The 71,478-nt window shown below is 46.9% G+C and overlaps 3 protein-coding genes across 5 annotated transcripts in view; all 3 read right to left on the reverse strand.

Moving 5' to 3' along the window:
- Window positions 1-2,854: 2,854 nt before the first annotated feature.
- On the reverse strand, window positions 2,855-31,325 carry LOC149334445 (endothelin-converting enzyme 1-like). The gene is made up of 4 exons (XM_089556242.1): window positions 29,898-31,325; window positions 26,573-27,004; window positions 20,869-21,054; window positions 2,855-4,360 (listed from the first exon to the last, which is right to left on the reverse strand). Exons 1-4 carry the CDS (start codon window positions 30,240-30,242, stop codon window positions 4,172-4,174), a joined length of 1,152 nt encoding a protein of 383 aa, XP_089412368.1. The 5' UTR covers window positions 30,243-31,325; the 3' UTR covers window positions 2,855-4,171.
- A 3,310-nt stretch (window positions 31,326-34,635) lies between these two features.
- On the reverse strand, window positions 34,636-37,454 carry LOC149334446 (uncharacterized). The gene is made up of 2 exons (XM_089556243.1): window positions 36,925-37,454; window positions 34,636-35,753 (listed from the first exon to the last, which is right to left on the reverse strand). The coding sequence occupies exons 1-2, from the start codon at window positions 37,251-37,253 to the stop codon at window positions 34,871-34,873; spliced, it is 1,212 nt and encodes a 403-aa protein (XP_089412369.1). The 5' UTR covers window positions 37,254-37,454; the 3' UTR covers window positions 34,636-34,870.
- Window positions 37,455-67,576: 30,122 nt separating this feature from the next.
- The window catches only part of LOC149334447 (uncharacterized), a 16,620-nt gene continuing 12,718 nt past the window's right edge, over window positions 67,577-71,478 (reverse strand). For 2 of the 3 annotated variants that reach the window (XM_089556247.1, XM_089556244.1), the window contains exons 2-3: window positions 69,190-69,417; window positions 67,577-67,827 (exon numbers count right to left, since the gene is read on the reverse strand). In XM_089556247.1, the coding sequence (XP_089412373.1) occupies window positions 67,648-67,827; window positions 69,190-69,417 (408 nt within the window). In that variant the 3' untranslated portion in view covers window positions 67,577-67,647. The remainder of the gene's footprint in view (window positions 67,828-69,189; window positions 69,418-71,478) is intronic. The other variant, XM_089556245.1, reaches the window with a different exon arrangement.

Consider the following 71,478-nt stretch of genomic DNA (forward strand, 5'->3'; position numbering starts at 1 on the left):
CTTCCAAGTGTACAGCGCATGGAAGACATCCAACAATTCTTCTACATCCACATGGGGCTGGCTATCGAATATCACCGGCTCACGAGGCTGGCCAAACACAAAGGTCGCTGCTTAGCATCATGGTTCATCTTGACGGCGGAGGGGGGGAGGGAGTGGATAGCAGAACTGCAAGTTAGGGCCACCACCGCATGTCACAAAGTGGCGACGGAATTTTTGAGATATGGCGTGCAAAGTAACCACATCAGTCTGGAACACCGTAGAATCGGCTCTGCCTGGGTGCGATCATTCGAGAACAATTTGGTCGCGTATTGCAACACAAGCAAAGCTATAAAGCCGCGTGCCGCCAGCTTTGAAGAATGAACAAACGACGACTAGAAAGCTCTGCGTCAACATGACCAATTCATGTTGTTAATCTAATCCTGATTGCGCGCAGCCTGTGAACCTGTGCTTGTGTCATTTATTCCAGCGTGGTGACGTCCGGACTAAAATTTCATGCTGCGCTAGTTTTTCATACTACGGTCTCATCAATATGGTTTTATGTTCTCACTCATCGCAGCAATCTCTTGCATATGCATGTACGTTCGTTTTCCTTATTCCTTGATTGGTCTCCCTATGGTGAAATAGCCCGCTCTGCACGTTTGCGTAGGTGGCCGTAGACTAGAATTTCCAGCGATTTACCTGGTTAAACTAAAATGCTTTACAACTCAGTAAAACTTCCTAACCAGCTTATAAAAATTCGCTTATTTACAGGCGATTTCTAGCTTTTTACCGAAATGAACTGAAGTGGCAATCGACTTACTAAGTTTTTTTAACTACACAAATAAGCGGAGTAAAAAAGCAAACTTCGACAAGTCAGGCATCCTTAGAGTTATTCAAAAAAAATGCTGTCAATACTCGCAGTCTGAGATGGGCGATTTTCCCTCTGACTTCAGGTTCTGGGGTTGATAACATGCGGATTACAATGAAAAGCCCATATCGGTTATTATTGCTAAAAGGTGACACAAAGATAGACGGCAGATGGAGAAGACACGAGACGCACACGCAGGTGCACTAGCAGCTGATAGTTTATGCCGTGAACTCGGCCAAGTGATCAACACCAACAAAATCAGCGCCATCATGCATAGCGCGTAACAAAACACAATACAGAACCATTTTTTTCGTTACAACTACACCCAAGGTATGCGAGCTCTTTCGCCGACAAACACAATGAGGAAACGCCTAGACAGGATTCACCATTCTTTTTGATCTCAAGAGCTTCCAGTATTTCACTAGTTAATTATCTTCAGCCCTGTGTAGAACACATGTATTATCGAAAGTCCGGTACGAATGTGAGAGCCTTATAATGAACTTACGTCGCCCGAAAGCCGACTTTCAGTCTCGTACCGATGCTCATACAATCCGTGTTTCAAAAAAGTTGCTTGTTTTCGCGTTTTTCTGCGTTCGCCTTTGAACACATCACCTGGCGGCTGAGGCCGTGAAACTAGAATGCATCTTCACCAGACCTTATTTTGCGAGACTCCTGAGTAGGACAGCAGCTTGGGCATGTTGGTTATTCATTTGTGACGAAACAGCCCAAAGCACCGGGACAAGAGACAAGCGCTGTACAGCGCTTGTCCCTTGTCCCGGTGTTTTGCGCTGTTCCGTCACTCCTGAGTAGGGCTCCCTTAGGCCTGCGTGCCGGAGGGTCCAAAAGGAGTTTGAATTCGATGGAAATAAAAGTTTGATGGTGAGGAGCGGAAATACCACCATCATTCCCGCCAGTTCGTCCAGTGTTTTCAAACTGTGGGATATGGAATATATAGAATGGCGGCAAACCTTGTGCAAGAACTGCCTGCTTGACACTTCTCTACGTTGTTCGGTTTCTTGAGCTTTCTGAAGGTTTTTTTTCTGCGACAGATATGATGACCTGTTGAAGACAACGCGCCTCATTGAGGCGACTGACCTGATTATGGACTCTCCTTTGCAGGCGACGCATGAACGAATCAATTTCTAAAACATTAAGCAATTATTGGCCGGAAGTTTTTGAGTCAGGATCACTGCAGACAAGGCTGTTTTAAACACAGGAAACACTAATGACAACTGGTTTACACATTCTGGATTGGTCACAATCTACAATCACCAAAACCGATCGACAAATCTGCAGACCTGAATTCATTTGTCTCTGCTGAGCACTGTTTCAACAGGTTGCTTCTTGAGCCTAACAAGATTTCGCCTAAAACTAGGGATATCCGTGAACCTGTACACACACTAACTCCGTAAGATGACACCATTTCTTGTGGTCTGCTCCAATTTCACCAAACAACTCGCCCCCAATACGTGTTTAGCACATCAGTTATGTTTCTTCATCCGCTGTCCGTAAACGGTTTATTACGTCATAGCTTAATAAATAGTGCGCAAATATAACACCTAACACGTATTCATTTAACACGCCATAAACTGTAGTTATGCTGAGATTAACTTAAGCCCCTTCAGCAGAAACAACATTGACACAGTAGAGAAAATCGGAGCCGGGCCTATGGCGCTTATAGCGCTATCAGAGTGGGCTCGCACTGATAACATATCAGCTGTTACATCTAATGAAATTCAAGTCCTATGATCCAGATTCAAGTTCCTACACGTACCGTTTCTTATAAAGCCATGAACTATCATTTGGCGGGGACCCATGATTAAGAGCGCTCGCAAGACAGAAGCTGTACACGCATTCACTTCTTTTAGTATTTAATTCGCAGGATTTAGTTTGACATTTCTTTATCGAACAAAAATATTAGGACGGAAGTTATCTCATGAGCCCACTCGATCGTCAAGTATGAAGGAAGAAATAAATACGAATAAATAGCAGAATTGACAGGCTGGTCAGTTTGTATAATTACTGTACTTTTAGTTGTTACATTTCCTGCTGAAAAAAATAATAATGAATTTTCATTGAATATGCTGTTCACTGCCGTAATTGGTTGAGTACCGAGGGCCTTTCAATCAGCGCTGAAAAAGCACGTTCAAAATCATTACACAAAATGTGCCCGCTTATCCGTCTCGTTGACAACATATGCCGGCCACTTGGCCTGCTCTTGTGCACCACAATTTTGACGTTCAGATGCGCGGCGCGCGTAAATGCATTGTGCGGTCGGCCCACGGTCAGTAACCGCAGTAGAATGCTTCGAAGGTTATAGTGTGCAAACATTGCGATTAGTTTTTTTAAACGTAAACTGACAATACATGCCGCGTTAACATGAACACTTGGGGCAGGTATTATAAGGCTCGGATTTTCAGTCCATGGTTGCAGTCCGGCGCACAATGCGCCCAGTAATAAACGGTGGCTCAACTTGAGCTGAAATAACACAAAACTTTTATCTACATGGCTGGAAAGGAGACGACGAGTAACTGGAGTAAAGAAATCAGTGTTATATGCGCTGCAGTTCTGCTACCTAAAAATGCAAAAAATGGTACACGTGCTGAAGGTAAAAAAATAATCGCCTTTCTCTAGCACCTACAACAAAATACTAATATTCTGTGAGTCATAGCAGAGGTCATTCGCACTTTGCCTACATAGCTACTTACGGTGCCTCTCACTGAATGCTTTCAGCGAACTTCCGCTGATTAGGCAGTTCCTTTCGCAGCAATGCCACCTTTAAATGTACCGATGGAACAGAAATGAACGCGACGAAGTTGTCTCTGCACGTTCACCAGTGACAACAGAAATGTTTCAGCAATGAGAAGCTAAAAACTGGGTGATTAATGAAGGATCGTATATTAGACAGCCCATTCCTTAGTTCAAAGTGGCGTCTTTTCATGCTGCGTCACTCAATTTATCGCAAACTGGACTATTTGCACTCTTCTAGCAGAACGTTGTCCCAGTCAATGTAACATAAGGAACACCACCTGTGAAGCCGGCGAAAAGGCTGTCGTAATACTTCACTCGCACTAGTATACGTTACATCAGTTTAACTCGAGAAAATGTAATATTTTATGCCCTACTGCTTTGCTGCAAGATACGGCCTAAAACTAGCCTCCAATCGCAGCACATTTTGAGTCGTCAAGAAGATCACAATAAAAAATTTCACAAATTCCTTACATAAGGCACGAATGAGAATGTTCACATATAGCAGAAGATGCGGCACCAATAAGAGGGCATCGTGAATGGAAACCGGAAGAGCAAACGGCGGAAGCCAACTGGTCATTCGAAGAAGGGGCACTTTTTGGTAGGGTTCATGTCTGAGCCCGCGGGGCACCGGAAGGTTTTGGCGAAGGGAGCAAAGTTGGCCATCGCCTTGTTGCAGTCCCCGCCGTAGAGGTCATCAGCGTCCGTCTTTGCGCAGCTGAAGAGGCAGGCGGTGATGAAGAACACCTTCTCCTCGGTCAGCTCCTGCGACACAAGAGGGAACCCGCAAAACTTTGCGAATACATTCTGCTTCAAGAGACTGTCTGGGAGGACCTCCGAGGCTATTGAGACAAAAACCAAATTAATGGCCGGGGATGTTTACAACATTCGATTCACTGCGAAAGCACGGGAAAAGACTGTTCTACTGATATTACATGCATGAATGATTGAACTGAGGCACACACATGATAACTGGTTCAATCTCGTGTCTTTTTTAAGCGGACATGCAAAAGATGATTTTCCTCGGGCCAGACCCTCCGGAAGAGCGCAAAGTAGAACACGAGGATGAGCGCGCAGTGCCACAGGACGGAATGATCACGGTGGGCACGTACAAGCTAGAGACGATTTTTTTCTATGCTTTGGACGTCCGGATGAGCGCTTTCGGGTGCATAAGACAAAGGACCGAAGCAGTGGGCTACAGAGGGAGGTTGTATACTGCGTTGTCTTCTGCTGCTTTGTCTACTGCTTTTTTTGTTGGTTTCATATCTTATGATCTGACCTATGTATACCCTCTTAAGCTAGCTGAAGGCTGAATATTCAATTGCGGGAAAGTTTCGCATTTTCCTGTTTTTTTTGTTTCGTGCGGCGCTTACCTCATATTTGATCAGGAGTGCAAAGTGCTGGACTAGTTGGTTCATATTGCATAGAAACGGAACCAGCGAAAACAGACGCAAGACAAGAACAAAGAAGGCACACACCACAACGCTGGACTTACAACTGATTTATTACGATGAAGAATTGCTCAGTTTAAAAGAATTTCCTGCCTGCGCACACACCCTACAGACAATACGCTTCGCGCACCACATGGTGAAATGGCTACTATAATGATAAAAACTTGCACTCCTTTTCGTTGATAATCGCGGGCGGCTTACTGACGCATTTCTGCTTATTCTTTCTGATCATGAATGCCTCCAATAGGTCACGCTCACGTTTAGATTTCCCTCGCTCATGTTTAGATTTAGGAATCTGTATTGGCTTCTTTCTTGCGCCTGTGCTGTGCAACATTTTTTTAGCAAAATTTGACTCGATGCTACAAGCCTCTCTAAACGACACACGTGTTGTAAGGGTTTTTAGATATGTTGACGATTTTTTAGTAATTTTGAACTTACCCGAAACTGACCAGCTTACCCTTGTGGCAGACCAGATTTTAAATATTTTTAGCACCTGTTCTAAAAACTTGGTTTTTACGTATGAGATTCCTTCTGACAAGACCATTAGGTTCCTGGATTTAGAATTGGCTTTTTCACCCAATCAACACGTGTGCTGGAAATATGCGCCAGGGTCTAAGAAGGCACTGTTGCCGTATGATTCGGCCCATTCTAAGTTAGTGAAGCGCAGCATTGCTAACTTGTGTTTTTTGTATGCCTTAAAGAAGAGTTGCCCTCATGTGATGCAACAAAGTCTGGCGGAGTAGGTTGAACGGCTACAGTGTTCTGGGTTTCCTCCCTCGGTTTTGCTGGCGGTGGCGGAATCCTTGGGGAAAAAACTGAAGTTATCTTCAAAGGCTGCCAGGCCAGTAGAAGTGCAAGCAAGAAAGTTGGAAGTCAAGCCTTACTTCCACAAGACTTCACATGGTCTGAAAAAAGTGGCTCAGAAGTTTGGTGTCACTATCGCATTTTCTGCTCCTTGCAAACTGTCTGGTTTGTGCGCCCAAACCTCTGCAGACCTGCGCAGAACTGGTGTTTGCAAGACGAAACAGAAGTCTATGTTCACCACATGCGCAGTGGGCGTGGTGTATTCAATCCCATTGTAATGCGGGAAAATCTACATAGGCCAAACCGGAGCATGCTTGAATGAGCGCCTGAGGCAACATCGTACAACTTTGGGCACTGGCAAAGGCAGCAATCTAGCCTTGCATGTCAAGGACTGCAAATGTTCTTCTAGTTTTCACACTGCCAGCATTATCGGTCGGGGGAAATCTAAACGTGAGCGTGAGCTATGGAGGCATTCATGATCAGAAAGAATAAGCAGAAATGCGTCAGTGAGCCGTCCGTGATTATCACCGAAAAGGAGTGCAAGTATTTATCATTATAGTAGCCATTTCACCATGTGGTGCGCGAAGCGTATTGTCTGTAGGGTGTGTGCGCAGGCAGGAAATTCTTTTAAAATGAGCAATTCTTCATGGAAATAAATCAGTTGTAAGTCCAGCGTTGTGGTGTGTGCCTTCTTTGTTCTTGTCTTGCGTCTGTTTTCGCTGGTTCCCTTTCTATACCTCATATTTGGAACACACGGTTCAAATTGTTCAGATCTCTAAGCCTTCAGCGCCAGTTTTTGCGAATGTGAATAAGTCGGTAGCTTAAGAGCGTGGTCACAACAATTGCGAAGCTGAAGTGCGGACAGCCTGCTATTGACCAGCTATTCCGCCACTTTAGAATAATTACAGCTATCTCGCCACTTTACAATAATTATTTCCAGGAAATAGGAAGGATGTGCAAACAAGAGTTGAACGTACTATTATAAGCCACACATACACAGTCAGCAGAACTGATGAGATGGCTTGGGGGTGCGGGGCTGTTGGGATACACATACGAAGGAAGCCAAGAGTCGCTGAAAGCAAGGGCAGCATGTTTTCTTCTTCACTTCAAGCCCAAACGTACTTACACAAGTTATTTCTTACCGACAAGCCCGAAAGACAAATAAAGTAAAGCGATACTATCTTAATTTCTCTTGTTTCGTTCCATACACACTCAAAAAAAACTACAGAGAATGTTTAGTCCACTCACATCGGAGCGAAAGCATGCATTTGTGCTACGTAGAAGACGACAGTGAGCAGGCACTGCCGTGGGACGACGCAGATGAAAGTTGATGAAGACAACGCTCTCCAATGCACAGCGCGAGAGTGTGGTGCAGTTCAACACAAGTGTTCGCTGCGGCGATAGCCTAGTGGTCTCGCTCAGCGGCCCTTAAGGATCTGTTCACGCAGCCACGCGTTCGACTCACAGTCATGGATATTTATTCAATTTCTTTTTCTCTTTTTCATGGTTTGACCCCTAGCTCAGCTGAAGGTCAAAACTAGGCACCCGACGACCGAAGCACGAGGTCCCGTAGTGAATCTTTCGCTTAAAAAAAAAAACTATTACGTCGTTGAGAGCAGATGTAAGCGTGAAATGCACAGAACAGAAATCGTACCGCCAACTAAGACAGCTCATAGATACCGATAGCCGCACACAAGTCTTTGGGAGCGTCGCTCACCAGTCACTTCTTCCTTGAGCTACTCTTTAAGAACCACAGCACGCCGTGCTTTCTCTGTCGCGTTTTGTGTAAGGCGACCCGCGCGACCGTCGCGCGCCGTGTGCTAAAGAAGAGGGGCTGGCACGAGCACGGGCTACACAGAACGCAGGGATATTCGTTGCGGCTCACGCCGCAGGCACCGCCTCCGCCGACCACCGCGTCGAAGAACAAAAAATTAGAACTGGTTAGAGGCTGGGCCGATAGATCAAGCCATGGCACCTGTGCTTTAGGGTTTGCGTGCGAGTTAGGGTTTGCAATCTAGGTGACGTGGAGCTACTGTAGCGGAGCTGTCACCTAGCTTATCGAGTACCACCAGGACTGCGCTTTCGCCTCTCAGGCTGCACTCAGGCTGTAACTCACCGCCGCAGGAGGTGAGTTACAGAGTGGCAGGTGGTGACAGCGCGGTGGAGGGCTTGCCCATTCTTAGCCGCATGCAAAGGGAAGCCAAGAACTTTGCACTGTGTGACGACAGGAATGGGAGAGCCAGAAAGGTGGAGAGAGACGAAGTGGTTGTGTGAGCGCTGGTAGGAGGAATGGTTGAGAAGGAGAAGCTCGGATTTCTCAGGAGCAGGAGAGAGGCCAGCGGTGGTGAGAAAGGAGTCGATGAGATCTAGGCCACGTTGCAGGGTGTCCTGTACGTGACCGGGAGAGCCAGATGAACATTAGAGAGTGATGTCATCGGCGTAAAATATATGACGCAGGTCGGGAATTTCAGCTAGCTGGGAGGCGAGAGGGGCCATAGCGAGATTGAAAAGGGTAGGAGAGAGAACAGCACCTTGAGGAGTGCCACGGGTGAGGTGGTGTGGGTTAGACAAGTGGGTATCTATTCGAAAGCGAGCCACACGTTTAAAGAGGAATGAGCGGATATAGGAGTATTTGCGGGAGCCACAATCCAAAGAGGCGAGTTGAGAAAGGATGTGATCGTGGCAAACACCGTCAAAGGCCTTGCGAACATCGACGGTCACAAGTGCGTAAATTTGAGTAGGTGTAGGGGACAGGAACGTTTGCTGGAGAATCAGAAACATGTCCTGTGCACAGACGCGGCGTCGGAAGCCAATAAGAGAATGGGTGAAGAACTCCCGTGCCTCAAGAAAATCACAGAGACGAGTCAGAGGCATTCGCTCAAGGGTCTTACCAACGCACAACGTCAGGGAGATTGGGCGGAGGTTAGAGAGAGAGGGAGGTTTGCCCGGTTTTGGAATCATAGAAATAAGGGAGGATGTCCAGGAGCTCGGCAAGCAGCCGCTCTCCCAGGCCTCATTGTAGGTTTGAAGGAGGAATTCTTTGGCGCAGTCAGGAAGGTTGCGAAGTGTGGTGTATGTAATGGCATCCTCACCGGGATCCGAGTGTGTAGAATTAGCAGCCAGAGCAGATTCGAGCTCCCGGAGAGTGAAGCATTGGTCCAGATCGGGGTTAGGACCACCCGAGTACACCGGGTAGGAGGGTGCCAGAGGGGGCGGGAGGTAGAGAGAGGCGAGTTGATCAAAAACTTCGGAGGGAGTCCCCTGAGTGAGGGCTTTAGCTAGAGTGGGAGCAAGGGCAGGCTTAGTGCCAAGGAGGGATTTAAAGAGAGACCATTGCGGATCGCGAGTGCAATGCAGAATCAAGGCCATCACAAAGAGCACTCCAACGAGAGTGCTCGAGGGAGGCGCAGTGGGCGACGATCTCGGCCCGCAAAGCAGTGATCCAGGAGGAAAGTTGGGCATTGTGTAGTTGGGAGCGAAAGGAGCGTTGAAGACGTTTACGGCGACGCCATAAACGGAGAAGGTGAGGATCTGGGTCTTGGATTGGGGTAACGAGAGCGAACGCGATGGCTACTGAACGTGAGCGCTGAGAAGATGCGCGACGTCCAGTCGTCGTAGGATTGAAATGAGTCGGAGGCGAGATTAGTGCGAAAAGCATGCCAGTCAGTGTGAATAATCGGATGACAGCGAGGGATGTGGGAGAGAGAGGTGGTGATATGGATGAGAAAGTGGTCACTTAGAAGAGTTTCGGCTGTCACCTGCCAGTGAAAGGAAAGTGAACCCCGAGAGAAAGTGAGGTCGGGTGTCGTAGGGCGTTGTGAGGCAGTGCCCACTCGAGTAGGAGAGCCAGGACTATTAAGAAGGGTGAGGTGGCGTTCCTGGGCCAGACAATGGAGGAGGCGGCCGGGTTTGAGGGTTTGTGGGTAGCCCCAGAGTGTGTGAGGGGCATTGAAGTCACCACCAAAGAGGAGATGGGAGGTAGAAGAAAGAGAGTGAAGGAATTTGCCCAGAGCAGAGAATAAAGAGGACGTGACAGGGGGGTTGTAAAAAGACAAAAGGACGAGTGAGATGCGGGAAGAAGGGTGGTAATAAACCACACCAACTAAATATTTAAGGAGGGTGGAGGGGATGTCTATTTGCTCTACGGGCACGTCACTGCGTACATAAATAGACGCAAGTGGTGTGGCCGTAGTGGCATGGTAGGCGCGGTAGCCTGGAACATTGCGGGCCGTCCGGGTCTCCTGGAGAAGGAGAAAATGAGGTAGGGAGGGGCGGGTGAGTAGATACTGGTGGAGGGGGGTCTTATTGTGGCAAATATTTCGGCAGTTCCACTGCACAATCTCGAGGTCCTCGCCAAACGCCATTATGATAGTGGAGAGGAACGCGATGGTACGCGTTCCTTCTTTTTTGCCGGGGCAGTGACTCATGGACGGATTGGAGCATAGATGCGAAGGATTCCAATTGCTTTGATTGTGCTTGGAGGGTGGTAAGGATCTGGAGAACCGAAGTTTCCAGCTGAACCAAGCGAGTGTGATGTGCCTGTGTGGTGGTTTCTACAAGGTCAGCCAAAGGGGCGACCTGGGCGCTGGAGGCAGGAGTGGTGAACGTGGCAAGGTGCTCATTTAGCTTGCTAAGCTGGGAGGTAAGAAAGGAGGTGGTTGTCTGGAGGGTTTGAGTCAAGGCATATATCTGCTGTTGCAGATCGTGGGAAATGCGCTGCTGCTCTCGCTGCTGGCGTTCCAGCATTGCGAGCCGGAGGTCGAAGGAGCGGCTCTCGTCAGTCAAGGATGAAGAGGGTGGTGTAGTGGAAGAGAGGGACGCTGGCACCAAGGATCCTTTAACTGTGGCGGCGTAGGAGCCTGGTGGTGACGTGATCGGAGATGATGGAGATTCATGATTAGAGGAGGAGGAGGAGGAGGCGGATGAGGAGGAAGGGGTGGTGGGTTGAGCGGCCCGGCGCAAAGCTAGGCGTCGGAGGTATGCAGCTTTAGCACACTCGCGTTGCTTAGCAAGGATGAAGGGGCAAGTGGGGTCGAGGGAGGGGTGGGTGTTCACCTGGCAATGAACGCACAAGGGCTGGGCACACACATGAGCGGAAGGGTCAGCGGGTAGAGGAGCAGCAAAGCGACGGCACTTGGCCGGAACGCTGTGCTGGGGGCATTGGTGGGCGCGATGGCCTAGAGTGAGACAACGGGTGCAGGTGGGAGGCTTAGGTTTATGAGGACGGCACCGGAAGGCAACGCGTTTGAAATAAACAAAGTGGGGGATGACGGTACCAGCGAACGTTATGAGCACTGATTGAGTGGATCCCATCATGCGAGCAGCGAGAATGTCTGTTTTGAAAGATTCCAGGTCATGCATGAGGTCATCAGGAGTGAAGTGGCCCCCGACGTTATGGATGACGCCGAGGCATGAGATGGGAGGATGGGGGGTGTAAGTTTTGATGGTGACAGGCTTACCATGAAGCTGAAGATGCGTGACAGAGAGTAGGAGGTGGGCGGTGAGAGGAGAATGAGTCTTTAGAAACACAAGGCTTTGGGCTGGCCTGGCCTGAAGGGTGATGTCGGCACTGATCTTCGAGGAAAGTTGTGCAGCGGAGGCGACTGCGGCGAGTACGTCGTAGAGAGGTAGCTTGGGGGTGAGGGTTCCAAGGGGAAGCTGGATGGAAACTGCGATGAGCTCGGCGCGGGGTCGGGCTGCGGTGGCAGGCTTACGGTTGGCACCGATGGTGGTCCAAACGATTTTCTGGGAAGGAGTGTCGTCTGCCGGGGACGTCGTAAGGTCTATGTCTGAGTCCTCAGCCGGAGTCTCAGTGTGCGACGCGGGTGCCGGGCTGGAGGTCTTGGTGTCAGTGGGACCTTTGGCTGGAGTAGGTGCAGCGGCTCCAGCACTATTGAATACTATTAACTATTGAATAGTTAACTATTGAATAGTTAACTTTTAAAGTATTACTGTTAGGCTCGTAATTACTAAAACGCGTGAAGCCCTCAATAAGCGATAGCCGCCGCGGTGGCTCAGCGGCTATGGTGCTCGGCTGCTGTCCCGAAAGACGCGGGTTTGATCCCGGCAGCGGCGGCTGGAATTTCTTTGGAGGAGAAATTCTAGAGGCCCGTGTACTGTGCGATGTCAGTGCACGTTAAAGAACCCAAGGTGGTCGAAATTTCCGGAGCCCTCCACTACGGCGTCTCTCATAGCCCTAGTCGCTTTGGGACGTTAAACCCCATAAACCAAACCAAACCAATCAATAAGCGATATCCATATCAGTCTTTCGAATCTCGAAAACGCGGTTGCCCTCGGCGCTGCGCCTTAACAAATTTTGGCTACCTCGCGCCAAAATACATGCGCTTTCAAGAAAGTTGCGGCGAAGCAATCTTTCCAGTGCATAGAAATTGTCGAAATAGCAAAAATTTGTTGGGCCATAGCGCCCAGCGTAACCGAATTTTCGAAATTCTAAAAACTGATATTGATATCACTTACGGCAGATTAGACGCCTAAAGGTAATAGTTAAAAGTTAACTATTCAGCATTAGTTAACCAGCCTGCTAGTTAGCACATCTTACCTGTATTCTGATGCACAACACCGTTCACAGTAGTATGCCGGAAAAAGCGCGCTCCTAACTCAAAACGCCTAATTTCAAAAATTGTGTAGTCTTAGGTACATGGGTGATGAAGAAGAAGCTGCGAGCACCGGAGGGCGGAGTGCTCGCGCTAGGCCAGCGGCCAATAAATCATCTAAAAAAACTAAATACCTGATATTCCATTCAAGAAGAAAGGCAATCGACCCAACTGATGTCAGAATCCTTGTAAATAATGCACTAATAGAACACACGTTTTCATTTAAATATCTAGATGTCACATTTGACAGCCACTTACACTGGCAAGACCAAACTGAGATAGTCTGCGGGAAGTTGGCATCTGAATGCCATGCTCTTCATCAGGTTAAGGAATTATTTGATATCTCTACATTACGAATGCTTTATTTTGCCTTCATCGAAAGCCATCTATCATACTGTGTCGAAGCATGGGGTGGAACTTACCATACGTCTTTAAATCCTATTATCCGTCTTCAAAAACGTGCATTAAGAATAATAAACAAGTCTAACCGTTATGAGCACAGCAAACCGTTATTCCGCAAGTCAATGATCCTTCCATTTGATTCATTGTACTGATTAAAAATCTCTGTATGTATTCACAACATAGTAAGACACAACCACCCTTTTCATGCATCAATACTTCATCTCCCGCTTCGGTCCACTAGAAACCTCTCTTTCGGCAATTTCAACCTCCCTCCCATCCGCAATGTATATGGTGAGCGTTTAGTGCAGTCTGCTGGGGTAAAAATTTGTAACGCGATACCCATTTCTCTTAAAAACTCATACAATATTGCTGGTATGTTTAAAAAACACTTAACTGAAATAATTGATTTAACCTGAAATTCTTTTTTCGTCACAGTTTTCTGTTATTATGTACTTTGTATGTAACACGATAGTTTTTACTAACACTTGATGTCCGAAAGTTCTTATTGCCTGTCATGTTTTCGAAGCTATTTTCTTTGTTTTGCCGCGCGTAATGTTATCTACCAGTGTTATTTAGACTGCTTTGCTTTTAATCTTGTACTACGCTTACGCTTTTCTGTATATGTCCACCGTTTTTGAATTTGCTTTTACGTATTTCGTGTACTTGGATCCGAACTAGCCGCTGGCTATGGGTCCAGAAAGTGCTTGTATTTCCTGTAAAAGAAATTCCAAAATAAATTGAAATTGAAATTGAAATTCAAAACGTTTGTTTATCGCTCATCACGCCTCACTCTTCGGCTGGCTGCCACGTAACATTTCGTGCAGCTTCCGAGGTACCACGCAACTCTCATCCTCCTTGTAATCGTTCTCTGGAGCACTGTGTCCGCTTCGTTGCGTCGGCTGCCGGTTCCTCGTCAGCGTCGTCCGGCTGTGCCCCAGCCTGCTAGACCCGAACCGACCTAGCCGTTTCTCCCTCGCCCCGTCCCCGCCCCAGCCACCCCACACGAATAAGTGGAACTGACGCCATGACCCGACTTACCGACCTGAGACCCCGCTCACATATGAAGACACCGTCCCCCTGCGCGTCCAAGGGCCTAGGCCGTCCGCTCCTGGCGACCAGAAGCTCGGAAGCTACGTGAACACGGACTCATTCGCTCATCTCTTCCACCTCGGCGGCCAGTGCTGCACCACCTGGACATCTCAGTTGTACTGTCATCCCAAGCCTATCACCATTCCGACGCCACAATACACATCTATCGTGCGCAACAGAGAGCAAGTGCACAAAGGCGCGGGATGCAGCTTTGGCACATCGCCTCGGTTCCTTTCTCCTCCCCTCATCACGCCTTTGGCCAGACATACACATACCTGTAGTAAAGATGTGAAGAACACCATTTCTAAGTAAAGTTAGGGCTCCCTCGCCAGACATAATCGTCAGGGCTTTGCCTTACTCCAGGCTCGAAGATCGGTATCCCCCTTATTATTAGCTATAGCTCGGCCCGGAAAAGTAGACCGTCATCAATATTCCTGGCTCCGAATGTCCGTCTGACACGTGTCCTTCCTTCAGTAAAATCAACTGTGTGTGTGTGTGTGTGTGTGTGTGTGTGTGTGTGTGTGTGTGTGTGTGTGTGTGCGTGTGCGTGTGCGTGTGCTGTGCTGCGCCGTTCTGTGCTGTTCTGTTCTGTTCTGTGCTGTTCTGTGCTGTTCTGTTCTGTTCTGTGCTGTGCTGCGCTGTTCTGTTCTATTCTGTTCTGTGCTGTGCTGTGCTGTGCTGTGCTGTGTTGTGTTTAATGGCGCATAAGCGGCTAAGGCTATCATGCGCCAAGAACAAGGTATGGAAAAATTGGCTTGAGAAGAGTTTGAAAACAAAGTGCATAAAAACTGTGGCGTAAAGGGCCTAAAAGTTATTTTTACTACCTAGCTGATGAAAGCTAAGAATTGTAAAAATGTATGATAGTAGAAACTTTTAAAGGTTGGGTAACCTCCGCGAACATCCTTGACTCGGCAAGGGTTTCGGGGCTCCCAACAACTCAGATAACGACCTCAGCCTCCTTCTCATGATTGAGATATTGGCTGAGATGTAATTGTATGTAGTGAAGCACATGGTGAGTAGATTAGAGTTTATGAAGAATACTGGCTTCCTTTAAAAAGCTAAAAACACAGGGTATACTGACAAGCGTATCTTCAACTAAAATCACTGCTGGATGGAAACGAATGTGTTCTTTGTAAAATGTAGTAAAGTGTTATTTCCTTAGTGATTCAAGTTTCGTACATGAGAGTAATAAGTGGTTTACGGTAAGTTCATGTCCGCATTGCTTGCAAGCAGGTTTCTCTTCTTTTGTGAGTAGGAAGTTTGTGTGTGAGATGTGTGTGTCAAATGCGGAGACCGCATAAAATAACTTCGATGAATCGTTTTTGGTGTGAGCATGATTTCCATTCGCCTAGGATGGGTTTTACTTAATGTAGCTTATTATTTATTTCAATATTCCATTGCGACTGCCATTTATTTCTTAGCTTACACTGTACCAACTTTATACCACTTTGTAGGCAATGTTCACTTTCTTTATTTCTTTGTTCCGAGCTTTTCCAGCACATTCATCCGCTTTCTCGTTGCCAGTTATTCCAATGTGGCTGGGAAACCTGCAAAATTTTATGTCTTGTCCCTGTATTGTGGCGCTTGTTATGTTTTGCATGATATTGTCACGTTGTAGTGACGGCAGTCCAGCGTTCAGGAAGACAGCAACAAAGACTTTCAAACGAAGCTCTTTATTTGGGCTGACTTGCGCCCACAAAAGAACTGAATCACTCGGCGGCGGCGTAAGCAACAGGCGTGCTCGGCAGTCGTCGAACTACGAATGCCCGCTGCTCGCGGCATCGCTCAATTTAAAGCCGGCAAGGAAACTTCGAGATAACAGGTCGAGATCATCTAGAGTAATCTGGAAAAACGTAGATGCAGTTGTTCGTGGCTGTGAACAATCGAGACTAGTCCGGCCGCTTCTCGCGTCACGAACAAAATGATAACACCCCTTTTCTGCGGGCTTGCGCGAACGAACGGACGCTACAATGATACGTGGCAATATCACCGACTATTGGTGTGACTGCGTTTCTATGGTGAAGTGAGGTTAGTATGCTAAGAGAATCAGTGTAAATGATACTGTTCTGAATGTTCTCATTTATTATTTTTTCTACCGCCACCAAGACTGCGTAACACTCAGCGGTGAAAATGGATGCACACTGGGGTAGCCGTACTGTTTTTTCCCAATTATTCCGAACCACAGCACTTCCGACGTAGTGTGCTGATTTTGATCCATCAGTATAAAAAGCTTCGTATTTTCCGTATTTTTCATGTAGTGCTAAATATTCTTGTAATATCTGATCATGCGGTGTGTGTTTTTTCCGAAGTTGTGTTAATGTGAAGTCGCACACAGATGGTAGGCAGTACCAAGGCGGAAGTGAATCAGGTTTGCGGGCAATATTAGGCAATGTGTCCATTGGGTCTAGTTCATGGCATTTCTCTTCAAAGCGGAGAAGAAGTGGCCTGATTGCGAGAGGTTTGTTGGTAAATAGTGTTCGAGACGGGCACTTTGTAACGAGTGGGTAACAGATGTGTTTAGGCTGGGAACGGATCTTTAAAACGTAGGAGCATGTGAGCATTGTTCTTCTGTCTGCAAGAGGTAGTTCTTTGGTTTCTACGTACAGGCTTTTTATTGGTGATGTCCTGTAAGCACCAGTTGAAAGACGCAAATCCAAATTGTGCGTAAGGTCCAGTCGCTTCAAGTACGACGGCATTGCTGACCCATACACTATGCAACCATAATCTAAAACTGAACGTACTACAGAGCGATAAATGTGTCGAAGTCATACCCGATCAGAACCACAGTGTTTGCGTGAAAGGACTTTCAGTATGTTCAGTGATAGCGACGCTTTCTTTTTCAGTGCGTTTATGTGAGGCAGGAAAGTAAGTTTTTTGTCGAAGGTGATGCCTAGAAATTTGTGCTCTTTTTTTAACGGCAGTTCGGTTTGGTTTAGGTGTAATGTGGGATCTCTGTGCAAGCCTCGTTTGAGTGAAAAAAGTGAGGCCACTGTCTTCTGTGGTGAGAACTGGAAACCATTCTTGTCTGCCCATGTTGCCAGTTTGTTGATTGTCAGCTGTACTTGTCTTTCGCATGTAGATATATTGGAAGATGTGCATGCTCTCTGAAGATCGTCAACATAGACTGAATACATAATGGACCTTGGGATTATTTTCTTAATAGAATTCATTTTTACAACGAAGAGAGTTGTGCTTAAAATGCACCCTTGAGGCACTCCATTTTCTGAATAAAATTCCTCGAAACGGTTGAACCTAGGCGAACATTAAATGAACTGTTAGACAAAAAGTCTTTAATGAAGTTCAGCATTCTGCCACGGATGCCGAGCTCAGCTATGTCTCGAAGAATCCCTAACCTCCAGGTAGTATCATATTCTTTCTCTAAATCAAAAAAGACGGTAGAGAGTGTTGCTTGTGTATAAAAGCTTCTCTGACAGTATTTTCAAGGCGGACATCCCTTTTTCAATCCACACTGATGGATATCAAGAAGTTCACAGGATTGAAGAACAAAAGATAATCTTATATTAAGGACACTTTCAAAGGATTTGGCAAGACAACTGGTTAAGGCTATGGGTCTATAACTGCTAGGAGAGGTTGGGGGTTTACTAGGTTTAAGAAATGGTAGAATAATAGCTTTCTGCCAGGCTTCTGGTATTTTCCCAGATATCCAAACTGTGTTAAAAAATCTTAAAAGTGCGTCGACGGCTGGCTCGGAAAGATGGGCAAGGATTTCATAATGTATGTCGTCGGGTCCTGGAGCAGTTTTTTTGCCGGCAGATAGTACTCTATTGATTTCTTGGAGGGTAATTAGACTATTGTATTTTTCGTTTGCACCTCCACTTGCTGGGAGGCTCTGTTTTTCAGCTATGTTTTTCTATTTTAAAAAGGACTGCGTGTAGTGTGATGAACTTGAAACTTTAGTAAAATGTTCCCCCAATATATCTGCCTGTTCCTCTATGCTTGTTTGTGTGCCAGGTGTTCTTATCAAAGGAATTGTGGATGGTGAAAAGTTGCCGTTTAATTTTCGAACTTGCTCCCACATTTTTTTAGATGGGATCTGACTGTTGATAGATGAAAGATAATTTTGCCATGAAGCTTTCTCGGCACTGTGACGGACGTACCGAGCTTTAGCTTCTGCCTTTTTAAAATTTAAGAGATTGTCACGTGTCGGATACCTGCGGAATTTAGCCCAAGCTCTACTTTGCTGTTCTTTTGCTTCTTTACAGTCCTTCGTCCAACATAATTTATGGTTTTGTCGCGCCACTCCTGACGACTGAGGAATAGCTGTGAGTGCGGCAGTTATGATACAATTAGTGAACTTTTCATTGATCTGATCGATGTTAAGATTTTCTAAAACTATGTTTTCTAAAGTTCCTTTGGCTCTAAAGATGGACCAGTCAGCGAGGTGAAGCTTCCAGGGCCGTGGCCTTGTGGGGATTATTTCCGGTGGGGATGTTAAAGTGATTAGTATAGTTAGGTGATCGCTGCCATATGGGTTGTCAATGACGTCCCAGTTAAAATCGTTAAAAACAAAAGGTGAACTAAACGCCAAATCTAAACAGGTCATTTTCCCCGAGGCAGGGGAGCAGTATGTGTCTTTTTCTGTGTTTAAAAGGCACAGACTATTTGTGAGGATAAAATCTTCGATTATTTGACCCCTAGAGTCAAAGCGCTCACTTCCCCAAAAAGGGGAGTGAGCGTTAAAATCCCCGACTACTAGATATGGTTCTGGAAGTTCATCAATGAGGCCTTGTAGATCGTGGACTGTTAGTGTGAGATGTGGAGGAATATATACAGAACAGATAGAAATTGTTTTATAGCTGACGACACTGACCGCAACGGCTTCAAGTTTTGTTATGAGTTTGATTTCTCGAGCAGGAACGCCGCTTTGTACGATAATCGCGACGCCTCCAGAAAGTCTATTTGCCTGCTCACGATCGCGTCTAAAAGTTTTATATTGCTTCAGGATGTTCATATGTTGTGGACCTAAATTGGTTTCCTGGAGACATAATTCTACGGATGACATTGACAATAAAATATTTTTTATGTCATCGTAATTTCTCAATATTCCTCTACCCTTCCACTGAACTAGAAAAGCCATGTTTATAATTTGGGGTAGGAACGACGAGTGGTTTACTTATGTTCTGGGGCCGTTATGGTGTCCCTGGCTTTTTTCCGCTCAAGAGAGCTGTTCCGCCGCTGTAAAGCAGGCGGGCTAAGTGTTTGGTCCACCACCTCGCAAGAGGTGCTGGACGACCGCGGAGAAACCGCGGGTGTGTAGGTGTCAGGCCTCCCCCGACGGGGGAAGTCCAGCGGGATGCTGACCCTAGGGCCGGCACTCCCTGGCTTGGAGTTGGCAGAGCAGCCTTCGCTGTCTCTGCCTGGGGCGCGGATGGCCCAGCCACAGGCACGGTTGAAGTGGCCGTGGCAGGTGCCGGAGTGTTGTGTTGTGCTACGCCCTTGCGCACCACATCAGCGAAGTTTGGTTTCGCTGTGAAGGAGAATGTATTTGTAAGTGCAAAACGCCTTCTGGCTTCTTTAAATGAAATGTTTTCTTTGGTCTTTATGTTGATGATTTCTTTCTCCTTTTTTCCAGGACGGACACGTCCTGGAGTATGCAGCGTGGTCTCCTTCACAGTTCGCGCCGCGTAGGGCTGCGTCACATTCCTCAGAAGGGTGGTCCTTCGAAGCGCATTTCGATCAGGTTTTGCGGCCGCGGCAACTCTGTGAGCCGTGGCCAAACTTCTGACAATTAAAAAATCCGCGGGGATTGGGCATGTAGTGTCTGACGGTGACTTTCAAGTATCCAACATCGGTCCTTTCGGGCAAACTGCTGTTGTTAAATGTGAGGACCATGTGTTTGGTGTCTATTTCTTTGTTGTCCTTGCGGATTTTGATCCTGTGCACCTCAATTACATTTTGATCAGAGAGTCCTTGAAGCATTTCGGTTTCTGTTAGATGGATGCAGTCAGCCTCTGAGATAACGCCTTTAACTGTGTTAAGAGATCGGTGGGGAGCCACGGAGACAGAGATGTCCCCTGTGGTAGCAATTTTTGAGAGTTTCGAGAACTGGATGCTCTCGCGCAGTCCAAGGAGTAGGTCACCGCTGGCCATTTTTGATACCTTATAGCCAGGCCCTAAGGTATCTGTTAAACATTTGGTTACAAGAAATGGGGATATTATTCGGGCTTGCTTTTCGTTACTGTTGCTATGTATCACATGAAAGTTTGTGAATGTAGGTTTCTTTTTCGAAAAAAAGTCTTCTGCCTCGTTCCACCCTCTTTTAAGAGAGCGATCTGGTTTGGAAAAAGGGTGTGTGTGTGTGTGCGTGTGCGTGCGTGTGCGCGTGCGCGTGCGCGTGCGCGTGCGTGTGTGTGTGCGTGTGCGTGCGTGTGTGTGCGTGTGTGTGCGTGTGCGTGTGCGCGTGTGCGTGTGCGCGTGCGTGTGTGTGTGTGCGTGTGTGTGTGTGTGTGTGTTCCGGCGTTTAGTGCTATGCCCGAAGTACGGCCACTGGACACCCTTGTGGGGTATGATTATCCAGCGCCAAGCGTGCATTTGCCATTCTTGTGAAGCTTCTTTTTCTCCCTCTTTCTTTAATCTGTTTTTTTTTATTGGGGGGGGGGGGTCAAGTCAAGCGCATCTTGTAGCCTTTTTCCATAAAGTGATTGACACTTTGGATGTTGCAACTCAATGTTCAAGAAGCACTTCAGTGCCGTCTCTACCAGTATGGCTTCCAACAACCTGCTTGTTTTTTTTACTGCAAACGGGAAAATTTGTCAGCAAAGCACATCACTTGTTCATTTCGCTTATCCCCGGCACACTAGCATCCCCCGCAAATGTCGTGTACCGTTCGAATGGCCTCTAGTTTATCTAAGTAGGACACTAGTGAATGTCACGTCCCCGTGAGTCTTCATACCTCCGATAGCTGGGTGTCGCTCTTGTTGCGGGCTCGGTTGAAAGCGGCGAACGCCACCTCCATCGCTGGTATCTCGGGGAACACGCTGGCCTCGGCGCTGGGCAGGCAGCCGAGCACGCGCACGGCGAAGAGGGGCTTCACCGTCTCGCTCAGCCACGACGGCACGATGTTTCCGTGCGGGTCAACCTGCCAACGAAAAACAGTTTTTGTTTTTGTCCAAAAGGCGCGCTTTGTCCAAGAGGTGCCCTCGGGGTGTCTATTGCCAACGGTTACCCTCGGTCATCATGGCCGTCAAAGCGTGCTCGAACTTTGCTCCCGATACCCGTATGTTATCTCTTTCGCGGCTACCTTCAACGCGACTCTTGAGAACAGGGTTTGTCTAGAAATTTTCGTTACGATCGCCATTCGGCGCTCATTTCGGACTGTTTTTTTTTCTTCATACTTGTAAAGCTGCTGTGACGCTCCAACGATGTCATCATTTAGCTCACCATATGCCGTGAATATCAGAAATATCCCCAGTAGCACAAGGTGGCGGGCCCATGCGGGTCCGACATGGGCAATGAGGGCTGGTGGCTGCCCGCAATAAACCCACATGGGTCCCCCGTGGGTGCAGTGCTGGCACAAAACGCTGGGGCTGCCCACTTCGTGCCCGAATGGGACCCTCCTCGGCTAGGCATAGGCTTAAACAGACTGGGCAGCCCACCTAGGTCCCACCGCAGATACATGCGGGCTAGGATGCGGGCTCTATTATGGTGAAGCGCGGGCAACCCCAAAAGGAGCTGCCCGTACACCACCATGAGGGAGCCGCAGTGTTTTTGTGTGGGCAAAGAGCTAGTATTCCCGCCTTCAGCCGACATGGGTCCAGCGTAGGAAATACAGGGGCTAAACTATGGGCTTCACAGTGGCGAAGCGTTTCAGGCATGCAGTTTGGGCTGTCCTAGCAACACCGGCGAAGGTCCCGCGTGGGCTGGGCATGGGCACATTTGCCATTCTGACGTCTTCACCGCCTCTATTCTAAATCGGGTATGAAAGGGGCAAGCATGGGCTGCGTGCAGTTCATGTGCATAAAAGATGGGGCTACATGACTGTGAAGTGCGGGCACACCCAACAGGGGCTGCCCGTGCAGCGCCCTAACGGAACCAATTGGGCTGTAGGTGGGCTAACACCAGTATTCCCGCCTGTAGCCTAAATTGGTCCTGCATGGAAAATATATGGGCTAGGCATGGGCACAATTGCGATTCCAACATCTTCCCCGCCTGTATCGTACATATCTGGTAGAAAAGGCCTAAGCGTGAGCTGCGCAGTAGCAAGACATACAGTGTGTGCGGGCAAACGGCTAGAATTATATCCGCCAGCAGCCTTCGTAAATCCTGCGCAGATTACTCTGGGCTTCACAGTGCAGAAACATCATGCACCATTAGCGAGTTGCCGAGCAAAACCTATCGACAGTCACACGTACACTAGTTGTACACGGGAAGAGTTGACATTCTTGCATTCAGTCTGCCTGCATATCCTACATCAGAGCTAAAAGGGTTAAGCGTGACCAAATAGCAAGACCTTGCACGTTTCACTCTGACGAACAGCTGCTCTTTGAACGTCGTAATAACAAAAGAACCAGCTTCTGAGATTTGTTGGTGCTTCTTTTGCATTTATCGCATTGTATTTTTTTCTGGTGTGCTGCGGTCGCCGCGGAGAAAGCTGCCAGGATAAGGTTTCTTGCTTGTTTCAATGCACTTCAATTACGCCAGCACTTCAAGCGCTTTCGTCGTCTCCATGCAACATGTGGCGCATGGAATTCATGACTAGTTGACGAACATAGCGAGCCTCCGGCGACTGCGCCAGAGGCTGCAAAACGTTTGTTACTGTCGCGTTAATTGCAGCAGCTCTCTTAATGTCCGCTAGCAGCACTCTGTAGCGACGCATCGATCAAGACACAAAATTCTTGGTTTTTGTGCAGGCATTCTTTGCGCGTCTTCTTAGTCTAGTGATCGCACATTGATAACGCAACTTGGCCAAGCGCCATCGCGAGCTGCCCCACCCTTCACCCTATCAGGAAGAGATACTAATCACAAATCGCCGAGAACATTTCTATCGACGAACAAGAAAAGGTTAGCTAGCGAAAAGGTACAGTGCTAGAGAGAACAAAATAAAAAGAAACTCCTGTAGAAACGTCACACGAGTAACCTGTCTTTGCGCACTTTTTTTTCAAGTTATTTTCTCCTCTCACCACCGCCTTCCCTGCTTTTCCTGGGTCCACTCTCAAAAAAAAAAAAAAACCTGCTCAACTCTGGTTTTCCTGTCTGCCTTTGTTCCTTCCCCGAGGGCTCCTCTGTGTTTGTCGTGTCCCTCCCAGCCCCCTTCCCCGAAATGGCGTGGAGGCACTCACTCTACAGCCCAATACGGAACATTTTAAGCCGCCCTCCCGACCACACTCCACGCGACGCTCCATGAAGTGGAGAGGGGGCGCCGATTCTACTTGTTCATTGTGTCCGGTCGCTGCACCCCCGCCTTTCCTGCGTTTGTTTGGAACAGGCTTTTCTTTCCTGCGGTTGGGTTGAGTGTCAAGGGATGAAGGTAGCTGTGAAAACACGCTGGCACTCACTAGTCCTCGTTTAATTTGTGTTATACAGTTTTTTGTGCCTTTCCTCGTGTTGCTTGATCAATCCACGATCGAAGATGACATCGCCTTCCATGCGTACGTCTAGTGCAAGTATGGTGGAACCCTGTCGTCTTTGTCTCAGTGTTGAATAACTTCGCTCCGAAAGACGTGAGTGGTGAACAGTGACATTTACTGACATTTGAGCGGTGGAGGCCACGGCGGAGAAGGCGGATTTTATGACGGTGACGTCGTGCTCCTAGGACGTAAGTACGCATTTGAAATCACTCTGTTGTCTGAGTACTGCCGCCGTCTCAGTTATATGCTCGGCGTCAACAGAAACTTTCTAGTTGTTCAGTGTCTTTTTTGAACCAGCCAGTTCTAGATTGCACAGCGTAGAGAGACAAAATACCGAAAAAGTTTCTCTGTTACATACCGAAATTTCTTGTCCTTCATGGTAACAAGACTAAAATTGGTTTTGTGGTGTGTATTCATTCTTTACACAGGCATATGGTGCATACGTGCGCGCGCAATCAGCGATGAGCGTCCTGAGGGGGAGCGGCTCAAGGCCCTGAACAAACATCATGCACTGCATCGATGCTGCGGAATGTGCCGTAAATAAAGGAGGATGACCAAGCAAGCATTGGAATCGTCCGAGCAACCTGTTTACACACGAACAATGTTACGACACACATTTGAAACACAATATTGATTCAAATACGAAAGGCGTGAGGTGCATTCACGATACTGCGCATTGCCAATCGTCAGGGCCAGGCGTCATGAGACGCCTGGCTTGTCCGTGCCTTCTCTTTCGTCCTGTCTTCTTTTGCACGCATTATCTCTATTTAAGTAATGTGACGTACACCTTCCGCTGCGCGAGATTCTCGGTAGCATCTTTTCGTCTTTTTTCTTTTTCTTATTTCTCAGCGATTACCAATCCACAATCACTTTACCGATAACGATCGTCGATTACAATCCCAATTATTGATTACCTATGATCAATCCTTATCTAGCTTACATAGCACGGCATACTACGCCACTTTTACACATACACACCATTTGTTCCAGTACACTGAAGTACCATAACACCTCTTTTCATTCCGTCTAATTTCTGACGCGTAATTTGCATATTAATATTTGTCTGGCTCCGCAGTGGCTCAATGGCTACGGCTCTTTGCTGCTGACCCGAAAGACGCGGGTGCGATCCCGGCCGCGGCGGCCGAATTTCGATGAAAGCGAAATTCTAGAGGCCCGTGTACTGTGCGATGTCTTTGCACGTTAAAGAACCCCAGGTGGTCGAAATTTCCGAAGCCCTTCACTACATCGTCCCTCATAGCCTGAGTCGCTTTTGGACGTTAAGCCCCCATACACGACACCAATATTTTTTTCACTACTGTCAGACCAGAACACATCCCAAACACAGGTTACAAAGCCATACACCCAACCACGTGTTCAATGGGTGTCACTCAAACACGCCTGAAGCAATTACCCTTCGTGGCCTACGGGAATAAAGAACAAACAAAACCCTTCGTGGCATACGCGTTACTTGCCCACCTGGCGCCGTGGGGCTATTTTCTTTTTCTATTTACAGGAATTTGGGGTTTTTTCCGACGGGCGGAGCCGGGATTTCACCTGAACGAGCTCCTTACGCTGTCGCTTAATACCTGCGACTGTCCAATACTAGACCTTTCGCGGAATGCATCACAGCTCGCGTTTCATGTTCAATGGGAAAAAGATAGCGCGCACAGAGGTGTCTCTAACAAGGAGAAGAAATTGGGAAGGGGAGCCATCACCCAAGGAAAATCGGTTGAGAAGCAAAAGTGGACTGTTTTGCCTGCGGATGAGGTCCAGATTGGGCTAATTAGTGTATATTCATAATGATGGTTGAACAGCGCGAACACACCAAGTCCAAGAAAGAGAGAGAACACACACACCAGCGCTGATTTCAGCGCTGGTGTGTGTCCTGTCTCTTTCTTGGTCTATGTGTGTTTGGCTGTGGGCCGAACTTGGGCTAGCCCACGTGGGCCGGACTTGGGATAGCCCACGTTGGCCGGACTTGGGCTTGCCCATGTGGGCCGGACTTGGGCTAGCCCGTGCGGGTCCCCGCTACACTACCGCCTAAGCCCCCCTGGAGGTCCCCTCTAAGAAGCCCATTACTGCCCCTATGGGTCCCACAAAGGACCGAGGAAAGCCCCCTGTATCGTTTTTATGCATGCAGACCATAGGGGTCCCCTGCTGGTCCTATGTAGCAAGCCCACTGGGCTGCCCCTGTGGGTCCCGCGCGATGCCGAGTCGCAAATCCCGCACATATCCCACATCGGTCCCCCATGGGCTGCCCGTGTGGGGCCCACGAGGGCCCGCAATTCCGAGCCCCGTTTGTGCTACTGGGGATGCTTTATACCTCACAAAGCTATAAGCTTTGTTAGGTATAAAGCTTTAGCTCTCACTTATATGCTTTATAGAGGACGTGTGTCCAATACACAATCTATGCAGCTATAAGGATAAACTCGGTTTCAGGAATTAGTGCAAAATGTCGTTTGGGCTATTGTCAGAAAATCCTCTTTTGAACTTGGTTCACCTTTCCTTGAGGAATATCCTGCATGTCCGAAAATGCGCACGATCAATTAAATCTACTCCCTTCTTCTCTCAGCAGCTATCGGCGTCCAGAGCACGCCGATATTCCGTTAACTTATGACAACATGAGATAAGGAATGTTCAAGATTTTTTGTCGTTCAACTTGTACTTGCCGTAGCTTCCCGTAGCTTGCCTTCCACAAGCTGCGAGTATTTTTGAGCACTTGCTTCCTTTCCTGTTTTTTTCGACAGAAAATCATTCCGCGGGTTATAAAGGTCACCCTTAGAAAAACAGCACCTGAGACTGTAGAGATTTTTTCTTTACCGCGAGCATTTACGATGTTAACATAAATGCTTTCCGACTCGCTCAGCCCAGCATTGTTCTCCGTCGAGAGCCTTTACTAAGCCACGTTCATGCGGCTAACTGCCATTGCTTTCATGTCGTCCTTCGAATAGATGTCTTTCAAGGATACATTGCCTTCATTATGCATGGGCAGGCTTTCAACCAGCCAATCGATGCGCGCACCGAACTTACCTGCACGCCCTCCGTATCCAAAGCTCGGAGCAACTCTTTGGCGTAGAAATACCCCAGGCCGCCGTACAGCATTGCCTTGGTACCGTCCTTGTAGTAAACAGGCGGCGCCAGGGCTCCCAGGGAGAGCGACAGATAGTTGGTCACATGCAAGTACTCGATGTACGGCTGCTCGTCGCTGCCGCGGATTCGCAGCTCTTGAAGGCCCGCGTCGGAACCAACAAGACCTCGCAGGGAGCGCCGAGTGGCGATCCAGTAATGGGCGAACGAGGAGGCATTGTCGGTGAAATCGGCGTACACCTCTTCCAGTCGCTGCTTCGTGATGAACTCCTTGTCCGGCCACAGCACCCTGCGCATCTTCTTCAGCTTATCGGCGGCCATCTGCCGGGTCTGATTGTCCAGCCACGACGCAGCCAGACTCTTCTCCATGGCCATCTGCGAAAAGCCGGTGGTTGTTGCCGTCTATGTTTCCGTCCCAAACACAGCGCATTGGAAACAACCAGTCACTAGAGCACGCTTCGGTTACCACTTGCGGTATGGCACGAAATGCGTAGCCGCGCTTTCTTCACGTATATGCGTACACAATGCTCACAAACCTTTGTAGTTTCAGCTCAGTACAGCGGAAATCTGTAACACCGGAAAACTCGATACGCGCCCTTTTCCCTTCGGCGTCCATTGTGCCGCAGTACGACGGCGCCTTCTACACAAAGGTAACGTTCTTCGGTATTCCCTCTCCAACATCAACATTCCATCGAGTAGCGGCAGAAGCGTGAAATGGTAAAGCACGACATGCAGAATAGCGCAGCAGCCCACACGGAAAAAAAATTGAACCGACTCTGAGGCAGCGATCGAGTACCGAGCAATAGCTCCGAGTTTTTCCATTGGTACATAAAACGTTTAGCGATTGTAATAACGAATTTGTGTATGAATTCTTTAGTCACGACACAACGCGGCCCCTTATGTACATCCGTTAAGGCAACCCATACGTAGCACCGCCTATCGATCGCATATTGCATCGTGATCACGTGGCCTGTATCCGTCTTTGTTACATCAGATACAAATTCGTTATATCGACATTTTATATTACAACCGACATTCTTCTAAATACATAACAAGACGACAAGTCATTTGAGACCACCCCAAATGTTCTTCGTCGAATGGTTCGGCCGCAGTGCCCGTTTGAATGTTCACGGAAATTGTCTGGGACATCAAAGTTTGTCGGTACGAAATCTTAACGCATACTAGGCTATCGCTCAAGTAGCAGTTTTGTTCTTCATAAAATGCCGGGTCGTTTGATACCACTCCGAACCTTCTGCGTCAACTAAGTGGTCCACAATCTATATACGAATCGTGGTGCTAAGAGACCCTACTTCGATATTCCAAACTGGAGTATGTACAGCAAAATGAAAGTACGCAATTCTATTGCGTACTTTCATTTCGCTGTTTGCGGCACCCGAGTGCATCTGATGGGTATACGTTGCAACCGACGTAGTTGTACGGTAAGCTACGCTGGTGGCCACCACCTTAGTTTTATAGTATGGCGGCCGTCTTAGTAACGTGGTATGTGTATACATTGTTGTTATCTGATGGTTAGCGTAGCTTCCGCTATTTTGAAAAACGACCTTCGATTTCAGAATAACGCGAACTTGAGGAACGCCAGTAGTAGAGCTAAAGCTCTAAAATTCAGGAGGCACTTAGGCTCTCTAAACTGGTGCAAGGCGAACGCGTTTCCTGGTGCACTGTTTTTTATTTTTGTTTCTTTTCTTATTTTTATGTTTGATTTTTTTGTTATCTTTATTTTTGTTTTTTTCTTGTCTTTATTTTATTTTTGTTCGTTTTGTTATTTTCATTTTATTTCTTTTTGTTTTTCTTTTTTATTTTTATTCATTCATTTCTTTTATTATATTAATAACACCCAAGCATTCACTACATGAGCCTTTATTCATGCTCAAACCCTGCGCCTTTGTGGCGGAGTGGTGGCGTCTCCGCTTCAAATGCCGAAGGCCCTGGTTCGATTCCCGTCCTCAACACAGTTCTTTTTTAAAGTAGTGACGCCGAAATGCGAGAAAATCTGCCGACACGGCTGCCGACACGGCTGCTAACGACAGTATCAGGCATTAAAGGCTTTCGCCCTAAAAACACACAGGAGTTGCTAGAAATCCATCGTTCGTTCGAGTTCGTTCTCGTCCGGGTCTCCTCTTGCGCTTCAATGTATGTAATCTGCAACCAACAAGCCAAAACTGCCGCTTGGCAAAACGTTTTCTCTACTTACCTGACGCTGGCATCATTCCTTTTAGTCTCTATCGTCTAAAGGCTTTCAAGGCACATCAATTCATATTCTTTTCCTTATACATCACGCGACCCCACTAGGCACTTTTGAGTGTCAATATTTCAATTCTCTAGCGAAGGGGCTCGGTTGCTGCGTTACGGTTGCTCATGCATCAAATGAAAATAATGCACTTCCTTTGTGACCTATAGAGCTAGATGTAGAGGGTAGGCCCATTCTGCATTTATTTCCTTGTCCTGTTTATTATCACGAATGGCAATTTGAAAGCGTTGTGATTCCTATCAACAAGTGCCCCTTCTGATGGGGTTGTGATCCTTATGAACAAATTGCCTTACAAATACACTGCGTGTCATGACCTGCAAGCCGGAGTACGATAAAAAAAATTCGAGGAGGAACTTAAGCTCCGCCTTAAGGGCATTACGCGATAGCTTTGGTGGATTTACGCACATACATACGTAACTGGCGATTCTCGACTTTACATTCCAAGATACATGGGAATCCTCATTCTCCTCCTGCCGAAATGGTGCAGTTGTCAAGCGATGGTTCAGCGATGGCAGGTGGTACTATCGGTGGGGCTTGTGCGACCCAGGTTGCTCCTCGTGGACAACCTCTCATAACCAGTCATTAATTTAACTACCAACTACCACGGTGGTCAGTCTAATCACAAACACGGGGGCAGGTTGTGATGACGCCACATGGTGACGTGACCTGGATGCCCGCGTAGCTTGCTTCTCAGGGAATTTTTCGCTGATAACGCATGGACGCCGAATTTTACGCACAGCGCGATTACTAACACCGTCGCGGTAAAACTCTTTTGCTCAGACCTTTCTTCATCTAGCCAAGCGCGCTCCAATTAAATATTTTTTCGGTCACCAGGAGGTTGACTTCGCAAGAGCCTCATGCCTACTGTGTCACGAAGGCTGTTTCTGCACTGCCTCTACAGCGTTAGGCAATTCGTCTCACCCGTCACAGGCTGACTCGCTTAGTGACCAATTCCTGTAAGCAGTAATGGTTATCTATTCCAGGCAAGCTTCAACATACCTTCAGCATGCCTGCCAGGTGACCGTCGATGCGGCGACGCTCCTCCTCCGAAAAGTGCGCAACCACGGCGGCGGAGGACACCAGCAGCTTGTAGCTGGCCTCGACCTGGGCGGCGCAGAAGCGGAGCCGCTCTTCTCTCGCTCGCATGGTGCTGCCGTGGAGGATGAGCAGGACGGCGCCAGGGTTGGCGACGGCTGCGTATGCGAACAGGAACAGCCACGCCAGGTGGCGCAGCACGGTAATGTCTGTGGTGTTCTCGAAAATCTTTAGCACACCGTCCAGCAGGGCCACGTCGCTGAAAAGCATCAATTCGTCCATCGTGAACGGCGGATCGATAGCCAGCATGGTGTCAATAGTATCTTTAATGTGTGCCGCCTTAGCCAGCTTCGAGTGGCTTTCCAATTCGCGCAGCGGGAACACAGCTGGAACGCCGGCCTCCTACGTCGAGGACTGGACGAGGGTGTGGAATACGTACTGGATGATCTTGTAGTCCTCCTCGATCCTCCCAGAAGGCGGCAGTCCGTTTGTGGCATTAGCAAAAAGTTTAAAAATGTCAGTGTAAACTTTATTAAAGTGTTTTTTCGGTATTTGTCCGAAGAGAGCTCTCCAGAATGGCATCACGCCGCTGGGAGTAAACAAGATGCGCCGCTTCTGGTGGCCCTCCTCTGCTGTCGGGAGCAGCTTCAGCGAAAACCAAAGATTTACATTCCAATTGAAGGCAAGGTCGAACAGTACCTTGAAAGGAGCCAACATGTGTTCGGGATCTTCGGGCCATGCGAGGCCATGCTCGCGCATAAATTCTTTGACGACACTGACTTGCGAGTCCGTCTCCTCTAAGCAGCTGTTGAACATGGCTGCCGCCTTCCTCAGCACCGGCAGCTGGTCGGCACTCTTTTCCAGTGTATCGGGCAGCTTGCTTAGCCACGACATTTGCATGTCAGTGAGCGCGGAGCGGGACAGCTCAGCGAACTCCTTGCGGGGCATCCATCGGCCGCAGACGTGGGCAGCAAAGTCGAGGCAGGGGTCCACGCTAGTGTCCAGCTGGCTCTCAATGAGACTCCTGCCGTAAGAGTTGTAGAAATTGGCCTTATCTGCAGGAACTCGAAGTCCCCAGATAAGCGGCAAACACTGCTATTAAGTGTGGTAAGTTTTTGAAACAGCATGCGCCAAAACAGCGTACAGAAAAGAGCTAAGGGAAAAAATGGTAGAATGACAAAAGAGCAAAGCGAAAGAAAAGCCACACCAAAACAGCAGAGCGGCAAAATAGCACAGCGAAAAAACAGCACCATGACTGGACAGAGCAAGGAAAAAACAGCACGACGTCAGAACAGCATAGCGGAGTACGATGGAGCACTGCTGAATGGCTGAATTATCAGAGCCATAACCGCAAACGGTGAATCAACACATACGGCTACGATCTTTGAAGTTCGCGACTGCTCGTTTCACAGGCTCAGTAAGCAACAGGGTAGGGTAATATTCGCGATTTCAAATTTTCACTTTTTTCTGGCGGGTAATGAAGCTGAAGGTTTTCCGAAAGCATGGATTCTGCGGGTTTACCATCATGGTGCTGAATTCTGGCAAATGCATCCGACGTAGGTCTCTGGGTGTACCACAATTTCGCTTGTTTCATTGCCCAATTGGGATTGAAGTTTGGGAGGGTCCAGCAAAAACATAATTAACACGCTGAACGATATGGTAATACACTAAGTTTCACTTGGCTAAAAACAGCAGGAAAAGCCGGTCATAATTGGTTTATTTGGTGATCGTTTCAATGGAAGGAAGTTCGGCTCGATATCCGAATTCTATGGCATGAAACTAAAATTAGATGTATATTATCCGTTACAGCCCCGCCGCGGTGGCTCAGTGGTTACGGCGCTCGGCTACTGACCCGAAAGACGCGGGTTCGATCCCGGCCGCGGCGGCTGAATTTCTTGAAGGCGAAATTCTAAAGGCCCGTGTGCTGTGCGATGTTAGTGCACGTTAAAGAACCCCAGGTGGTCGAAATTTCCAGAGCCCTTCTCTGCGGCGTCTCTCATAGCCTCGGTCGCTTTGGGACGTTAAACCCCAATAAACCAATAAACCAATCCTTTACACACTTTCGTTTGTCTATTTCGTTTGTTGCAGTTGTCAGGTGCCATTTCGATCCTTCCGAACTTGAAAACTATGCGCCAGAACGGTACGAAGCAGAAAAAAAATGATAATACATCACTGTGAATTCTAACCAGAGACGCGCTACGCTTCCCGATGCCTTGGAGCACTGGCTATCGCAGAAAGCCTCTCGCTCTCCCTCTTCTAACAGCTAGCCTCTCTAGCTATCCTTTACAAGTCGTCATTACCGCTTTATGCTAGTTATGGCCGCTGAAGGACGGGCGAGGACTATGACACGCCAAAAAATTGGCTGATGGTTTAGCATGATTAAACCTGGCAATAAGCGATAGCTTCATCTTCGGTCTCTTCTGTACATCGCCGCCGCATGGTTTCAACCTGCCGCGGTGGCTCGGTGGTAAGGCGCTCGTCTACCGAGCCGGAGTACCCGGGTTCGAACCCGACCGCGGCGGCCGCGTTTCGATGGAGGCGAAACGCAAGAGGCGCCCGTGTGCTGTGCGATGTCAGTGCACGTTAAAGATCCCCAGGTGGTCGAAATCATTATCCGGAGACCTCCACTACGGCACCTCTCTCTCTTTCTTCTTTCACTCCTCCTACCTTCCTTCCTTCCCTTACGGCGCGGTTCAAGTGTCCGCCGAGATATGTGTGACAATTACTGCGCCATTTCCTTTCCTCAAAAACCAATTTACCAATTTTTCCCAATGGCGGTCTCTGGCTTCCGTCAGCCGAGCCCACTCGTCCATCTCTAGTTCGGGCTGCACCGCCAGACGCCTCTTTTATACAACCCCCACGCCTGCTCTCGATACTTAATCGGGTGCAATCGAAAGACATCAGAACATGATATAAAGGGATTACATGAATATATCATTATATTTAATGACTAAATAACTAATTGGTAATTAGTAGTAGTTAACAAGTGGCATGTGGGACTGTGCACTGCACCTGTACCTTAAGTAGCCCTAATTAATAAGTGCACTAGTTGAGGTCACGTTAACTATCACGAACCATACATTGACTAGTACCACAAAATGTGCACTCATGCTTCACTATCATTAACTATCATTAATAGGTAGACGTTTCTAGACGTTTTATAGATATTGTGTCGAACATTCTAGATAGTTCCATCACTTGACAGGTGAGTGACAGGACATGATGGATGGCATTAGAACAATGGTAAAGACCAATTAGCCTAATAAACCTTTCTATACTCCGTTTCATACATCATGTGCAACGCTGTCAAGGCTACGGAAGTAGTCCGCAAGAAAAAATAATGAAATTGTATCCCTCCGCGCTCGTTTCGTGGCCGAGTTGTCTAAGGCGTCGCTTTGGGACGACTAGGTACTTCGGCGGCGTCGGTTCGAATCCACCTCTATACTTGTTTTTTTTTTTTGCAGCATTTCACCTACGTAGGATGCAATCCATCTCGCGACATTTTTTTTAATTAGGAATTTGTAGTTGACGCCAACTGATATCATGTTTTTCTCACAATACCTTCAATACCAAGCTGAAACGACGATGAAAAATGGTTTTTCGTTCAGGATTCAGGCCATCTGTAATATTCGTTTTGCTGTAACCCACGGCACTGCTCGCTCCTCTGTCTCTGTCGAGGTATCGGGCATGTCATGAACTAATCCGTGCATCCAGCAGAGCAGGGGATCGAGTTTTTAAGACGGTCCGCGACTGACGGCCACTCCGTTGCGGAATAGCGCGATGCACATCATGTGAGCAGTTTGTTTTTTAGATTCCTTATTCTCAGGGTATACTGATGTCACAGTTTTCACGAGAATTTTTGTGCGAGTTTTCTTCCTGGCAAAAAAAAGCAATATCTGTTGCAGAACAATAGCGCGATGCGTATCATGTGAACCGTTTGTTTTTCATTCCTTATTCAGGGTACACTGTTCTCATAATTTGTGTAAGTCGATTTTTGTGCGAGTTTTCTGGCAAAAAAAATAACAATATCCGTTGCGGAACAGCGAGATGCATATCATGTGAGCAGTTTGTTTTTTATTCCTTTTTGTCAGGGTATACTGATATCGTAACTTTTATGAGTTGATTTTTGTGCGAGTTTTCTTTGTGGCAAAAAAAAGCAATATTCTGCTTCTAGTCATAAAGGTAAGCTCTTTTAGGTGCACTGTTACGTGCAGAGCAAGATGCTGAAATTTCTGGCTGAGGAAAGAAATTTCTTTATGCCACGCTCAAATGGTTTTTTCCCGCCTAAGGAAATGTAAATTTCAAAGCCTTTATTCAAAATTTTGGCGTCTTGCATACTGGGGAAAGAGAAACATCAATACTCCAATGTAGCAATGAACATCTACCTTTGCTGTAGTTGTTAAAAACATTTATTAGAAAAAAGGTTTCAGGGAAAAGGATAGGTAGTGGGGCCCTCAGTCCCGGACTTCGTTGGCGAAGGCTGCTCGACGAGTCTCGAGCAAGATAGAACTGCCCCCCACGTCTGTTGTTTGTAGTGCACGAGACTATTAATTGACAGTACCAATAAGCGGTTTAGTGCACTGACAATAGTTTGTGACGGGCGCCGTAAGAGGTTTCCACGCAAGGAACCGCACTCGGACAGCCAGCTGTCCTTGGAGAGGGTCGATACACAGTCCTCTGCTTGCTGTGTGACCTCGGCAATTTTGAGCTTGCGTTTGTAATTATTCTGCTGACGACACCACCACCAGCTGATACGTCCTGCTTCCCAGGGGTGGTTTTCAGGAGTGCCCATTGCAGGGTGGGCTTCTGTTTGCAGAGTCTGAGACTACTGATCCACAGTTCCGATCAGGAATTCAGCCCACTGCTAAGAGCTTGTGATGAGGGCAGTAAACCCCCAACCACTACCCCCCAAAGAAACAAACAAACAAGCTATCTCTTCACAAAAGTGACACAAATTCATCAACAGCACTGAAATCTTCATCGCTGAATTCAACAATCGAATCATCTGACGAGGAATTGCATGAGTCACAGACACTGAAAACAAGAGGGTCTATTTCGGTGTCCACAATCATGTCCCTTTCCCAAGCCTCTGCCTCAATTTGCTGGACAGGGGCACAACAGTTTTCCCAGTTTTGTTGGGATACACCCGCCAACGCCACGGGTAGGAGGTTTTCAACTTCTGCCAAAGTGAAACCTTTGTTCCTGCTTGCTATAAAACCCTTCACTTGGCTCCAAACAACTTCAATAGGGTTGAACTTACAGTGGTAGGGCGGTATACGGAGAACATCGTGGCCATGGGCAGCCGCCAAGGTGTCAATTGTGTAGATAATGCTTGGAGTGTTGACTTTTTGTGTGAGCTCAAGTAGCTCTGCCCTCACCATGTCGGCAGTCCAGGGGACCCCCTTCTTTGTCAGCCAAAGCTGAATATCTGCTTTTCGGGTTGATGATGTAGGGGCTTTTTCAAGCGCCACACTTTGGTATGGCGCATTGTTCATTACAATAACGCTGTTGCCTGGAATATTAGGCAGAAGCTTCTCTGTGAACCACTTCTCGAAGTATTTTCCATCCATTTCGGAGTGGTGATCAGCCTTGTTGCCCTTCTTGGCTCGGAAGAAGTCAGCAGCTCCTTGCACAAAGCCTGTTGCAGAGCTCCCGGCATGCACAAGGATCAAACGGGCCCCCTTTCCTGAGGCCGCAGGCAGTCCTGTTGTCAGGCCTTTAAGGAACGCATCATGCGAGGACTTCACGCTTCTGTCCTGCCAGACAGTTTCCTTCGTATGCCCGCTGTTCACCCAGGTTTCGTCCAGGCAAATGATGGATCTGCACAAAGCAAAACAAAATAATGGATGAGGTAATTACATCATTAAACAAACCTACGATTATGCCATAGCAACAATACGAGTCTTGCCATATCACTGACAACACAGAGCGGAATATGGGCCAAAAACTGAGGAGGACATGTTACTTCATGATTTATCTTCATTCTTTGCCTGCGAAATGATATGCACGCGAGCACCAGGAGCCCCAAGTTGCGTCCATCTGAAGAACGAGTACTACGATTCATTCCTGCATGTCATTTCTGCCATGACGGCGGGATGATACGCATACTGGGGCCTCAACCAGTGGAGACCTGTTTTTGGCTTGTCGTAGCAGACAGTTGGAATTAAACTGATTACTTCTGAACAACTCAGGTAGTTCCTCACCCAAATATAGCATAAAACATCACCGGCCACCAAATGCCACCTCTGAGCAAAATTCATCAACAAAGGCGCGTCTGGTAAATACGGTCTTTTCGTTCACTCCCATCTTCTTCCCTTCCCGTTACGGCGAGGTTAAGGTGACCACCGAGATATGCGAGACAGATACATTTCCTTCCCTCAGAAACCAATTTACGGACGAGCAAGGCGTAGGGCCGAACGGGCGATGGCGTTCTGTGGACTCCCTGGCAGCGTTGCAAGACGCTGTCGCGTTCCACTCTTAGAGGCGACACTTCGATCTTAGCCAAAATGCCGAGAAGCGATGCCGCCGCGGTGGCTCAGTGGTTATGGTGCTATGGTGGTTATGGTGGTTATGTACGGTGCGGTTCAGGTGTCCACCGAGATGACAGAGAATTACAGCGCCATTTCCTTTCCTCAAAAAGCGTTGCGTTCAAAGGCCAACGTACCGTGGACTGCCTGCGCTACAACACGCTGTCGCGTTCCACTCCTAAAGACAAAGATTAAGCGTCATTAATTGGCAGTTAATTAATGCATCAACAGAATGTGAAGTGAACAGTCGCAGAGCAGAATGCAGCACTCAGGCTTTCACCTTTCACCACTTTAGCCGTTAAAGTTCCTCGTAATTTTTTCACTTTTTTTCTGATGAAGCAACATTCATTGCCAGTTCTGCAAGAAATCCGTATTAATGTTATTAAATTGTAAACGTTAACATCACGCGTTATGGGACAATCCAAACGTGCTGTGTGAGAAAAGATGCAAAGCATTATTCTTACCTGCCCTGTCTTCGGAATTCCTTAATCACCCGCAGGAACCGCCGGCGCCAGGCAATGATGTCACTGCGCTCGATGAAAGCAAGATTCCTTTTTCTTTTCTGAAAAACGAAGCCAATGTCCTTCAACAACCTCCACAAGGTGGTTTTCTTGAAGTTCGGCAGGTCCTCGTCTTCGTTGACAGCCTTCCGAACACTCTCCAGCGTGGGTACCTGTCGCTTCCTGTACATCTCATGTACCTTCAGTCGGACGGCATGCACCGTGAAGCTGTCATGCTTCACCGTTCGTGAACCTGCGATTCTCATATGACGAGGCCTTTTCTTCGGAGACATGAATGGTGCGCAAAGGCGCTCCGCCTTGTATTTTGAGACGGTACGCGGAGACACTCCGGTATCCTCGCTAACAACATTCACAATATCCCGGACGGATTTCTGCGGGAAACGGGCTCTATTCCGAGCATACACGTTTTAAATGACTTGCTTCGCTTGTCTGACATCTTCGAAGTGCGAATCTTCGAAAAAAGCCGCTCCGGAGAGGTGGTCGAGGTCAATGCGTTCGACGCCATTTTCTGAAAACAATATGCGCAGCACCGAGAGCACAGCAGGCAGGGTTGCGGGTAGGCGAAAACGCGACACGAACAAAAACGACAAACGAAACATATAAATCTACTGATTCCGATCTTTTCCCTCTAAAAAAAGCTGTTCTTTACCAAATTGATGTCAAGTGTAATATATATTAAGCTTGCAGACAAAGCCATTATTACTCCCGCTCGCCACGAGCATGCACTATTTTTTATCGCGGATGCAGGGAGCGTAAACAAGAGCTGTAGCTTTGACAGCGCTGCACCTGATGTATGAAACGGAGTATAGTCAGATCACATAAATAAAACCGTGTACGAAACTGGTCGAGTTGAGGAATCGAACCAGGGTCTCCGGAGTGAGAGACCAGCATGCTAACCACTCCGCCATGCCGGGTCGACGGTTTGGAATGAACAAAGGCGCGTCTGGCTAATACGGCGTCTTTGTTCATTCCCATCTCGAATGGCAGTTGGCAGTCAGCGGCGAGCCGTTGCGTGGTGCTGAACATTATTAAGGCGAAAGCCTTTAATGTCTCATCGTTGTAAGCAGCAGTTGTCGACAGAAATGTTACGCTTTTCAGTTGGTCGAAACGGTCATGACGTCACAGTGCGCCAATTTCAAATGGGGCCAATTGTACTTTGGCTAGTAACCAATTGAAGGGATCATATAGTGATGCTCCGAGTAAGTGGGACTGAGCTTAGTTAATTGATTAATTACCCAATTAGCATAAATAACTTTCCTAGTCAGGCCATATAAATAAATAAAACCGAGTAGGAAATTGGTCGAGCTCGGGAATCGAACCCCGGTCTTCGGAGTGCGAGACGAGCATGCTATCCACTCCGCCATGCCAGCTCGATGATTTGGAATGAACAAAGGCGCGTCTAGTGAATACGGTGTCTTCGCTCACTGCCACCCTCCTCTTTCCTTCCGGCGAGGTTTAGGTGTCCACCGAGATATGAGAGACAGATACATTTCCTTTCCTCAAAAACCAATTTACCGTCGAGCGATGCGTAAAACCGAATGGGCGATGGCGTTCTATGGACTCCCTGGCAGCGTTGCAAGACGCTGTCGCGTTCCACTCTTAGAGGCGAAGCTTAACATCTTAACCACACATCAGTGACCGCACTTTAGGTAAAAAAAAGTGCACCCCCCCCCTCCCCTGAATTTTGACGGGTGTCCACCGAGATATGTTAGACAGTTACTGCGTAATTTCCTTTCCTCAAATACAATTTTCATTTCCTTCATTACGGGCCATCTTTGTCTTTCTTCTTTCACTCCCACTTCCTCCTTTCCTCTACGGTGCGGTTCAGGTGTCCACCGAGATGACAGAGAATTACTGCGCCATTTCCTTTCCTCAAGAACCGTTGCGTTCAAACGGCAAGGCATCGCACCAAACGGGTGGTGGCGTTCCTGGACTCCCTCGCAGCGGTACAACACGCTGTCGCGTACCACTCCTAAAGGCGAAGATTAAGCGTCAGTAATTAGCAGTTATTCAGTAATCAGGCATTAATCTGTAATTAACCATTAATTAGTGATTTCTCATCACTTAGTAATTTGCCGCCGCGGTGGCTCAGTGGCTATGGTGCTCGGCTGCTGGCCCGAAAGACGCGGGTTCGATCCCGGCCGTGGCGGCTGAATTTCTTTGGAGGAGAAATTCGAGGCCTGTGTACTGTGCGATGTCAGTGCACGTTAAAGAACCCCAGATGGTCGAAATTTCCGGAGCCCTCCACTACGGCGTCTCTCATAGCCTTAGTCGCTTTGGGACGTTAAACCCCATAAACCAACCAACCAACCAACTTAGTAATTAGTACTCAATTACATGTGACGCCACCAGTGCCACAGAAGCAGTCAAAGTGGTGCGTAAAACGCTTTCGCCTCTACGCACTTTAGACAGTCAAAGTGCCCCCTGATTTTTTTTTTTAACACGGCAAGCTCCCAAGTTGGCAGACATCATCGACTTGTTTCGCTGCCGCTGGATCAACGGAAACCGCCCATCGCTCCAGAAATCAGGGGATCTTCGTGGCGCATGCGGCCTCTTGCCTGGCTTGGTGTGGATTGCGGCAGATTGCGATCCTCGACATCTCGAACATCTTGGCCTGTCGTCGACCCCACGTGATGCAGATGGCCTGTACTTAAAGCCTGTGCCTACCAAGCCTCATCGCAGTCAGCGGCGAGCCGGTGCGTGGTGCTGAACATTATTTTTTAACTCGGCGGGTGGGTGTTGACCAATACGTTATATCAATAAGTGAATTTGGCCGCTGACTGCACCGCTATGGCCGATACGTGCAATGTTTGCTCAGAGCAGCTGCCTCAGGATGGGAAATTTTTTAGTGTTCAGAGTGTGAAGAATATTTTCATGTTGGCAAAAATGCTCGAATGTTAAGGTTAGCACTTATGATAAGATGCCGGCTGCGAAACGAAAAAAGTTGATTTGTAAATCATGTACAGCTTACTTAGTAGAAGCCATGTCTTCCTCGAAAGACGACGCTTTTTTGCAACAACTCTCCGATGTTAGCAAAAAACTGGACGCATTGACAGGAACGGTTGCAGTTCTTACGTCAAAAGTTGAAGAGATGCTTACTTTCAAAGCAACAGCGGAAAAGCTTGCTGAGTCAGTTGAGTTCCTTTCCGACAAATATGACGCAGTATACACCACTGTGACTTCCAACCAAGAAGAGACACTGCGTGGTGAAGTGGAGTCTCTCTCATCATGCCTGGTTGACCAGAATTCACTTGTTGAGAAGATAAGGGGTGATTTGAATGCGTTGGAACAATACAGTCGGAAGTGCAATTTTGAAATCCACGGAAATCTTCTTAAGCCTAGTGAAAACTTGATGTCTTTTCTTCACGAGTTATCAGTCAAACTAGAGCTCTCAGATTTTCATGCTTCAGAAATTGCTGCTCTTCATCGTCTGCCAGCCAAGGCTAACACTATTCCGCCCATCCTTGTACAAACGACCAGCCTCGCCTCGAAACAGAAATGGATTGGAGCCAAAAAGGGGCTTGAGGCTTTAGCTCAAGATAGCACTTTTCCAAAGTTATTTTTCAATGACAATTTGACCGAGACAAATCGTGAGCTGTTCTACCTTGCCCGTGTGAAGGTAAAACAGCAAGGTTTCAAGTATGTTTGGACGCGAGATGGAAATATTTTCGCCAAATCTGAGGGTGCTTCCGTTGTTCGAGTGGTATGTGTGGCAGATCTTGAAAACATCGTGTAATGATGGATAATTCCATTCCATCGTTTTGTACTGACTTTTCGCAAGTTCACAGACTTTTCACAGTCAACAACAGCGCTATCCGCATTTTGCACGTCAATATCCGCAGCATTCCCAAACATTGGGATCACTTTTGTGCAATAACACTGCCCTTGCAATCGCTCTTTGATGTTTTAGTACTAACAGAAATTAACATTACATCAGATGGCCTCTTGTGCTTTTCCATACCGGGTTTTCATATGTATGCACACACACGCCACGCACAACAGGTAAAGGTGGGGTGTGGCTGTATTTGTAAAAGATGCCTGGTCAGTGTAAGAAATAAATGTTCATTTCTGCCAGGCTGAGGTGGTAGCCTTGCGCCTTTCAATATCAAACTTTTCTTTGGTTATTTTAGCGGTCTGTTCTCCCCCGTGTAACAATGGCCGTCTCTTCCTTGAAGAGCTGGATTCTGCAGTCTCAGCTTTGCCATTGGAAGAACACTTATGTTTGATCGGTGATATCAACATTGACACCCACCTTACCACTACACGTTTAACATGTTTAACATGTGAATATCTAGATGTGCTCTCGAAATGGGGTATCCGGAATACTATCCACGAAGTCACGCGTGAAGAGATGTTATCTAACCGTCTAGTTGTCTCGTGTATTGACCATATCAATGTTCGTGCTCACAATCTTGCAACGCGTTCAGTTGTTGTCCGTCAAAAACTTGCTGATCACTACTTCATCTGCTGCGACTTCGCCCCACCGTCTTGCCTGGCGTCTACTATGAATTGCAGAAAAGAAATTACTATCACAGACCCTAAAATATTGGACGAGTGAATAGCACAATACGACTGCTACAATTTCTTAAAAATCGTGCCTCCTGGTGAGATGTATGAAGAATTCGTTAAAATGTTCAAAAAAATTAAACAGGCCGCCACGCTCTGTCTCCATATTAAGCAGCGTAGTGTTGATAGCCGGTGGATCACAGCGGAAATATTGGCAGAAATTAAAAAAAGAGTTACTGTGGACGCAAGTAAGGCGTGCGCCTTCTTGCGACGAGTTGCGACTCCAGTTTAAGATATGCAGAAACAGTCAATGCGATGGTTAGGCTTTCCGAGCGGATACACTGCCGGAAAAAATTTTTCGATGCACGTACAAAACTATAGAGACAGAAGAATGCGATATCCCCCACTGCACAAATCTCTCAGCAGAGAGGAAGCTGTCACTTGGAGACAATTACAAACAAGCTCTTTCCCAAACCTACATATACTAAACAAAATGCACCCTACGATATACACGCACAAATGTCCCTGGTGCGACGAAAAACCTACTCTATATCACATCACATGGGCCTGCCAAAACATACACGTGGTCCCCAAAATACAAAACCCGAGTGCGGACCGCTGTCCAGCGACCACTGTGAAGACCAACAAGGTCTGGTGCAGCGAGCTCAACGGGCGGCAGTGGCCAGCGGAGCCCTGGACTGAGGGCAGCCGACCACTGATTAGAGGCGGACGACTTCGACAGAGAAGGCTCCTGGGGGTAGTAGAACCAAGACGTCTCTGAAGATGCCCCCAAACCGCAGGAAAAACCATTAGTGTAAATAAAGTTTTCCCTTCCTTCCTTCGATGCACGTTCTGATAGCAGACGAGCGTGGAGCCTTGTCAACGACTTACAAGGTGAGAACTCTGCCATGTGCAAGGACAGGTCTATTCTGGGAAATTTTTCGAGCGACGTTGAAATGGTTGTGCAAGAATTTAACAGTTACTTTTCTCGTGTAGTTGGCGTAGCAAGGCCACATCCGAACACATGTTCCTTGAAGCACTCTTTGGCAGAATCCGCCTACCTACCTCTTATTTCCGAACATGACCTTCAATGTCTGCTTGTAAGCCTAAAACCCAATAAATCTCTTGGCATCGATGGAATCTTAACTGCTGATTCATGCAGAAATTTTCATGACCTTAAATGTGTGTTACTGACAATACTGAATCATATTATTTCAACAGCCGAAATACCAGTCCTAATGAAAACCGCCATTATCATTCCACGTTTCAAAAATGGAGCTCGCAATAGGGTAGAAAATTATCGACCGATCTCAATTTTGCCAACTATATCCAAAATACTTGAAAAACACTTGCTTCAGAGTATGCAGGGTTTCTTGGACAGACATGGTGTCATTTCTTTTGCCCAGTAAGGATTTGTGCAGGGCAAAGGCACCCAGATTCTTCTTGAAGATTTCGCTGATACTTTGAATTTGGCTTTCGAGTCTAACCAGGTTGCATGTGCATTGTTTCTAGATGTCAGTAAAGTTTTTGACAGTGTTTGTCATAGCCTGCTTTTAAATAAACTTCATATGTTAGGATTAGAGGCTTGTTTTTGTTATTGCTAATTTCTTGCAGAACAGACGGCAGCTAGTCTCAGTCGCCAATTTTCGCAGTAGTTGTATTGATATCAACACGGGTGTCCCCCAAGGGTCCATTCTGAGCCCGTTCCTATTTAATATCTTTGTTAATGACCTTGTTGACACAGTTCCCGGTCGTTTGTTTCAATATGCTGATGATACCGTTATCATTTCCTGTGCAAAGAATTTTTCTGATGCTATCAATGATCTTCAAAGTACTTGAACAAAAGTTATGGACTTGTTCGCCTACAATCTTATCAACGTTAACGTATCCAAAACAAATCTGATATGCTTCTGTAAACCTTTAAAGAAGTTAACGCTTGACCGGTCTTTACTTTTACATACTTCTGATTGTGCCCCGTGCTCCTGTACACCTCTGGTTTATGCTTCCCGTGTAAAATATCTGGGTTTGCTGTTTGATATTGACTTATCTTGGAATTCTCACCTTCACTATGTGTGTCAGAAATTACGGGCTCTTTCTTGCCTGCTGCTCATTATTAGATACTACATGCTTTTTTCCGTTAGAAAAGCAATAATTCATGCCTCAGGTTACAGTGTTTTAATTTATGGCATAACAGTTTATGGGCATTGTGCGCTTCGTTGGCAAAACAGACAGAACTCCATATTGAGCTCAATTTTAAAAAACAGAGTTTACGATTTACACCTTCCACAGGAATGTGATGTTTTTAGTTTTCTAAGGCTCCCAAACTTTAATGCTGTCTTATTTGAAACGGTTGTGCTCAAACATTTTTGGGAAAGTGCGTATAAAGTTGAGTATGTTCCGAGTAGATCTCTCAGACCAAAAGAGTGATGTAGTATTCCCCGCTGCTCCACTCGCTATGGTATAAGAACTCGTGCATTCTATGTTCCTTCGTCACTAAATGTGTTGCCGTCAAGCGCATTTTCTGTGAGTACAAATTATAAACTAAAAAAACTATTGCGTTCATTTGTTTTCATCGGACCTTTAACTTCGTTTTTTGTTATAATTTATCGCCTGGTTTGTCTCGTCGTTCATTTCATGGCCATATTCCTGGACTTTCATCGCCTACATTGCCTGATAAACATTTTTTGTTCATGTAGTTTAGTGGATTCAGCGTTTTTTCCAGTTAACTGTGAAGTGTGATGTGTTTCAGCGTTTTTTTTGCTGTTCCTATTTTTCTGTAGCTTTCTGCTGAGCTTAGTTGGTAAAGCGCCGCACGCGACTTGCCGCTACCTGCCAGGCGCTGCCATACAAGCCCAATGAGGCTTCGGCGGGCCTGAATCTGTAAAATGTCTTTGCAGTGCAGAATAAACTGATTTATTTATTTATTTTATTTATACAGAATACCCCTAAAGGCCCTCGAGAGGGTATTACATAGGGGGGGGGGGCACAGGCAATTGAACAGAATAAAAGAAAACCACAAATATAAAACAAACAACAAAAGCAGAATTAAGACACTTTGGATGACATAAGTAAGGAAAAGAATCAATCAAAAGCACAAATAAGACACTTTGCATGACATAAGTAAGCAAAAGAATCAAAAGAATGGCAGCGCGGCAAAGAACGAAGATTACTGCAGTATTAAAATACAAACAGAACACTAATACAATGAATCTCTTTAGTAACAAACCCTGATTGATTGATTGATCTTTCTCCCTTCCCTTACGGCGAGGTTCAGGTGTCCACCGAGATATGCGAGAGAGATACATTTCCTTTCCTCAAAAACCAATTTACCGTCGAGCAAGGCGTAGCGCCGAATGGGCGATGGCATTCTGTGGACTTCCTGGCAGCACTGCACGCTGTCGCGTTCCACTCTTATAGGCGAAGCTTAACATCTTAACCACACATCAGTGACACAAGCAGCAACACCGCACTTAAGGCTTTCGCCCCTCCGCACTCTAGGTCTACAAAGTGCCCGCCTGGATTTTTGCCTCTCTCTCTTGTGGTAGTGCACTTTAAGTGCAATAATTCTTTTGTATTGTAATCTCTCTCAAGTGTAACATTACAGTTCACTAGTGGAGTGTTTCTTGAAGTAAGAATATGTCTGAAAAATAAAAAGCTGTCTTTAATTGTACGAGTACATACATATCTTGCTCGGGTTCTTTGTCTCAATCTATCGAAAAGTCGGAACAGCTGATGAGCTGCGCTCAAATTTTGCATTAGGAAATATCGTAATCATCGGCAATTTTTATCGCGCTGTTTTGACGCATGCTGCTTTGTTGTCATGCTATTTTGTCGTGTGCTGTTCTTTCGTGTCCCCGTTTTCAACATGATGTTCCAGCACGACGCTCCACAATGTACGGGCAAAGGAAGACGACAACGGGCGCTGAACAGGTATTGCTCTTGCCTCACCCATTGCGTAATACCCCTGTCACAGGGACAATCTAAATGCCAGCTGAGTAAACGGCCATCTCAGTTTTCGATGGGCATGCAGGTGCAGCACTACCACACTGCCAATTTAAATGACCTATGAGTAGTGAGCATGCGATGGGACAGATGGCGCTAAAGGTGGCAACTAGATCAATAAGCGAGATGAATACTGCACTTAAGAGACAGCGATGGCGGGGCGGCGATGGGGAATGATGCGACTGGTTGAAACTTTCGTTTCAGAACCGTCTATTTTTCGCCGGCGAAGCTCAATCATTATTATATTCGGGCCCATTTACATACACAGATCGCCACTGGTCACTAACCGTCTTTTTCGGCCATAAATATTGTTTGAGAACCTGTGGCAACCTCCTCTCTCTCCGTCTCTGTGGCCGCAAAGCGCACTATGGGTGCAAACGAGCGAAACAAAGCGGCTCTCAGCGCAACATGAGCAGGGTCGGTTTGTTTGTTCTGACCAACGGACTGCCTGCGGAGTTGTCATTGTCATTTTGGCTCGAGTAAATATTTATTTAGAAGCTGGCTAATATAATTCAAAAATGAATACTTCACCTAAAAAGGTATTTTTCTTTGTTTTAAGTATCCACGTCATGTTTTTCATTTTTCAAAAGTTTCAAAAATTCAAAATTCAAAATTTCAATTTCAAGAATTTTTGTCGCGCCTAGTGTGATAAGACTGATGCATGGTGTATCTGGGTGCCTAGTACGCGTGCGCATGCGCTTGGAGGTCTATATATTTCTTACGCTGTCGCTTGATTAAACAGTGGGAGTAAGCGCCCGTGTTGTCTTTCTTGTGTTGCGTCCCCGTTGCGGTGAAAATCCTTTATTATGTTTTTCAACGTATGGAGAGTGCGAGGCTGTTCTCAGTGGCGATGCCAACGGCCATTCGCGAACTCGAACTGAATCGATGGCCATCAAGTTCAATGGTCATTCAAAACATCCTTGCGATCCCTGCATTCACTCCTTCGGCGTTAAAACTGTCCGTGTGGCAGCGATTTGCGGTCCATCTCGAACGTTATGCGGAATGACCATCTACTCCCCAAATTCCCTGTCCTGAAAGCTTCCGCTGTAGAAAGAGAAATGGTGCCGAAGGTCGGACGCTAATAAAGGATGGAACAACGCAAGAGCCTCATTCGAATCGAATGGTTCTCGCAGGAGGTGAACGTGGTTGCCACGCGCTGGCGAAAACTGGTGAGGAGAGTTAGGGTTAAACATTTGTCGTTTCCACGAACAACATCACTATAGGGTGCTCATCCAGGTTTCTTATAAATTGAATTCCTCGCCGTCCCATGACTAGCGAAGCTGTTGCGACAGCTGGGCGTGCTCGAAGTGCGGAATTAAGGCGGCTAAGGTGACGTAGCCGGTTGGAAGAGCAAAACATCCGAACCAAGTGGATCCAGCGGTCAAAGCAGAGGCGAAGTGGCAACAACCCAGTGATCCAGTGGTGCGAGCAGCCAAATGGACCTGTGCGGCGAACTTAAGATGCCTGCACGAAGCTACTAGAGCGTTTCCCAACAGGGTAGAGGAGCGTATTTCAGAATGTATGAGTATAGAGCCCGATTACGTATTTTAGAGCTCTACAAGTGAGGTCTTTTTGCTTGTGCCACTTTACGAAAGCATTCCTGAGTATTTTCGTTAAGAAAGTATCACTACACAAGCATCACAACTTCCTATGATGTTGCGACGTGACATCCCAGCTTGCTTTTGGCGCGCTCGGACCCCAACTCTGGTTAGCCTCGTTTATTATTGCCAATACCAAAGCCCACCCAACAGTACGAAGTTGGAGGCACCGATAATCTGCATCGAAGAGTCAGATCGATTTTTCTGTGGAATCTGAACTCATTTGCAGTTTCTCACAGATATTCTGCACGAGCATGAAATTTCCAACCAGATCAGCCAGTGCTTCTAAGAGGCCACAGTAAACAACTCGAAATAGACGCTTGCTGAGCATTTTCGGCCCCAGTTGAATCTTCATCACACACGACAACGATCGCATTCACTACCTGCACGGCACATTTCGTGTCGTGCCAGTTTCGTGGGTTCATCCCAGCAGACAGAGACATTAAGATAGGGGACTACACAGGGCTCCCTTTTAGTCGAGCAATTTCCGTCGGGTCACCCTGACGGAGAGGCACGAAGGTAGTTGACAACACATGGCTCCCTTTGTGTCGTGACCTTTTTGTAAAGCACCCCAGCATACTGAAAGTTTGCAGATATGGGACTACACAGGGCTCCCTTTGTGCAGTAACCTTTTAGTGGGCTGGGCCCAGCACACAGAGGGATAAAGATAGGGGACTACACATGGCTCCCTTTGTGTCGTGCCCTTTTCGTGAGGTCATTCCAGCAGACTGAAAAGGAGCGAAGGCAAGGGGAATACAGAGCCACCTTTGTGTCGTGCCCTTTTAGTGGGGTCACACTAATGGACAGAAAGGTCCGAAGATAGGGAAATACAGGCCTCCCTATGGGTCGTTTCATTTTCTTGGGATCACCCCAGCAGACTGAAAAGCCCGAAGACTGGAGAAAACAAAGCCCCTTTGTGTCGTGCCCTTTTAGTGGGGTCACACTAACGGACAGAAAGGTCCGAAGATAGGGAAATACAGGCCTTCCTTTGTGTCGTTTAATTTTCTTGGGACCACCCCAGCAGACTGAAAAGCCCGAATCCTGGAGAAAACAAAGCCCCTTTGTGTCGTGCCCTTTTAGTGGGGTCACACTAACGGACAGAAAGGTCCGAAGATAGGGAAATACAGGCCTCCCTTTGTGTCGTTTCATTTTCTTGGGACCACCCCAGCAGACTGAAAAGACCGAAGCCTGGAGAAAACGAAGCCCCTTTGTCGTGCCCTTTTAGTGGGGTCACACTAACGGACAGAAAGGTCTGAAGATAGGGAAATACAGGCCTCCCTTTGTGTCGTTTCATTTTCTTAGGACTACCCCAGCAGACTGAAAAGCCCGAAGCCTGGAGAAAACAAAGCCCCTTTGTGTCGTGCCCTTTTAGTGGGGTCACACTAACGGACAGAAAGGTCCGAAGATAGGGAAAAACAGGCCTCCCTTTGTGTCGTTTCATTTTCTTGGGACCACCCCAGCAGACTGAAAAGGCCGAAGCCTGGAGAAAACAAAGCCCCTTTGTGTCGTGCCCTTTTAGTGGGGTCACACTAACGGACAGAAAGGTCCGAAGATAGGGAAAAACAGGCCTCCCTTTGTGTCGTTTCATTTTCTTGGGACCACCCCAGCAGACTGAAAAGGCCGAAGCCTGGAGAAAACAAATCCCCTTTGTGTCGTGCCCTTTAGTGGGGTCACACTAACGGACAGAAAGGTCCGAAGATAGGGAAATACAGGCCTCCCTTTGTGTCGTTTCATTTTCTTGGGATCACCCCAGAAGACTGAAAAGCCCGAAGACTGGAGAAAACAAAGCCCCTTTGTGTCGTGCCCTTTTAGTGGGGTCACACTAACGGACAGAAAGGTCCGAAGATAGGGAAATACAGGCCTTCCTTTGTGTCGTTTAATTTTCTTGGGACCACCCCAGCAGACTGAAAAGCCCGAATCCTGGAGAAAACAAAGCCCCTTTGTGTCGTGCCCTTTTAGTGGGGTCACACTAACGGACAGAAAGGTCAGAAGATAGGGAAATACAGGCCTCCCTTTGTGTCGTTTCATTTTCTTGGGACCACCCCAGCAGACTGAAAAGACCGAAGCCTGGAGAAAACGAAGCCCCTTTGTCGTACCCTTTTAGTGGGGTCACACTAACGGACAGAAAGGTCTGAAGATAGGGAAATACAGGCCTCCCTTTGTGTCGTTTCATTTTCTTGGGACCACCCCAGCAGACTGAAAAGCCCGAAGCCTGGAGAAAACAAAGCCCCTTTGTATCGTGCCCTTTTAGTGGGGTCACACTAACGGACAGAAAGGTCCGAAGATAGGGAAATACAGGCCTCCCTTTGTGTCGTTTCATTTTCTTGGGACCACCCCAGCAGACTGAAAAGCCCGAAGACTGGAGAAAACAAAGCCCCTTTGTGTCGTGCCCTTTTAGTGGGGTCACACTAACGGACAGAAAGGTCCGAAGATAGGGAAATACAGGCCTCCCTTTGTGTCGTTTCATTTTCTTGGGACCACCCCAGCAGACTGAAAAGCCCGAAGCCTGGAGAAAACAAAGCCCCTTTGTGTCGTGCCCTTTTAGTGGGGTCACACTAACGGACAGAAAGGTCCGAAGATAGGGAAATACAGGCCTTCCTTTGTGTCGTTTAATTTTCTTGGGACCACCCCAGCAGACTGAAAAGCCCGAATCCTGGAGAAAACAAAGCCCCTTTGTGTCGTGCCCTTTTAGTGGGGTCACACTAACGGACAGAAAGGTCCGAAGATAGGGAAATACAGGCCTCCCTTTGTGTCGTTTCATTTTCTTGGGACCACCCCAGCAGACTGAAAAGACCGAAGCCTGGAGAAAACGAAGCCCCTTTGTCGTGCCCTTTTAGTGCGGTCACACTAACGGACAGAAAGGTCTGAAGATAGGGAAATACAGGCCTCCCTTTGTGTCGTTTCATTTTCTTGGGACCACCCCAGCAGACTGAAAAGGCCGAAGCCTGGAGAAAACAAAGCCCCTTTGTGTCGTGCCCTTTTAGTGGGGTCACACTAACGGACAGAAAGGTCCGAAGATAGGGAAATACAGGCCTCCCTTTGTGTCGTTTCATTTTCTTGGGATCACCCCAGCAGACTGAAAAGCCCGAAGCCTGGAGAAAACAAAGCCCCTTTGTGTCGCGCCCTTTTTGTGGTGGGGTCACTCTAACGGACAGAAAGGTCCGAAGATAGGGAAATACAGGCCTCCCTTTGTTTCGTTTCATTTTCTTGGGACCACCCCAGCAGACTGAAAAGCCCGAAGACTGGAGAAAACAAAGCCCCTTTGTGTCGTGCCCTTTTAGTTCGGTCACGCTACCGGACAGATAGGCCTGAAGAAAGGGAAGTACAGGCCTCTCTTTGTGCCGTTCCCGTTTCTTCGGGTCATCCCAGCTGAGATACATAAACAAGGGTGAACACCGCGCTACCTTCGTGTCGTGCTGTTTTAGTCAGCCTGTCATTTTGTTGGGTTTTTTCCACCAGATTATGCACTCATTAACAATCCCCCTGTTTCGTGTATATTTTTGTGCACTTGTCTATCGCTTCAGCCAGCGACAGAGGACTTTTCGCCACCCATTTTTTTAGAGCGTTTGCTCTACCACTCACATTGCTCAAGGTTATGTTTGTCTGCAACCCAAGGTCATTGCAAACTATGTTTCAAAATTGCGGATGAACTGCTAACCATCGCATAGCAACAATGTATACATACCAAGTGACCGAGATGGCCGCCATACTATGTAAGCAGCGTGGCACCCCACCGTGATACCGGGTGGTACCACAGCATGGTAGCATACCATATAACTATGTCGGTTGCATAGCAACAAAGTATACCACTGATCTCCACTAGAAGTCTGGGTGGCACATCGGGCGCCCGAAAGTGAAGCCATCGGAAGTAAGCATTCTTGTCCCAGAAGCCAGCTTTTATCAGTGCAGGAAATGGGGCACCAGCACAGTTTCTCAGTTTCAGTTTTCTCCTTGGTATTTCGTCGGTCTCGATAAAGCCTACCTGTTGCGCCATCGCCTGCATGAGAAGACCAGCAAAATCTTCGGGAAAGGCGTTTCAAAAAGAAGGGTCTTTAGCATTGGCATGCGACGATACTAGAACATGACAGGACGTCGCTATACACAGCACGTGCTTACGGAGCCTCGTCTGCTCAGCTCTGTGTCGTCTTTTTGCTCTAGCGTTGCCAACTCTGCTCTTTACTGTTATGCACGTTCCCGGGCTCTAATCTCAACTTATACCATCAATGCGGGGTAAATTTAAGAAAGAATAGGTGTAAACTTGCACCAGGTAGTAGACGTTGCAGTGACCACTTTACCGAATTGTGTTTCTATCGGTCTGGAGCGAAGGCGAGGTCACTATCTGATGATGTGCAGTGTTCTGCTGGTTTACGTGAGCGCCTGCGAAAGGTATAGTACAGCTTTTTAAGCGTACTGTATCAAGTAATGTCTAGAATTGTACTAAATTATGCCTAAATGGGCTTTTATTCGTCTTGAGAAAAACAGCGCTTGCAAACAAAGGACTAGAATGAGAAGGACACACAACTGCGCTGTAACAACTTTTGTTTCGGAAGAGAGCCGATCCGCACCTTTTATACAGAACAGGAAGGAATGATGCTCACGCGCAAAGATCAGCAAAGTGGGAGCACGGAAATAGCCAACACATAGACCAACTATTCTTATTGTCAATGATAACCAATAACGCAGCCAAAACAAGCGAGAAAAAAAGGAGGGGGGGGGAGGCTGGAATGAAAAAAAAACACACAAAAACAAAGGCAGGGAGCGGAAAGAAACAATTCCAAAAAATTCTAAACAGATCCCGAAGAAGCCAACAACCAACACGGCTGAACGAATGACGATGAAAGGTGACAAATATAAAGGCACTAAAAGCTGTACAGACTGAAGCATAAAAGGTGCAGGAAAAGCCTGCGGAAGATGTGAAAAATCGGCACGGCTGAAAGATGACGGAATTAAAAGCGTTAAAACAGATAAAAGCAAAAACCTGAGAAGCCGATGAGAATAAAAACAAGCAGGAAAGGTGGTCACTAAAAAAATGAAATTGAACACACAACAGATCTCTAAAAACAAGCAATGAATCGTAAAAACGTGTGGGCGATAAAACGTAAGGTGAGATAACAGAAGTTTTTACACAAAAGTTTAAGATTGGAAACATCGTAAAAAGTGCAGTTGTGTGTCTTTCTAGTTCTGGTCGTTTGAGTGCAAGCGCTGTTTTTCTTAAGATGTATCCCAACCAACTCGTCCAGCAACACACCTTTTATTCGTGATGCTTGGCGCTGTTGACTTCTAATAGCGCTTGCCCTCCGTTCTTCTTTCTTGTCCACAATTTGCCTTGCGCTATCACATGGAAAAGGCGTGCGCTGCAGCATTCGTCCTTGTCGTGATTCGCTCTCGAGCTGTGCATCTTTAGATACATAGGCTAATGACAAGCTCAAAAATTGTTTTACGTGCTTCTTGTAGCTGCAGCTGTACAAACATGGCCGTACTATGTAGTTAGGTAGACAGCACGTCTGGTAAGTATTACAGGTCCTAAACCGATAAACATAACCCTCATCTATGAGACGAAAAATCGGCTGCCTGCAACTCGAAATTGAAACTGGCACTTCGAGGGGCGAGTGTCAGGATTTCCGTCATCGTTCGCCTTTTCTCTGCTACGCGAAAATCCGGTTTAAATATGACCTTAGCCTCATCGTGTTTGTACTTCTGCCCCTTTACGCTCGAATGACAAGAACCAGAAATATGGCGCCTTCCCCGCGGGAGGTTGAAACCTGCGTGCATGCTTTCCTATGTGTGTCAAATCACGAGGTTCTGCAAAAGATACATTTCTCGTATTCAGCTTGCTTATTCCTTTGATATAAGAGCAGACATCACGCGAGAACAAATAAAAAAACTACGACCGAAAAGATGAAAAACACGACTTTTTGCATTGATAAACAGAGCAGACACCCGACTTCCAGAACAAGCCGGTCAACTTCCGGTGGCTTAACTTGCGCTCGTTTCGGAAAGCGGAAATTCACCATCCGGCCACATAATACAGATCGATGACGTATACCTCAGCGTTACTAGAACAAACCCGTTTCGCACCTGCACTAAAAATGTGGCTCCAGTGTCGATCACGCGAACTAACAGCGTTCCAGTCGAGTATTGCTTCCGATCCCGCGTATCGTCTGGTACACGCGGAGCGCAAACGCTGTGCGCATACATCTGCTTTATATACCATCTTCGGTACGAACTGTTATTTGGAACTAAGCAGACAAGTCACAACTGCTTGTTCATCTCGTGTGACATGATAGTAATGTGCCGAGATTAACACAAGTGCCGCAAAAATCCTACGGTGTCCTCTCAATGTGTGCATTCTCTTTCAAACAACTTCAAGGTGATCGCTTTCGTGACGTCTGATGAGAACCGATATTTTTGTATGTGTGTGGAATGGCAATCACCTATTCTCCTTAAAAAGGTGAGCTGAAGGATAGAAGGATGAAAGAGCGAAATAATCTAATGTTTCTCGTTTGGTCGTTTTCCAAATATGAACTGTTGCAGAACACTTCATTCGAGTAGGCTCACCCTAACCTGGCTTCCTTCATTGATTTGGACTGCATATATCGTTGCGGAGCTTGTGAGCGTTTGCATGACATTTTATTCATTGCGAATACCTTCGCTAGAGGAGGAGTCCGTGGACATGGGATTTAGTTGGACGCACTGCAGCCACACAAATGGCTTTAAGGTGTGCTGGCTATCATGCACTGCTTACTGGCATAGCGCGCGGTAACAAATTAAGGTATCCGATACCCGCTGAGTCCCTCCGCTGTTTCGCTGAGGTACGGTAGAGGTGCGAAGAGCGAATTTTGGTGAGAAATCCGTAGATATACATACGGTCATTGTTGGCTTACCAGAAACGATTCAAGTTCCTCTCCAGAGCACTATCGCTTGTAATTAACAAAGGAAAGCAATTTACGGTGAAAGTTGTAGAAGTTGGAACATCACTAAATGTAGCATGCTATTCCGTTTGAAGTGCAATTATGCCTTACCTATTCAAAATGAAGAAACATTAACGATCATGCATATGCCATAGCTGGCAATTGCAGTTTGGAACTCGCGAAAAGGGTTCAAAGGCATGCTCCGTTTACATTTCTTCAAACCTCCTAGTGCTGTATTAATAAAACATTTTTTTTTCGATAGTGCTACTCAATGCACGTTCACTAGTAAAGCCAGCGTCTATAGCTTCGTATGGGAGCGTTGAGTCTTGCATGAGAAAATATAAGTGCTTAATGACGTGTCTCGGCGCTTCGCACCCAACGACTGCCGTTATCACCTGTCGTAAGTTGATTTTCGCCAACAAAAATGGAAGGAAGTCCTGGCAGAGAAGACAAAACTGGATGTTTATAGTTGTTTATTTAGCAGTTTCGGTTCGTGAGATCACTAATTTCGGGACTGACGTTTAGCAGGAACGGAAGTGGCCGATTAAAGCATTATTAAAGGAAGAGCAGTGTCAACGCCGTACTACAGCAGGGAGCGAGTGACGGCGGCTGCTTCTTCCGATTTTGTTATTGTTAAGCACAATAACAGCTTTCTGCCTTCACCTCTTGAAAATGTTGAAATCGCTATCCGATGTCTAGGTGAGAGGAGAAAAAAATATGTAGAGGAAATGTTAGATCGTTTACGTGTGCAATTTTCAGAAAATTATTACAGTTGATTTAACGCACTTACAGAAACGGAATTAAGATATCAGAACTGCTTTTGTCTTGTGCCGGTATGGTTGCAAAGTGTGCGCGCGGAAGTAGATGGTGGGAATGGGTCCTAGATTACGCAGGCAGAAGATACAATCAGGCGCGCAGCGTCCCATGGGCCGCTCACCTGGCACCGGCTGATTTTGGGAACGGAAACATCGAAAAGAAATTCCACTATTGCCCATTTGCTTGTTCAAACAAATTACCGAAGTTATATCGGCAACATACGACCACCATTACACTCCTGCCATTTTCCCGTTGCTTTCTGACAAAGTTGGCACCTTTGCACAAAGCTAATCCGTTACGTGTTCTGCAAAGAAGCATTAGTCGTACAGTTTTGTCAGAATTTAACAAAGAACTATACCCTTTAAAACGCTTTAAATCCTCTACTGCGGTAGTTCTCTCGTGCAGACGTTCCACTTACACGAACGGCAGCGCTAAGCATCTTTCAGCGCGCACTAGCGGGTGGAATGGAGGAACAGGTTGGCGCTAGTTAGGGCTCAGTCAGCTCCTCCGTACACTCGTTTTGGGGTTGATCTCAGCAGTTCCACCGTATATATCCGCAATTCATAATAGCATACCTGGTACGCACCAACGTTCGACAACCGCAGGTTTTTGCACCAGTTTCAAACAGCTAAAGGAAGACGTTTTGACCCTGAACGGTAGGCAATGAAAACGGACATTGTGCCGACAGCCAGAGCTGAGAACAAATACTTAATTTAAAAATTTCGCATCACTGTCGAATAGACGTAAGCTAAATGAAAACCTAGGACATAAGACGCCCCGCGAGCATGGTTACTCCGCCTCTGGTTCCTGTGTTTTGGTATGGCAGTAGCAGACGACAGCGCTCGACCAGAAGCAAGACTCGACTGCAGTGCTGTTAGTTCTTGTGGCCTCCACAGAGGCCACCTTCCGCCGCTGCCCGGTGACCTGGCAGGCCGGGCAGTACCTTATTTAGGGGGTTCATGGTGACTCTGGGCGTAGGGGTAGGCAGAAGTGGAGCAGGAAGTGTAACAATGGCGGCTGAGCCCGACAAAATGGCCACTAGGAGGTCCAGGAAGAAAACTACTCAAAAGAATTTTAACACCAGGATCACAGACATGAACATGGAAGGCGGTAGAAAGATAACGAAATAGTTAGGAACAGAACAGCAGTTAAAGGACGAAGAGGTAGGTGTATACGCGCTATGCGAGACACATCTCAGGGATCTAGAAGATCCACCGTTAACCGATGCCTATGTTTGGAAAGGGAACAAGAAGGGGGGAAGGTTAGGTATGCTGATACATCAAGGAAGAAATTGGCAAAGAAAAAAACTTGCAATGAACATGTCTCGGCATCGGGTACAACTAACGTAAACGAACATGGCTAGGCAAGCGATAGTTTATTTAGGGACAGGGGACAAATGCAGGCAAGAAAACAAGGACCTAGTTAAGTGTCTCAATGACGATACAAAACAGTTTGGAGACGATGCCGATATTATTCTGCAGGGTGATATGAATGGCCACATCGAGGATCGGGGTGGATACGCAGATTTTAACGGGAAGCTACTGCTAGACCTCTGTGAGCGGAATAACCTAGTTATTGTAAATAGAGAAACTAAATGTGAGGGACAAAGCACGTGGGAATTCAATAACAGGCAGACAACCACTGACTACTGTCTAATGTCGCAGGGCACCTATAACGAGCTCGCAATAATAGAAATAGAGTAAAAGCGGAAGTAAAGCCTGGGAAGTCATCATAAACGTATTAGTCTACAGTTGGGAGCCCTGATATAAAGAGAAATGCAGAGATGTAAAAAGATAACGTGAAATTAAACGACGAACAAATAGTGCTAATAGCAGCGGACAGAGAGAAAGCAACAGAGAAAGGTCCCATAGAAAGAGTAAGCTTACAATCAGAAGTACTCCTGAGTACCAAATCGAAGCAAGTAAATGCAGTAAACACTTGGAGGTGAAAGAGGAAGCCACGAAGCTGGTGGAATATAGAAATTGAGGAGGCTGTAGCAGCGCTGAGTCACTCTAACGGCACGCTGATAGCGGCCTAGCATCGTGACCTATTACGTCACCCTCCTGTCTCTATATAAACCCGTTTCCTATCGGCAATAAAAACGTTTTTGTTCACTGTCTGCCGGCCTGCTCACATGGTGGCAGCGGTCCCTAGTCGGCATGTCGACGCCAGCGTCCCTACTTCCGCCACCGAAGCCCTTGGACACATCAGGCAACGCTTGGCTAGGATGGCAAACGTGGAGAAGTGAGTTCAAGTTGTTTTCTACCGCTACCCAGCTGAACAAGCAGAGCAAAGAGGTGCAGGCAGCCACACTGCTAGTGACGGTTGGTGACAAAGCTAGAAATGCGTACAGCACGTTCAAGTTTGAAGAAGGAGAAAACAAAAACGACATCGAAGTCCTGCTAAAAAAGTTTGAGGATTTCTATAAGCCCGAAACCAACCTAACATTTCACGAATTCCGATTCAGCTCAAGAAACCAGAAGGAAGGTGAAAGCTTCAGTGAATGGCTGACAGAATTACGAATACTGGCAAAAAACTGCGAATATGGAGAGCTAGAAGACCGTGTGCTGCGCAGCCGCATTATTTTGGGCATTCGCGACAGAAACGTACAGCAAAGGTTGATCGCTGAGAACCCGTCCTATCAGAAGACTGTCGAATTCTGCCGCGCCCTAGAACAAGGGAAATAACAGTTCCGCGAGATAAGCGAAGCGGCAGGAACCACCCATGACGAGAGTTCATGCAGTAGCGGCTAAAAACGACGTCTGCAATAGATGCGGTTATCAGACCCCTTAGCGAAAAAGAGGATGTGCTAAAAATGCATTTCAAACGTATTGTATTAATTTCATATTTATTTCGCATTTTTTTGTCCCTATGCTTAAACTTCAATACGAATGCATTCTAAGTATACTAGGAATAATATTTTAAACGTTCTTAAAAATACGTGAAAAGTACATTTTTGCCCGCTTAGCATATTTATAATGCATTAAAAATATAATAAAAATATACATTAGAAATATACTAAAAATATACATTTAATACACTAAAAATGTGTTTACTCGGGCTTAAAAAAAGTCTACTGGGCGGCTCCATGGAATGACACGGGTTAATTCATCAACTGGAGAACAAATCGTACACGGGTATTTATCATTAATCAACAGGAGTCTGATATTATAAGGTCACGGGATTGAATCGGAACGGCAGATACCTACATACAGCATACCAAGACGATAGCGACACAGCAAACAACAAATCCTACGACAAACTCTATACTTGGCTTGCCGTATATATACCCAGCGAAAGCGACGCACTATTTTGCACGGTGATGCCTTTTTTGCGCAAATACTGTGGGCTTCCAAATTATCGCAGAAGTACCCTACTGGTCGCGTTCGAATCTGGGATTAATTGAGAACGGAATTGCTAGCTGAAACTTGCGTCAGGCACAGGTCAGGAGTCGAACTGTCAACCAACAGATACATGGGCGTGTAAGGGAGCCGGTCTGCCCTGCCACACGGGGTCCTTTCCGCTGGCTTATTCGGACCCAGAAGTACCCAAGGCGCTTTTGTTGGTATAATGCTATCACGTTCTCACACGGAAATGTTCGAATGACATTGAGTGGAATGGCACTCGAGAATAGGAATGACATTCGGACTCGATGGACTGCCGCGGTGCTGCACGACACTTTCGAAACGCATTCGAAAGCCTCAGCTCGTTTTCAGTGTACAGCGACGACGACGATGGCGGTCACACTAGTCCGACAACGACAGTATATATCACGCTGAACAACAGCATGTAATTATAGTGAAATATCTAGTTTACTATAATATTATTCTAGAGGGACACGTTTTTCAGGCCAACGATACCGACGAATCCGGTCGGCGGACGGTCAGCCTTGTCGGCGGCTGAGCGAGAGCACGGTGATGAGGCGGCGGTGTGTGTATGCTCGCGCTTCTAAATGAGCGAAACGAACGGCTATATTTCACGTGTGCATACCTGAACACTCACCAGCGATAAGCGCTTGCCAAATCAGTTTCAATCGACGACGGCTCGGTTCCCTTCCGCGACGACTAGGCCCAGCGAATTCGCAGGGTTGGATCTGTGATTTCGGCGGTTGTGAAGAGCGAATCACAAGCTTTAGCGAATGCAAATGGTCACCAGGTGTAGTTTTGGCAACAGTGACCTGAAATCAACTATTGCTTACATCGCAGGGCACGCGTACGATGAGCCGGAATCGCCGGTGTGACCCAGACTGCCGAGCCGTGCTTTACGGCCAGCAGCAGTCGTCGCCGTCGCTAGCTTGTGGATAACAAGTTAGGCCGTTTCAGTTAAAGCGAACAGTCGCCATACATACTTCTGGATAAAGTAGTTTAAGAAAAAGTACTGGTCACGTCGGAGAAAGCCGGGACAAGAAGCGAGAAGCGCCAGTCCTGCGCGATGCCAACAACCCGGCTTTCTCAGGCGTGCGATCGCATCATCGCTTCCCACACATTGTAGCACTGCGTAAACAATCACGAGTACAACCAGTAAAAAAGAAAACAGGTTCTTTATTAGAACTAAAGCGCAGATTGCGTTTTATGTTATGTAAACAAGCGATGTAAACAACAGTATGAGTGCAGTCGTCCTCATCGGCGCACTCCCGGGGAAATTTCATGCTGACGCGGTTAATATTCATTGGCGTAATATTATCTTCAAGCACTCCCTTAGACAGAACACGTGTAGCATCGTTAGATGACATTCGTCTGGAAGGCATTCGAAGCGCCCGTGTAGCAGGGGTATAAGTGGTGATCACCTTCCTGCTAGAAGTTACCATAAACGAAAGGATGACAAGAAAGGGAAAGTTTTCACTCTTCGCTGAAACGTCATTTCGAGCCATAGATTGTTCCACGGTAGCTTGAAGTGTAATGCAAATATGTTTACGCGGACAACCCATTTGTTAGAATTGAAATATACTTCAGACGAATTAATTGCGTATTTACGAAAGTACACTTTAAATAGATGGCCAGCACCAAAATGCGATGTCCCGAAACTCGATTTTGAGCATTAGATTGTTCAACGACAGCTTGTAGTGCGCTGCAAATATGCTAATGCGGACTGCCAATTTGCTAGAATTTCAGTGTTCTTTGGACGAATTAATTACGTATTTACGGAAGTACACTTCAAATACATTGACGACACGCAAATGCCATTTCCCGAAACACGATTTCGAGCCCTCGACTGTTCATGGCAGCTAGAAGTGTGCAAAGACGTTTAAAAGGACTGCCCGTTTGTTAGGATTGAAATATATTTTGAATGAATTAATTTCATATTTACGGAAGTTCACTTTTAATACATTGACAAGATGCTAAAACTGCATACATATACGTTTACAAGGGCTGCCCGTTTTCTAGAATTGAAGTATACTTTCGATGAATTAATTTCATATTTCCGAAAATACACTTTTAATACACTGACAAGATGCTAAAACTGCATGCATATTTTTTCATGTATTTGAAAAGTGCTCGAAGTATGCTTTAAGTGAGGTATTTTTGGCACATTTTAAAAATATATTTCGAATACCAAGCATGAAATTTCAGAAACGTATTTCCTACATATTTCTAGTGCATTCATGAATACAAAATATGTTTAAAATACATTTTAAATAGACCTCCGTATATTCCAAACGTATAAGTTTTTGCTAAGGGACGCACCGTAGCGGAATATGCCCCGCGAACGGTAAAACTTCCAAGAAATGCGGCAGGCGGAACCACTTCGCACATGTCGATGCCGCATTCACGAGTTGCGATTCGGCGAAGAAATGATTTGCGGGAGCTGCAGGTTGCAGAAGACGAGGATTACTTCTTGGAAACCATGACAGTGCACACACTGACGGCAGTCAACTGGAGTGCGATTGTGAACATTGAAGGCACAGCAATGAAGTGCAAATTAGACACGGGGGCAAACTGCTGTGTTATTTCAAGAAACGACATTAGAAAACTGCCAGATAAGCCACAACAGACCTGCCTGGTAACGCTTACGGCATTTTTTGGCCGCAAAACCACTTCCCATGCCAAAGTACGGCTGTTGCTTTCTGCAAACGACCAAGCTCACGAAGAAACATTTTTCATTGTGGACCAGGACGTGCCGGTAACACTTAGTGATACAGCAGCCCAACGTTTGGGGTTTATCAGCCGCTTGCAGAGCATTCAGCATGACCAACTCTACCCGCCAGTGCAGCCTTTTGCAGAAGTCTTCAAAGGGCTCGGCCAGCTAAAAGACTTCGAGTACAACATGAAGCTGAAGCCTGGTGCCGCGGGTGTCGTCGTGCCAGCTAGAAGAGTTCCGGTGGCCCTTCAAGATAAGGTGAAGGCGGAACTACAGCGCATGGAAGAGCAAGGCGTCATAACAAAGCTAACCGAGCCTACTGACTGGTCTACTCCCATGATCACAGTAGTGAAAAAGGACAAAGTACGCATTTGTCTCGATCCAACAGAGCTAAACAAGTCGCTTTTGCGAGAAAACTATCCTTTGCCTACAATAGAGGACGTAGTTCCGCGACTTTCCGGTGCTGTGTTCTTCGCTGCTTTAGATGCCGCATCAGAATTTTGGCAGATTAAATTGAACGAGGCAAGTTCAAAACTTTGCACCATGAGCACGCTGTACGGCCGCTACCGGTTTCTTCGCATCGCCTCTGCTCCGGAGATCTTCCAAGCAGCAATGCACCGCTTGTTAGAAGGGTTACCATGCGTGGCGGCACTTATGGACGACATATTGATCTGGGGAAGAACTAAAGAGGAACATGACTACTACTTGACACTCCTGTTGACACGCTGTCAAGAGAACAATCTTAGGCTGAACCTCAAGAAATGCTCGTTTTTGCAGCCCCAAGTGCGTTAGCTGGGCCACATCTTCTCTCCAAAAGGCCTGCGAGTAGACCCATAACGAATCCAAGATGTACAGCAAATGCCAGCGGCAAAGAACTGTAAGGAGCTCCAAGTATTTCTTGGCATGATTAATTTTGTGCAGCGGTTCATTCCCAGCATGTCTGATGTGACTGCTCCGCTCAGAACATTGCTGCGCAAAGACATTGCGTGGGTTTGGACCGAAGAGCAGGAAAGAAGTTTTCAGAAGTTGCGGCAGTCCTTGGTAGAAGCAGTCCTGGGAAGTGATCATAAACGTATTAGTCTACAGTTGGGAGCCCTGATATAAAGAGAAATGCAGAGATGTAAAAAGATAACGTGAAATTAAACGACGAACAGATCGTGCTAATAGCAGCCGACAGAGAGAAAGCAATAGAGAAAGGTCCCATAGAAAGAGTAGGCTTACAATCGGAAGTCCTCCCGAGTACAAAATCGAAGCAAGTAAATGCAGTAAACACTTGGAGGTGAAAGAGGAAGCCACGAAGCTGGTGGAATATAGAAATTGAGGAGGCCATCGAACAACGACGGGTGGCTTCAACGGAACACAGAAAATAAAAAAGGGCGCAGTTATCTGAAGAGAAAATATGTGAAAAATTGGAATCTTATCGTCAAAAGAACAGCAACTGCAGGTACTCGTCCAGGCTAAATTAAAGCAGTCCACTGTTCGTTGGCTGGATGAACTTCGCGTTGAAACTAAAAGGAGGGGGGGAGGGGCAAGAAATTTCTGGCACCGTATCAGCTGGCAGGGTAAAACGAATCAAAGAAAGCAGGAACAGATTCAAGATGCTGAGGGAAATTGTTTAGATGGAGACGACAGCTGACGATTTAGGAACGATGATAGCGTAATCTCCCCATATGAGGCAGACACAGGACAGCACAATAGATAACAGCTTAGAACTGATTAGTATTTACTGGAAAAAGGCGGAAGCAAGTATAGAGACAGTCATAACTAATAGGCAAATTCCTCACAGCTCGAGACAAAGTAAAATGAAATTTGGTTTTTGAAGGTAAAGAAGATAAGATAAACATAAAATCCTTGAGACCAATTGCGATAAAAGCCGTTATATACAGGCTGGCAATCTAGGCGGTGATTTTGAAAATGCAGTCATGTGTAGAAAGTAACAAGATAGTTGGAGAACTTCAGAACGGGTTCAGAAGGAGTAGACGCTGATACGATATCCTGTTCGTACCTACCCAATGCATAGAAATTGCCAAGGCGGAAAACAGACCTCTGTATTTAGCCTTCCCGGACATAAGCGGTGCATACGACATTGTGAAGGATGAAATGTTGCGGAACATATTAAAAGATGAATGTACAGGGTCTGTTCTGAAAGTAATAGGAATGGTTTTTTCCTGGACGAACAAGCGGACGAGAGGTGGTCTACGCGTGCAGGATCGTTGAAGGGTGATATTGGGAATGCTGGGGGAAATCGGCAGTCGGCTCTCGGCCGTTGAAAAGAGGAGGTCGCTTGTACTGTTAACCCCTGTCGAAACGTGTCGTCACGCAAAATCGTCGAGCGTTTACTGGATCAGCGATACGCGATCAAATTTTGAGTAAATCTTGGTAAAACTGGCAAAGAGACTCACAAAACGATTAAGGAGGCCTACGGTGACGCTTCCATGGGTAGATCAGGTGTTTTTTGAGTGGCACAAGCTTTTCCGAGACGGTATACGGAAAGAGTAGAGGAAGACGACCGCTCCAGACTCCCTTCGACCAGCAAGACCAACGAAAATGTGTAGCGAGTGAAACATTTACTTACCAGTGATCGTAGAATGAGTATCAGAATGATTGCGGATGACTTCAGCACTCCTCAAACCCAAGTTTTTGAGATCGTTACAGAAAACTTATCCATGAGGAAAGCGTGCACGAAGTTGGTGCCGGGAGCGTTGACAGAGGAGGAAAAGGCCAACCGTAGGATCTTCATCACGTGAATGAGGACCCCGATTTTTTGCCCAGCACAAGGCGGCAACGCTGCCTCAACCCCCCTACAGCCTCGACTTGGCCCCGCCAGATTTTCTCCTATTCCCGAGAATAAAATCGACGCTCGAGGGGAAACATCATGGATCGGTAGAGGTGGTTCAACAGGCCGTGACGAGGGAGCTAAACAGCATTCCGGTCCAGGCGGTCCTGGAGGCGCACGAAAACTGTGAAACTCATTGGCAGCAGCGTGTAGGTGTGGAAGGGTGCTACATTGAAAAATTGTAATCGTTTGTACTATTCTGTTGAATAAATTTTGTTTTAAAAAATGAGTCCTACTACTTTCAGAACAGACCATGTATCGGTCATGAGGCAATTGATTTTCCGCAGCAAAAATACAGAGATAATAAAGCGGAAATTACATGGGAAGGGATAAAAAGTACCACTACTGCGGGGGTACACCAAAGATTAAGGTAAGGTTGTCCTCTATCACCGCTGCTGTTCATGCTTTAAACGATATTGAAAGAAGGCTACAAGAAATTAATCTAGGTTATAATCTTTCGTACATATTAGGAGGAAAGGTTGTTGAGCAGCGACTCCCGTGTTTAATATATGCTGACGATAATGAACTGTTAGCAGATAGCCAGGAAGATTTGCAAACTGTGGCTAATTTTTGTGGAGACGAAAGAGGCGCTCTAGGTTTTTGTTTTAGCGCAACTAAGTGAGGTGAGATCATTTTCAAGGTGCTTACAATACAAGAATATGAAATACCCACAGTAGCCGAAAACAAATATCTCGGGATATGGGTAAGCGAAAGGCAGATGTACACGGAAAAGCACGAACAGCCTCTTAAGGCGAAAGGGCGAAGAGATGTCGGAATAATGAAACATAGGTCATTATGGGGGTACAAAAAATATGCTGTACTGAGTAGTACTTGGAAAGGAATAGTAGGGCCGGGGTTTCCTTTCGGGAATGCGGTTCTGTGCTGAAAAGCAGAAGTTCAGTCGTGATTAGAAGTAAATCAGAGAGCTGTTGGAAGATTAACACTAGGTGCCCATGGCAAAACCATAAACGAGGCAGTACAAGGGGATATGGGCTGGGCATCGTTCGGAGCACAGAAACCTCAGAGTAAAATGCTATATGAAGAACGTCTGAGGAAACTGGACGATATAGGTGGGCAGCTAACGTATTTAGGTAAATACTTATAGACAGAAGCGTTGATTAACAGTTGCGGAAAGGAACTAGGAAAGTAATCAGTAAGTAGGCCTGACACGCGGGCGGAGCAAGAATGAGCAGTAAAGGGCAGGTTAAAAATGCGAAGGTAAAAACTTGGTCAATTCAATGAAAAGAAGCCTTTAAATCTCTCTGGTTTATTAGACGCAAGCTTTCAAAAGCCCCCATGCACGTGAAATTAGCAGCCTATAAAGCGTTGGTTAGGCCATGTCTGGAGTATGCCTCGTGTCTATGGGACCCTTATACAAAGAAAAATATTTCCAAATTAGAAAGGGTTCAAAGAACCGCGGCCAGATTCATTTGCAATAAATATAAACGCACTGACAGCGTGACAGATATGATTATCTTGGTCTCGAGACACTACGAGCGAGGCGTTCAGAATGCAGAATAAAATACTTGTAATTAATATATAACAATATAATAGACACCAACAATCATAATTTCATTGCCCATCACACACTACGCACAAGCTCGCGTTTTGATAACGGGAAAATGATTCGTGAATATAGCCCCCTAAACTATACCTTTAAGTATTGATTTTTTCCGAGAACCATACGCGCTTGGAATAAATTACCCAGGAATATTGTCGACAGTCCCAGTGCGCAAGAGTTCGTTAAAAACCTGAAAATGCTGGGGTGAAGTTGTACTTGTATTCTTGTATTGTTTCTTGTATTCGTGTATTCTTGTATTCTTGTATTCTTGATTCTTGTATTTATTTTTTTTGTGTCCACTCCTGCTTGGAGTCAGCCGACTCTGCAGTATTCCCAAATAAATAAATAAATATATAAAAGACAGTGTAGAATTATATCGATACTGGAAAAGGCAGATCAGGAAGCAAACGCTCTATGATGACTCAAAAGGCAGTGCCCTACTCTTTGAAGCTAGGTGCGGGTGTCTTAGAACGCGAAGCTACAAAAAGAAATTTAACGAAGATGACACATGTGCTGTGTGTGGTAGATCTCTAAAAACAATTGAGCACCCGATGCTCAAATGTGATGGCATCATTCGGATGTCGATGCAGGCACAGTCACTCTTCCTACGGCCCTAGGGTATAGAGATAACAATGGTTATGTAAATAAATTTGCGGTGCAAGTTAGCAAAAAGCGGTTGGAAGATTGGCGGCAAAATAGCAGAGGATACGTAAGGTTAGAAGTGTAGGAAACCGCATTGAAAAAAAATGGCGATTTTTAATAACAATTTACAATACAGTGAAAGAAACAAAAAGCTGGGCATGGTGGCAACTGCCACGACCCATTTCAAAGAGGATGCTCCTACATTCCGTCCATGGGGATGGGAAGCTGCGGAACTCAGCGGCACTCGGTTGCCCCAACGGACGATAACTTTCATTCGTATACAGATTGTGCACCACACATTTCATTTGGGTTTGGATGGTGCTGTACATTACCGAATGTTATGGAGCACAAAAGTACTAGTTGGGTGAAAGTTAGTATGCGATAGAGATTCGCCACAACGACCTTTGACGTCCCAAACCGCAATTCCCGTGAACTTTCAATCGTCCACTTCGGCCGAACCATTCGACGTAGAACGTTCGGGTTGGTGTCAAACGCTTTGTTTTTTCGTGCTGTATACGTTGGTAGCAAAATGTGGACGTAGAATATTGGGGTAGTGTCGAAAGATTTGTTTTCTTGTGTTGTATTACGTTGGTACCAAAATTTGGACGTAGATTGTTAAGGGTTGGTGTCAAACGATTTCTTTTCGTGCGCTGTATTACGTTGGTAGCAATACTTGGTTTGTTATGTAAAATCAGGACATAACCAATTTTGTATCGGATATAACGAAGACAAATACCCGCCAGGTGATCATGATGTAACACCCGATCGATAGGCGGCGCTACGCATGGGTCGCCTTGCCGGAGGTATAAAAGGGATCGCGCTGGGGAGTTGTTAAAGAACGCATACACAAAATCGTTATAAAAATGGCTAAACGCTTTATGAAGCAATTGAAAAACCAAGAGCTAATGCTTGATTCTCGATAGCTGCCTCGGCGTCGGTTCAAATTTTTTTATGCAACGTTTATGCCCCAGGCGCCTTGAATAAACAGCGCGAACGAATAAGACGAGCACAAAAGACAAGAAAACGAACGACACAGCGCTGTGTCGTTCCTTACGTAGCACAGTGCACGGGCGTCTAGAATTTTATCTCCAACGAAACCCAGCCGCCACGGCAGAGATCGAACCCACGTCTTTGAACCCACGCTGTGTACGTTTTCTTGTCTTTTGTGCTCGTCTTATTCGTTCGCGCTGTTTATTCAAGATGCTTAACCAACTAGCCCGCCAAAACGTGTTAACCCAGGCGCCTGCCTTTGGCTGATCATGAAAACAGCGTTGACTTTGAGAGTTGATAACAGCCTATATTGCTGACGCATCTAGAAACCCATTGAAAATAGATTGCATGATGTGTATGTTAGGGGGTCATAAATGCGTGAAAAACGGAATGCATATCCCTACGCACAGAATAAGAGAATAAACCTCACAATGATTGTCGCAAAGGACCATCGGTTCAAAGTAAGGCTTGTATACATGGTGGCACCTGAAAGAGCTAGGCATGGACACAAGCGAGAAATGTGCTTTCTCCCAGATTCTTCGCTCATGCACAGCAGCAGTTCGCGAGCGAAACTCTCCGAACGAACCACGCTTCAAAAAGAGTTTCACACACACTCGCTCAATTTCGACGAAATTGTGAAAAACACTATGCTCTGGCACCTTGAACATAGCGCTGCATCACATGTCATTTAACGGGATTGTTGTGGTAACTCTGCCAAGAGGTGCTTCACCTGTGGTACGTGCAGGACTTAGTCAAGCAATGCACCGCTCTCTGGTGACGTCGCACAGGGAACAGGAAGAAGGTGAAGACCAGGAGAGCACCGCCCAGCAGCATGGCGGCCAGTACCTGTGCCTCCAGCGGCCATCTCCGTTTGGGCCGAGCCGAGGCCCTGGGTGTGGGCGACAGCTGTGACAGTGACAAGGCATCCTCAGAGAATGGAACCTCCCCTACAAGTTATCCTCCTATTTCGTCCACTAGTACTTGCTGCAAACTGGTTTGGTTTTGGTTTATGGTGTTTAACGTCCCAAACCGACTCAGGCTATGAGTGACGCCGTAGTGAAGGGCTACGGATATTTCGGCCACCTGGGGTGCTTTAACGTGCAGTGACGTAGCACAGTATACGGGCGTCTAGAATTTTACCTCCAACGAAACCCGGCCGCCACGGCAGAGATCGAACCCACGTCTTTTGGTTCAGCAGCCTAGCGACGTAACCACTGAGCCACCGCGGCCGGGAGGAATACTGGCGTATTTAATTTACCTGACAGCAATTTATCTCTTCGAGGGCAAGAAGCACCCCGTAGGTCACTAGTGATGGCCGCTTAAATTAAGTATGATCGCAAAAATAAATTACGTCCAGCCTGTTTAAACCAACGCCTTTTTCTGCTCTCATTTCCTGCACGCTCTTGTCAACCTATGTATCTCAACGCGTCTGAATGGGCTCTATCACGGATAGAAGACTGCAGGACGCTCGTCTGGAGTGGCCCGTAAGCGCGATGTCAACCAATAGAAGTGGCCTGGTTTCTGTAGCGCACATGAGAGAACTGGAGTCGAACTTCAAAGTTCCAGAAGTTTTGAGCTACTCAGAGGTTACGTCGCTCGGCTGCTGACCCGAAAGACACGGGTTCGATCCCTGCTACGGCAGCCGAATTACAATGGAGGCGAAATTTTAGAGGTCGTGTGCTGTGCGATATCAGTGCACGTTAAAGAACCCCAGGTGGCCGAAATTCCGTAGCTCTTCACTACGGCGGGCGTGTCTCATAGCCTGGATCGCTTTGGATTCCATTTGGGTGTTCTAGGGAGTGCTGCCCCCGGTAGTAGGCTTTCTCTGATGTGTGAAATTTGCGTATACAGAGAGGATTCACAGCGCCATAATGCCCGCATAGGCTGATTGATACAGGTACTGCTCGTTGAAGCACTCCATACTGCTTACTAACTGAGGGGTATTGGTGGCACCCTATGGCCGAAGGCACTACTATGTGACAAAGATATGTCCGGCATTGATTATTTATCTCAATGACCCTCTCTGCAAAGCTTCGTGAAGGTGAGGCCGCCATAGCTTCACAGCGAGCATAGTGAGCATAAATGTTTAAGAGCACTTAAGCTGGGCCACTTTTCGATCAGTGGCATTCTGCATAGACATGACGGCTATGCTGCCAATTAGGGACGGAGTGGAAAAGAAATGGCCTGTGTCGAACATCCTCGCGGCACTCAGCGCGCGGAACGCTCTTCCCCTAGCCCGACTCCCCGACCGAATAAATGTCAGCTCACCTTTGAAGACGTTGTTTGCTGGCCGACGTCTAGCAGCAGGTCGCTCAGTGCCTTTATGGATTCCCGCCCGCTTTTCGGGTTGGCGGGCTGAGACGACTGAATGCGAGGCGGCGGTGAACATGAAGCGCTGGCTGGGGGGTCGTCTGATTGCCGAGTTGGCAGGACGGGAGCGCAGCTAGGTACGTCCCTGTTAACGTGCTCCTGGGCGGGTTGCTTGTCATCTCGCGCCTGCGTGGAAACAAAGACGTGGTGGGTACGCGCTGTTCATTGTGAGAGCGATAGGGCGTACAGGGGGGACCTCATCGCATCTATGCATAAAAAGCGACAGCAGTTATGACCGGTGGCTTGCACGCGAGGAAGTAACATAACCAGAGCTTTTTAGGAGTGAAATGCAGCGTAGCCTGGAGTTTATTGGTATTGTAGGATAGTCAGCTTGTGTTTGATGCCCCAGCGGCCAGCTCCAACGAAGCTGACGATAACGTCATGATCTAACTAATGGATATTCGTAACGGGCTGGATGAGTTGGACATGTCAGACGCCACTATTCTTTTATTAGGTTATTTACTTACGGTTAGGCTTAACATGGCAGCCATGTCGTCAGCACTCCGCAGCTCACAATTTCTTACTTCATGGCGACAGGGAACGTAGTGCCTTGAGGTAAGGAAATACGGCCCTCCAATGAGTCGGATATCTTTTTCGGTCCAAATTGGTCGCAACAAATTGGCAGCGGCTTAGCTCAGCTATGCCAGGATATACGTAGCGAGAGGTAAAGGCAAAGGAATTGTTCCTAAAGGCCACCTCCAGCGTCGGAGCCGCACTCGCACTTTCACTCAGTCTAAGCAAGTGATCGGTTACACGGCGGGCGACGTCGCCCTCCCACGGCGCATCGCGTTCCAGCAAGGCCAGGGCACGCCGCTCCGCCAGGCGCTCCTCTCTTTGCTCCGGCGTCTAAGCCTCTCGCTTGGCCTTGCGCCGTTCGTCGATCTTCCTGTGCTCAGCGGCCAGCCGCCAGGTCGCAACTTCAAAGTCGGACGAGATGAGATTCTCCAGTCTCCAGAGCCGCTCGGCAGCGGTCCGACTCTCCTTTTCCATGGCAAGCAGATATACCCCGTGGCTGTATCACTCTGTATTTATACGGCAACGCAGCCTCCTCGCGCATCCGGTGTAGTGCGCGCCGTGCATGCGCACAATTGGCGAGGTGGTGGCGAGCGTAGTGACGTCATTCGGCTGCGGCAGGGTGTAACTGACGACAGCGGTAATTTAAAATCCTACCTTCCGTGATGTCACACTCAACTTCTTCGCATTTTTTGGTGCATCGAGGAGACGCGCGAAGTTCAATCGTCGATTTCGTCACTATTATAAATGCTAGTGAAAACCCTCGCCATGCTTTACCTACAGCCTGTATCGATTTGTATCCTTGAATATCGCGAAATTCTCAAAAAGTGGTGCAGTTGCCTGTTAAGAAAAATCCCTATGGCTTTTTCCGGTGAGGATCCGGTGAAACAATGGTGAAACCGCATTGCAACTACAGAGCAGGAGCCGGCTTTGCATCGTATATTGCCGCGATTGTTTGTAGTGGGTGTTTGTTCATTCATCAGAGCGGCCGGTGCGTCGCTTTATCGCTTTGTGATGCAAGACGCGCCAAGATTTATCTCTAGTGATCACATCCAGGCGGCGCCGATTCTACGTTGTTCCAGATTGTTTTAGTAGCTTTTCATTTTTTGTCTCGAAAGTTCGCTATCAGCTTTAAAAAGAGCATGGCCGAGAGCAGCCGGGATTCTGTTCGACGATCGCTGAGAACGATTGTTGCTACGCTGCCGCCAAGTGATTCAGTTCTTTGCGGGCGCAAGTCAGCCCAAATAAACAGTTTCGTTTAGGAGCCATTCTCGCTGTTTTCCTGTTCGCCGGACTACAGTCACCACAACATGACATGTGTTGGAGGTGCTGACCTGCAATCCAGCTATGCCCCTCACGATGGAACCGGGTGCGCAGCCAACGCCGGTCGTGCTTTGCCAGCATCGTGAGCCATCGACTTTTCGTGGAGAACCACACCAATATGTAAAGACTGGCTGGACACGTACGACTATGTGGCAGCGCTGAATGCCTGGAACGACAGCACTAAGCTTCGAAACGTTTATTTTGCATTGGACGGCCCTGCCAGAACATGGTTTGAAAACCACGCACATTCCCTCACGAACTGGACGACCTTCAAGAAGCAGCTACTGGGTACGTTTACTAGCGTCGTACGTAAGGAAAGAGCGGAGGTCCTGCTGCAGTCAAGATTTCAAT

This window comes from Amblyomma mixtum, chromosome 8 (genome assembly GCF_055824585.1).
Source record: "Amblyomma mixtum isolate Tamu chromosome 8, ASM5582458v1, whole genome shotgun sequence".
Classification (NCBI taxonomy): Eukaryota; Metazoa; Arthropoda; class Arachnida; order Ixodida; family Ixodidae; genus Amblyomma; species Amblyomma mixtum.

Coding starts and splice junctions, on each gene's coding strand:
- LOC149334445 (XM_089556242.1), bottom strand. CDS start 30,242: ATGCTGGCTATCGATCCGCCGTTCACGATGGACGAATTGATGCTTTTC. Junction 27,005..29,897: donor ACCTGGCAGGCATGCTGAAG/GTATGTTGAAGC, acceptor GGCTTTTCGCAG/ATGGCCATGGAGAAGAGTCT. Junction 21,055..26,572: donor TGGATACGGAGGGCGTGCAG/GTAAGTTCGGTG, acceptor TTTCGTTGGCAG/GTTGACCCGCACGGAAACAT.
- LOC149334446 (XM_089556243.1), bottom strand. CDS start 37,253: ATGTCTCCGAAGAAAAGGCCTCGTCATATGAGAATCGCAGGTTCACGA. Junction 35,754..36,924: donor GAATTCCGAAGACAGGGCAG/GTAAGAATAATG, acceptor TGCTTTGTGCAG/ATCCATCATTTGCCTGGACG.